Source organism: Rhagoletis zephyria, unplaced genomic scaffold (assembly GCF_001687245.7).
Source record: "Rhagoletis zephyria isolate East Lansing unplaced genomic scaffold, Rhagoletis_zephyria_1.1 Rzeph_scaffold_01484, whole genome shotgun sequence".
Lineage (NCBI taxonomy): Eukaryota > Metazoa > Arthropoda > Insecta > Diptera > Tephritidae > Rhagoletis > Rhagoletis zephyria.
In genome coordinates this window covers 1-72,089 of record NW_016158568.1, presented here as the reverse complement: position 1 = coordinate 72,089, position 72,089 = coordinate 1, and the positions used below count along the sequence as shown (strand labels likewise).

At 34.9% G+C, this 72,089-nt stretch overlaps 2 protein-coding genes across 2 annotated transcripts; both read right to left on the bottom strand.

Moving 5' to 3' along the window:
• Positions 1 to 23,202: 23,202 nt before the first annotated feature.
• Positions 23,203 to 29,326, bottom strand: LOC108364175 (uncharacterized). The gene is made up of 3 exons (XM_017617766.1): positions 29,127 to 29,326; positions 24,161 to 24,302; positions 23,203 to 24,067 (listed from the first exon to the last, which is right to left on the bottom strand). The coding sequence occupies exons 1-3, from the start codon at positions 29,178 to 29,180 to the stop codon at positions 23,214 to 23,216; spliced, it is 1,050 nt and encodes a 349-aa protein (XP_017473255.1). The 5' UTR covers positions 29,181 to 29,326; the 3' UTR covers positions 23,203 to 23,213.
• A 7,408-nt stretch (positions 29,327 to 36,734) lies between these two features.
• LOC108364174 (cuticle protein 8) lies at positions 36,735 to 51,541 on the bottom strand. Its single transcript, XM_017617765.1, has 3 exons — positions 51,340 to 51,541; positions 39,267 to 39,392; positions 36,735 to 39,195 (listed from the first exon to the last, which is right to left on the bottom strand). The coding sequence occupies exons 1-3, from the start codon at positions 51,343 to 51,345 to the stop codon at positions 38,917 to 38,919; spliced, it is 411 nt and encodes a 136-aa protein (XP_017473254.1). The 5' UTR covers positions 51,346 to 51,541; the 3' UTR covers positions 36,735 to 38,916.
• Positions 51,542 to 72,089: the final 20,548 nt, after the last annotated feature.

The window sequence follows — 72,089 nt, the reverse complement described above, 5'->3', positions numbered from 1 at the left end:
TTTATGTATGTATATTGTAACTGTTAATACCTTGTAAGTGTAAATTTTTTTTTATCTAAAACTAATAAAGTAAGGACGAAATTCTGGGATGTGGTAGTTTACATATTAGTCCTTGACATATATTTTTTTTTTAAATAAATATTGCAAATTTCCAAGGATATTCAAGGATAGAGTTTCAAAAGGACATTTTCACCATTTATCCGTCTGGGTTCAACAGAAAATTAATTTTTTTTTTATTCTACAGAATTTTTCCTTTTAACCGATACCCATATTGTTACTCTACAATGCACCAAATCTTTTAGATAATTTTTTTATTCAATCATATCCTGGAAATTTCAAAGTCCTTTAAAAAAATCCTGACGTCACAGATAAAAATTAAAAACGCAGTTATACTATATTTGGCTCCTAGTTTTGTGAATATATTGATTTTTTCGTGTGTTTTAAAAATTTATGGTTTTTGTCGCACGGTGAAATACATGCCGGGAGCATGGTTGCAACTCGCCAACATTTTTTTCTACCAAAATCATTTAAGAAAGTTACCAAATCTTCACTACCAAAATCTTCAATGAGAAAAAAATATACTGAATAACACTGCTTACATAACATAACACTTCATAACAAATATGTACATATATACTTACGCCCGGTTCTGTGCACTTAATAAATTCAATATTTTTATAATTTGTCAATTTTTGATTATTTATCAAAAACTCCCAGTTCTAGCTCAGTAGTTTAAATCTATTTTCTTGATAAATTATTAAGATTGAAAATGCTATTGACAATTATAATAATTTTTTTTATTAGAAAATACTTTTCTATCAATTAATTACTGCATGTGCCGTTATTCTCATTTTCGTTGTTGGTGTTTCCGACAGGGTAGGAGTATGATGTAATGTGGAACGATTTTCCATCATCCCTTGACAAATTTGGTTCGGAGACAAACCGGTTTCGGCGTTGAGCCATTTTCAGTGTAATTTTTCGATCGGAATGTGCCGATACTTGGACCTGCGACTCACGGAATAATAGCACCGGCACACAAAAAAATGGCGGGTGCCTTTAATCGTCCCTTTGACTCGTACCAAATTTCGAGTAAATTGCGAAAATTGCTAATTTTTTTGCTAGTTTTTGGGTTTTTCATAATTTACTGTACGTCGAAATATATGTTGGTAGGTGGGTCTGGTTAAAAGCACGCGACATTTTTTTTTGCCGGAATAATCAAAACGATTTATGGACCTTACCAAAAATTGTCAGATGGCCAGTATTAAAATGTGAAAGGGTAGAATTCAAAATTTATCGCAAAAATTCGAAAGTTGTTTTAGTGCAGCCTTGGTGCTGCCACTGTAATTCAAATATTTCCAGTATTCGAATATGAGATGACTCTAATCTAATCGAAGTAATTTTGTAGAAGTGTCAGTAGTGCTGCCACTAAAACTCGAAGGGATTTTATAATTACGCACATCCAACATCAACAACAACAATTCATTTCTTTCTAGTAATGCAAGTAGATTTTTAGTTGCAAAAGTTACCGAAATGAAATAAAAGTTACCAAGTTACCAAACCGTTTAAAATTTACCAATTTTGGTAGAAACTTACCAATTGTGGCAACCATGGCCGGGAGCGTAATCCGTAGTTATGATGGCCCAAGCCATCGCTATCGGTGCCGTCGAATGTTCGAATTTTCAGCTAATTTCTGCGCTTTTAGCGCTTCTCCGAGAATGGACCAAAACACCGCAGAGCCACTTATGGGCAGCATGCGATGCCTTCATTGGCATTTTCAAGGCCAAACCGCTGATTACTCTTTTTATGTAAAATTCAAAAATTTTATTGAGCTTGAGGGTGGAAAAACAACAATAATTTCCATATATGTAGGTAGGAGCTATAGCTGACATTTCGGAGTTCACCACATCCCCTCATCAGACTTCTTCACTGTGATTCGACACAGCCATCCCAGCTTACAAAGCCAGTAGTCTACCCACTGAGCTAAGTTCCCCACGTAAACTGTTGTTGGGTTGGCATATGAAAAAAGTGCAAAATGGTATGTTTTCTTATACTATAATATAATATAAGATTATTGAATAAAAAATATGAAAAAAATTAATAAAACTTCATTGATTTAGTATATTTAAGAGCATATTTTGGTAATTTACGAGCTTTTTATAGCACTTATTTATATTCGATTTTTTCTGGCATATTTTTTCCAGCCGAGGTAATTATTATTTGAAGGAATAACGCGACCTATCTAATTATGTATGATTTATTGTCTTGTTTCGACTTTAAATCAGAAGTTACTCGGAGATTCCTATAGAGGATGTTATAAATATACACTCGTACATTGCGTATGAACAACATTCTTTCTGCTCATATTTCACACATAAAAAGCATTGCGCATTTTCATTTCACCATTCAAAACTTTTTGATTATCCATAGATTTTCTTTGTTAGTAGTTTAATTATTTTGTAAAAGGACAGGCTTTATCTAACACAAACTTTGCAAAAATTTTCAATTTTTTAAATGTTTTCTTGTCAAAGTTTAAATTTTTTAAATTTTTTAATAAACAAAATTAAAATATCTTGAGAAATATATTTGACCTAGGAAAACGGTATTTAAATCCGTAATGTACGACCCAAAATTAAGTTTATTTTGATGTGGTGCGGCTTGTCTGAAAAGGGTTACGTAATCAAGAGTCTAAAAGAAGGTGTCAGAATTTTAAAATTAGAATTCAGTGTTAATATTAGTAGAATAATACCACTTTAAAAAACAAAAACAGTTTTGCGATTATATTGTTTACCTAAGTTTCTTTTGATTACCTTATCAAGAAATCAGTCTTCATTTAATGTATAATTACTGGTATAAAAAAGGAGTGCTAATATTTGTTCGAATAATTTTTAGTTCGTTTCATAATGCAGAAATTTTGTATGAATAGTATTGGTAATGTTAATAATAATGGTAATGGTATCTGTCTTCGTATTCGCACTCCACTTTATCTTCGTTTATTCGTGTTCGTCTCGTCTTCAGATTCGCATTCGTTTTCGTAGATGGCTCAGTATTTGTGTTCGTCATGGTATTCATCTTCGTTCGGCTTGGTATTCGTCTCTGAAGCCATCTTCATTTGGTTCTTCGTACTCGGTTAGCGGCAATCAATAGCCCTGAGCTTTTGTGAGGTTATCATGAAATTAATGGCAAATCAATCGTTTCCATATATTTTAATCAACTAAGCATACGAGCCCGGCGTCGTAAAAAACCCACGCCCCGGACTAAAAAATCACAGGCCCCTATATATAAATTGTATTAACTTAAAAGCACGTGCTCATTTTCTTTAATGTACAGAGGTCAGAAGCAATCAGCACGAATCGGAATATATTAATATTAAAATAATAAAAAATAGTAAAAAAATAATAACAACTTATGATTCTGATATTTCAGGCCCTTTAATAAGTCTGGACCCGGGGGTGTTCACCCCTTTCCCCACCCTCTAGACGGGCCTGCATAGGAGTACATACTTAGAACATATCACCCAATAGTCCATATACCAAATGAAAGGAAATAACTAGAGTTTAGGAATGAAACAAATGATGATAATAATGAAAACAAAACCAAATTATTCGAGCGACTTTCGAGTACTTCCGTAAGTAATAAAAATACCAATTTTTTTCTCAAAATTGTCTGCCTCAAAACATTCCCTTTTTTTTGCCACTTTATATTAAACTTGTGCACAAACATCGTTTCTTTTACTCTAAAGATTTTACGTTCAGAAAATGTAAGTTATATCTAAAAAGAAAAAAAGTTATCAGAACACTTTAAAGTTGGAAAATTGGCCTTAAACTGAGCCAATATTGGTATTCATCTAATCGCTTAAGTGCCTTATAAACGAGCACGGGAACGTACCCGTACTACGTGACCCGCTTTATCAATTTTTTTTTTTTTAATTTTTAATATTTTTGAGAATAATGACGTGTCAAATGAAAGCTTTTGGCTCTTTCTGATTGGCTGTTCATTTAACTGGTTCAAGCCCATTTAACATGTTTAACTCGTCAATTTGAACGCAGTATTAGATGATATAGACTATGTGATAAAAACCTAAGCAACCCGCCCTCACTGTGATCAAGCGTGGTATTTTAAAGATTCTCCCTTCTCCCCGCCCCCCGCTCCCCTCCCCTGAACAGGTCACGTAGTATGGGTACGTACCCTAAACACCGTAAATTACCCGGGTTTCCATACAAAATTTAGTAAGTTTATATGGTTATGAGGCATTTATACGTTTAGATGATGATGAATATTTAATGCCATTTCTGTGACAAAAAAAAATCTAAATATTACTTAAGGAAATTAATTTATCGGCAACTTAAAATTTTTTTTCTTTAATAGTCCGTATTTAGAAAAAAATTGCTTTATTAATTCACTTTTACTCGTATTCCACGTCAAAAAATTAAACGTATCTAAATAATGCAAACTTCACAAGCAGGCTAAGTGCAGGATGACTATGTGCATTTGCATTGCACAATGCCAACTAAGGAGCTAATTGCATCTAAATGCCTTTTGGCCCATTCTCAACTACATATGTACATAAAAATAAAAATTGATGTGTCTTACGCGTAACAGCTGTTAAATTTTTAATTTATGCGTGAACGTAAGTGGCAGGCAATTGTGTACTATGAATTCTTTTTGGCAAAAGTTCCATTGGCTATACGAAGTTTAATTGCTTAATGTTTTGCCAAATAAGGTAATTTGGCATGGGGTGCATAGCGGATAAAACTTTATTCGACTCGACTCCGTTGGAGTAGTTTAACATATCGAAATTTCGTACGTCTCTGTTAACTACTATAAGGGCTAAAAAAATTAAAAAGGAATTACTTGGCACAGACTAAGAAAGCGAATCCTTTTTTTTTTTGGGTGAGCGGTTTATTTAAACGCTTCCGAGAAAGACATGATTCAAAGCATGGTTGCCCTCGCCTCTTCACTGGCTTTCGAAGCTCGTGTATTATACTTCAATAAATTATTTATACGATAATTTTTGCACAAGCCAAGTCACCTTCTTGGAGGCATCAATAACTTTTAACTTCTAATAAACGAATGCCACATACCGCTATCAACTCATAGGTAACTGCATCCACTTTAGTACAGATAAGATACAGTTGGCTTGCATGATTATTATTTAATAAACATAAGGCGAAAGGTGTAAAATAAATTTTTATTTTTATATGTTTGATACATGACTAGTTATAAAAACGATTCCAATACTTGAATAATGCTCAAAATTTAAATACAACCATCCGAATAATTTCTTTTTTATTTCTATTTATTTTTTATTTTTTTCTTGCAATTTGTTGCAATAACATTTATTTCACTATTTCATTTGCACGCGATCCCCTATTGCAAAACACAAAAAAATGCGCATAAAAATTTCAAAAGAAAATCATTCATTCAATAGCCCGCCACCGACGATGTACAAACGTATGTACGAGCGAACAACAACGTACATATGTATTTACGATAAACAGACATTATTATATGGGGTAAAAGAAACTATAACAAGAGCAATTGTATGACTACAATGGCCAATTGCAGCTGGAACGAGGCACCAATGGCTGCAGCAGCAACTCGTGCAACAATTGTGTGAAGCAGGTGAAATATTTGGAATATCTTCCGGGTGATTGCACCGTGGCATGCCGCGCATGCGCGCAATCAAATGATGCGGCAGCGCACAGTGGGCCAAATTATATTTATTGTTGTTTAAAATCTATTTTTTTAATAAGGTTCGATTAATGTTAAAGAAAGGAAAATATGTGCAAATGTCAGCATTCGTTGTCGTAGGGGTTTGAAATAAGAGGTGTTTAAAAAATTTATCATATTTTCCTTTTCTTTTTGCTGAATCTTATAAGCAAATCATGATATCAAATACTATGTATAAACAAATTTATACAATTTGCAATTGATGGACTCTATGTTGTTAGATTAATAGGATTGATCAAATATCCCAATGCGAATGTCAAATGGCTTATTTAAAAAATATATTTTTTGAAAAGGCTTGCCACTTATTTGAAAAATAGAATTCCATTAACTTGATTAAGTAAAAGAAATATTAGATAAAATATGGGTATCAATCGAAATGGCTTCATTTCTATACTACATGTAGGAGGGTTGCACAAATGTTTTATTTTTTTTTAATAGCGTTGCCAACGGTTGATAAAATTACTATATAGTCATAATAAGCGTAGGCGTCAGTTCTGCACCGGTGCAATCAAAACTAAAGACTTGGTTTCTAGATGAGCAAATAATGGATTATTTTTCTGAGTAGGGTTGCCACCTAATAAAAAGTAAAAAGATTTTCATCGTTCCTTGGATTGAAAAATTGGATATCGAATGAAAGGGCATGGCTTTCGTATGTACAAAAACTTTAATTTTTTATTTTTATTTTATTTTATTCAAAAATTACTATCTCCTATACATAGCTAATCTCAAAAACTACTGAACGGATTTTGACGAGAGTTTCTCCATATGCTTTTTATCGAAAGGAGAGTGGCCTTTTTCATCTAGAATTTTAATAAGGTTGCCACCTGTCTAAAAAACTATAAGATCCGCACCGTTCGCTGAATTACAAAACTTTAGGTGTCAAATGAAAGAGATGGGTCTCTAGAAGTCTAGGTCTAGTGGACTTTATTTTGACTATGACTACGGGCCAATCACTTTAATCCTATTTCTAGCTAATTTAAAAAAAATAAATTAAATCTAGATAGGGAACTCCCTATTCTTCTTAAATGGAATCGCTATATCTATAAATTATTTTATACTTTTTAGTTCTTGTTGTAATTAAAGCGGTGTTTTAGCTTTTTAACTATAATTTTATTCTCTTTTTTTTAGTCTTTTGAATGCTTGCAATTAATATTATACTGTTATTTTCTCATTCTGTCCATTTCTTTCCATGCGACCAAAATTTTCCGCACCGTGCTTTTTAGCTACACATTTTACCTAACGTGCTAGATTTGACCTTAACAACCAAAATTTTCAATATGTTTCAATTTAAATAGGTAATACACACATTCCGAATATAAACCACATCGGAGCACAGATGCCGATTTTTTAATTATATAGACTCCCGCGCCACATAACTGACAAATTCTTTTGTGTAGTTATTTCTTTTCATGTAAGCAATATGCATTCTAAATATGAACCAAATCAGACTATAAATTCGGGTTTTACAAATTTCTCGACTCCTGCCCAAAAATATATATGGCGGCACCACTGTGCGGCAGTGGCGACGGCAACATCGAAATTATTGTCAGTGCATATTCAAACACTCACTTCGCTATGTAAACACACACATGCATACATATGTGTGTGTGTGTACATACCCTGCAGAAAATGTGATGAATTGATAAAAAAAAACCCCACTTGTAGTAAGATTTTTTGCGGGATTACGATAAAATATATAATTTATAGTTAAAAAGTAATGCAGGAGTCATGAAGATATTTCTTTTCTTTAAAACAGTTTCTATTTAGATATCCTCATACAAATTTCACTTTAAATACACTTCTGCACTTGACGAATACTTTTACGAGTTCAGAACCAGGGTTTGAAAATGCTGTAATATTTTTATTTTATTTGCTTTTGCTGTGCTTTGACTTCGGCATGTATGATATCGAAAGCAAAGCAAAAGCAATTCAGAAAAAAACAAATGCTTTGGCTGCCGTTTTGCTATGAAATTTCGAAAGCAATTTGTGGAAGCACAAAGACAGCGCAGCAGCAGCAAATCAACATCAATTTGACTATAAATTTGCTGCGAAACATCGAGTTGGCAGAAACAGAGGATATTATATGTATGCGTGCGCAAATCCACTAGTCGCTTACCCTGATAAGCTTTGCATTGATCGCGGAGTTAATAGTTGCGGTCCCTAACTCGCAAGAAGTTGCAAGAAATTACAGGAATTTACCAGAAAGCGTTCCCGTACTCGGTTCTCTGGCTTATTTTGCCTTTTGATAGTTTTACAGGTTTTAACGCAGAAAAGTTGGGGAACGGAACTAATATGTATATACCATGCTGCAAAAGCGTCATGTGCACAACACAGCCAAGCAGATAACAGCACAGCAAAAGCACTATCACAGCAAATCAAAAGCAATAAAATTGTTTAAATAAACTGCCGATAAAAAAGAAACAGAATAAACTTTTCAAAGTCACAGCAAAAGCAAAGCAGTTCGAATCAAAATCGAAAATTTCAAGGCTAAGCAAAAGCAAAAATAGTAATGCTGTTGCTGCTATGCTGACAGTTTTTCAAACCCTGTTCAGAACAAATAAAATGAATATCGAAATTTTATATTAGTGGCGTTTGTTTACTCATTTCCAGTAAAATCCAGTAAAAGTTTTTACGAATTTTCATGTTTTGGCGTTTTCGTACGCAAAAACTTGCAAAGTAGCGCAAATTGGGAGAGCAAAAAATGACAGTTGAAGTTGCAAGTTTTTACTGGATTTTACGGGATAAATTTTTACTTTTAAGAATTTTCCAGTACGAAAACAGCTGATCGCGTGTGGCTGGATGAAATTTAAACTAATAAGGAAACTGTTTGTGGCTTTTTATTATGGAAATTCACAAAATAAACAAAATATATTGTTTTATTATGAATATGCTGCCAATAAACAACCAATTTATCAGCTGTTCATGAAACTTGCAAATTATTACTGGAAAAGCGTTCGCGTACTTTTTTGTGAATTTTTTCTATAAGAGCGAATTCTTAGAAATAAAGTTACTGGAGAGTTGCTGGCAAGTTACTGGATAATTTGTAAACAAACACAACTATTATCATTTTGAAGCTAGGTATGTCTGACGGAATTCGAATATGGGACAACCTACAGCTGAATATGTAATGTTAAATAAGGGTAATAAATAAACAAGTAAACAAATTTAAAAAAAAAATGTTTTTTTATACCCGAGCGCACTTGTGCACAAGGGTATATTAATTTTGTTCACATAACGGTTGTTTGTAACAGCCAAAACGAATCGAGATAGATATAGACAAATGTATACATAAATGATCAGGATGAAAAAAGAAATCGATTAAGCCATGTCTGTCTGTCCGTCCGTCTGTCCGTCTGTCCGTCTGTCCGTCTGTCCGTCTGTCCGTGTACACGATAACTCGAGCAAAAATTGAGATATCTCAACGAAATTTGGTATGTAGGTTTCCCTTAATCCAAGGTAGGTTGGTATTGAAAATGGGCGAAATCGGACTGTAACCACGCCCACTTCCCATATAACGGTAATTTCCAGAAATACGAAAACTGCGATATTTTAGTAACTACTGAAGATAATTCACTCAAAATTGATATTTATAATAAGTTTTAGACGAAAAATAAGAATATTATAAATTTTTGGAAAATGGGCGTAGCCACGCCCACTTATGGTTACATGTGTATATCTTGGTAACCGCTGCACCAATTTCTTCCAAACTTGGCACAGTTGTTGGCCTTGGTACAGCATAAAAAACCGCCGAAACTTTTTAAAATCGGACAATAACCACGCCCACATCCCATATAACGGTAATTTAGAGAAATACAAAATCTTCGATAAATCAGTAAATATTAAAGCTAATTTATTCAAAATTGATGCTTGCAACAATTCTTTACCAAGAAATACGTTTATGGTAAAATTTTGGAAAATGGGCGTGGCACCGCCCACTTATGATCACATATAAGTATATCGGTAACCGTTCTACCAATTTGTACCAAACTCGGTGTGGTTATTGTGCTTGCCACATATAAGCAAAACGTTGAAAATTATTGAAATCGGACTAAAATAACGGCCGCTTCTCATATAACGGTAAATTTCAGAAATGCTTGAAACTTCAATATTTCGAAATTGAAGGACGCTAATTTACTCAAAATTGATACACCCCGGCTTACCATCTAGCGGAAGGTTTCGGAAAGGTGAAAAAACATATATTTATTACTTGCGCCGGGTATTTAATGTTCGGCTCCGCCCGAACTTAGACTTTCTTACTTGTTTTTGATATTTTTTTATCCAAAAGTAGTTAGTTACAAGTTACTGGACTACATATTTCGCGGTCACGCCATACAAATATTTTTATAGGAAATATACATATAATAATGACCTTTAGTTCCTTCCTAATCAACTCCAGGTTAACTTATAGTTAGGTGCATTTCCTGCAGGGTACATACATACGTACGTGTTCACTTTTGCGTATGGTCTACAGACGTTAAACGATAATAGCATTTAATAGGCCGTCATTAGTAGGCGCTCAAGAGTGAGCTTCTAATGGTTTTGCACCATTTATTTATGTAGTTTTGATGCTTCCCGCAGATGCCATAAAAAGTTTGTGTTCCAAATACCGTAATCAGATGGCTCTACTCTGCTGGTTGCTCTACATTTCATAGCGAATAAAGAGGCAGGTCTTCTCAAAGTGAATACGAAAACTTTTCCTTTTATGCCGCGTGTGGCGCATACATACATATGTATGCTGATATGCGCCATACAATTCGTTGTCCAATTAAAGACATTTTTGGAGCTTAAGTCAGATTCACATTCAAATGAATAAACGAGCAATCGGAAGATGTTGGATTTGGTATTAATGAGGGAACACTTGACAAGTCTTTTGAATGGCAACACAGGAGGAAGGTTTGATGAAGAAGAAGCTAGACCATTGCATTGGGACGATGCTCACGTCCAAGACGATTAGAAAACAGGGACGGAAAATAATCATTATTTTGTATATTTTTATTAAGAAAAATCAACAAGTTGTAAACAACGTAAAACAGTTTTAACTATACTCACGTGTTTTTGCTCGTACGTCCTACTGTTATTTACAACGATTTTTATTTTTCGAGTTTAATCAATAAAGATTAAAAATAATAATTAATATTTGACTATTATTTTTTCGCTCAAAGGAAATTTTTATTTCTCGATTTTTATTTTTTCAATCAAAAATAATGATTATTTTATGATTTTTATTTTTTCAACATACTTAAAATATGCGAAAATCAGGAGACTTTAATTTTATTTTTTTTTTCAAAATATTTTCAAACTAAAACTTTCTTAAACCTCTCTCTTGTGATACTTTTTTTATATTTATGTACATATAGTTTAGTTTAGAAATGAAGCCCATTAAAAATCATTTCGCTTAATACCCATAGTGTAATAATTCATTGAAATGATATAAAACTTTGAATTTTACTTTTTAAACCGTTGGTTCCTATAATTCAAGTTGAATTTGAATATTCAAATATGTGGAGTCCTTGCTATATATATGTTGCTTAAAAATAACGCATTTTCAAGATACTTCCGATTAGAACCTAGATTGTAATAACTCATTATATAATAACCTATAATATAATTGTATTTGAATTTAGGTTTTGAACAGGTGGCAACCCTCTTCAAAAACCTCAAAAAACTCTACATGTTCAAGCTGAACATTTATAATAACCCTATTAAATGCCTCTTGTCTGATGTCCACATTAAGATACATATTCCAATTATCAAATTCCTTTAATTCAAGAAGAATTTTATTTTTTAAACAGGAGGAAACCCACATGTAGTTTACAGCTAAAACCTTTATCAAAAATATTTCGATAGATAGCCATACTTTAGTAATTCATTCAAATTAAATGAATTTAATTTTTAAACGGTTGTCAACGCTTGTAAAACACCTCAGTAATATTTTAAATGTTCAGTCTGAAGGTTTCTCAGCAATATTTCATTTGGCAACCATATATTAATTCTTCATATCGTTTGCTAATAGTTAATTTAAATTTGGCCTTTCGAACAGGTGGCAACCCTTTCCAAAATACTTTCAAACTACAACTTTTTTAAGCCTCTTGTCATCCATTCTTTAATATAATTTTCAAATAAATAATTCCCTTAACTCAAGTCGAATTTGATTTTTTAAACAGGTGACGGCCTCCTCCATGAGTATGGAATTGATTTTATATAAAACATATATGTATCTATACCAAGTTCCTGTACTCTATCTGTACTCTATCAAAAATATTTTCTGAGATATGATATTCGGTATGAAAATTCCGTTTTATGGGAGGTGCCACGCCCCTCGTATAATCGAGATTAAGTCTATCCTATATTTTAAGTTGGGCTAATTGGCGCCAGTGAACAAAATTTAATGGGAATCGATTGAGTAGTTAAAGCGTGAAAGCGTAGCAAATAAACAAACTCACTTTCGGATTTATAATATAAGTAAGGAAGTAAGGAAGTAAGGATTAAGTTTTATTTTTTCACTTAAGAAAAATTATCATTCCAAAAACTCAAAAGCTGTACCAGCGTGATTTCCGACGTACCGACGTTTCCTTTTAGACGTAGCGACACTATAATAAAAAGGATTAGGTCAGGCCAAAATTTCAGTAGATTGCGTCTGTATGGCCTTTTCTATTTAATAATAATCATTATTTTCAAGTGGAAAAATAAAAACCACAAAATAATCATTATTTGTGATGAAAAAATTAAAATATTATAGTAATCATTATTTGTGATCGAAAAAATAAAAATCAAATAATAATTGTTTCCATTGAGCGAAAAAATAAAGCTCAATAATAGTTATTATTTTTAAGCGAAAAAAATATAAATCACCAAATAATGATTAAATGCTGATTTACATTAGTTTAATCACAATGATTACCGTCCCCGATAGAAAATAATAAGTTCCGACGGCGTACCGGCTGGGCTGTTTAAAGACGGCGGGTAAGTATAAGCTCCAGCCGACGCTATCGTATGAAAGACTGAACTCCATCATAAACCAACTGAACGAGACCTCTCAATGTGATGTCAGTACTAGAGTTTCACTATTGACTAGATCTTCAGAGATTCGCCTTTTCCAACTTAGATAACCAACGAAAAGAGGTTTTTCTAACGCTGAACGTGGACAAGGAAAGGACCCCCTGGCAAAAAATAAATAAATAAACACAAAAAGAGTCTTCGCGATTTGAGACGCATCACCCGGTTGGAATTTGTAAGGAAGTTTGAACTCGGGAAGAAACTAGTATTCGGCAATAAGGCCACCAAACACATCAGCAGACTAGAGATAAAGCGGAGAATAATTATTGCTTACAGGTACGGCAGGCTATTGAAATGCAGAAATATGGACGATAAAGATTGGAGGGCTTTTACGAACAGTAGTATATTTATAATAACACGGATATAAGAGCAAATCGCACGAGTAGGGTTTTTTTAGTGTCACTTCCTTCCCTCGCAAGAAAGCAAAGCGCTAAAGCATTCTTCTTTTATTTATTTCCATCAATGGAGTTCCAGACCTACGTACAATAAATAATAATAAATAAATCAAGTATTTTAACAATTTTAGCATTAAAATTTTGTATTTATTGTCACTCGAAAAATAATAATTGTTTTTTTTTGTTTTAATAACTTTGGGAAGTTTTCAAATAGATTATTTATATTCAATGCAATGGACGCTGGCATCAAATACAACATATCTGTGAAGTATCAGGAGTGTGTCTCCAAATTTAAAAAATGATAGCATGCGGAATATCTGTCGCAGCTATTTTCCAATTTTTCAAATTTTATCATTTCTTTTTTAATTTTCACAATTTAAGATACTTCAAAGTGTTAAAATTAAACGAATGGATCTAGTGTAATAGAGCTAGTGTGCTACCAAATGAAAAAATTACATTGAGTAAGAGACGACTAAGATTTGAGAAACTAAAATTCAATTCTTGCAATTTTTATTGGCAAATTCGAAAGTAATATATATCGCCTAACGGATACTGTGTAAAAATCTTCCACGCCAGTATTTAATTACTTTTAAGTAATATGACTTTGTGTAGTAACTTTTCCTACAGGGGAGAAAATCCAAGACCGTCTGAAAATTTTATTCCATCTCCAGACGGGCTCGCCTGATATTGATAAAAATAATTATTTGCCTTAACCAGTACCAAAAAATACAATTATCAGTATGAAAAAGTGCAAAATTAATAAAAGGATATAGAATTCAGAGTCAACGAACTTGCGATAATGGCTGGTCTGATCCAAACGAGCTTTATTTGGGGAGGTATGTAGGATTTAAGTGGCTTACGTTTTGCAGGTAACGGCAACAGTCGTTTTAGACCCCGTTTTTCAGGAGCTGTGTATTTACATAATACCTTTTTCAGATGGTTGATTTAAATAAGATGTCAATGGTAGCAGTTTAGATGAATCTGTCGAGGGTTGGTTCAAAAGGTTGCATAGACCGAGATATTAATGGTTCTGGTTATACAATCGGGTCTTCTCCAAAGGTGTCACTTTAACTAAGTCCGGATTCTTTAACAATAATAATATGCAATTGCTTTTGAAGCTGTGACATGAATTTGTATGTCTTGTTCTTCTTCTTTGAAGTATCGTTTAATTCCTCTCCACTAAGTGCTAAAACTAAATCGAGCTGTGGTGGTATATAGTGTGGATCTGCATCGAAGTCATCAAGCATATCATCGTTTTCATCATATGCACCAGACCCCACATTTGAGCCAGACACCTGTCGGGAATTCTGTACTCGACAACTAAAATAGCATAAATTTTGGCAAGCAGTAAGCGCTTTCACTCCGCAGGGCCTAGGTTCAAGCCCTGGTCAAAGCCACATCAAAAAATAAAAAATAAAGAAGAAACGATTTTTTTAATAAGTCGTCGCCGCTCGGCAGGCAATGACAAAAAAAAGTGAAAAGTTCATTTATCCGAACTAAATAGTAAATATATGGGTATAGTTAATCTAAAATAAGTCTACAAGGGTAAAATAAAAGTAGTAAGTTAAAATTAACGCAAAGTAGTCGAAGCGTAGCTAGTCTGGTTTCAATAATAGTGCATTTATAGTTTTATTGAGTTCCCTACAGGGTAATTTCTTCCTTTGACATATTTTCAGCTTTCTATTACAAAATGTTGGCATACGAACCGGCAATCCCGTTTGCATACGGTCAAAAATGAAAAACGGGTTTTTATATATCAGCAAGCCGGTCTGTAGGCGGCCTTTGTTTGACAGCAATTTTCTCCATTTCGGATACTGTGCTTTTAACTACGAAACCCACCGAATTTTTTTGTGTCAAACAATTTTTCAGAAAAAAAATTTCTTTAACTACGAAATTACTAAATTGCAAGAAATAATAAAATTTAACCGTGTCTTTCACAATCTGTAATTTAACTGCCGATTAAAATAAAACAGATTGACATAACGGATTAAAATTTACATCGCCGTAAAGGTCCGAATTCTTTCTAAAGATCGTGCCTTACGAATATAACAAAAAAATATTATTATAGGTATTTGAATACAATTTCACGATGGAATCTTGTTATTTGCTTAAAACTGAATATAATGCAATATCTAAGATAAGTGTGCCACAATTTTCAACCCAAAACAGGTTTTTTGTCGAAAAATTTAACAACTCGTGAGAACTCCGCATTAATACAAATATTGCTTTGTTTTGCCACACAGTGTTTTGACTATATAGAGGCAAGTCGAAATAATAATTAGCGCAAAATGATTTCGCTAAAACTTGGCATCTGATATAAGGTTTCTTAAAAAAAGGCAATTATGAAATATTTAGTTAACTTGTTTAGTCTTAAGCACGCACATTTCCACTTTTTTTTTTTTGATACAAAAGAGAAAAATGCCAAATAGAGCATAAATACCTTCACGCGAATACTCCGTGACATGAAGAATTGATTATAGCTGAAAAAAAACACTTGCTTTTGTAGATTCGATATCGCGCCGATTCTAGTATTTCTTTGGAAATGTACCGTTCGTAGATGGGGGGTGAGTAAATTATGTGAAATTTTGTATATATAACTTTTACTATTCCCTCTCTAAGCCCAATAAGTTTGTTTATCAACTGTCAACATGACTTTTTTCCACCTGCCTCTCCATACATTCGAAACACTGTGCGACACCCAAAGATGGACAAGCAGAGAAAGGCAGTTCGCAATTGGAAGCAATAGTGGCGAAAGATCTGCCTGCACTTGGAATGAATAATTTAGCGGAAATTCGCTAAGGAGGCAAGCTTTTTGGTCTCAACCCAAACCTACAAATAGCCTATGCGATTTCAGCTTTTCGACGTCAATTGGCGCAAACACAATTTAGCATCGTGAAGGGGCAATGATCATATCCGTATTCCAGATACTCGTAGAACTGTTCTTTGATCCCTTCGTGCTCCTCTAACCTCGGGGCGCATGCCCAAATTAGTTAATGAGGATAGTTTCATTGGGGATCACGGCAACTCGTTCACTGCGAAGGAAGAACTTGAAACCAAATTTATGCTGCGTTTCATCGCAGCTGTAGTACATATCGTGCTAACGTGACTCCGATGATATAAATTTTCTACTTTTCTGAGTGTATTTACGTAGCGAGTCCAAAGCCCAATGCACAACCCATATTTAGCGGGGTCTATCTTCAAGACAAACGTCCGCTTGCAACTGCATTTACGCTACTGAGCCCTTTTTGAAGTGAAACTTCTTTAGCGGCGGTTGGTTGGTTAGGACGGAAATGATGCAACGGAAATGGTGCAATGGAAATTATTGGGGCTGAAACAAGTACTTCTTGTGTATATGCAACGGAAAAGATACAACAGAAATGGTGCAACGGAAATGGTTGGGACTTTAATTTAACAAAAATTTGCTAACAAAAGGTTAAAGAATAACACTTAGAAAAAGACCAATACAAGAACGAAAGTAAAGGTGACTACGTACATAAATGAAGAATAGGATAAAGGCAAAGGTAAAAATAACAACAAAAACAAAGCTGCGTAAAGATAAAGGCAAAAATGAAGACCAAGGTAAATCTAAACACTTTACTTATATATATAAGAACAAATGTGAAGGGGAATATGTAGCTGAAAAAAAAATGATGAACATAGAAGTAAAGACAAAGAGGAGGATGAGGATACCGTTAAAAGCAAAGATAAAGATAGGGGAAGAAAGATTAAAATAGAGGTAATTAAAGAGGAAAGGATATAGAGAGAGACACAGAGACTCAATCTGGGAACTATTTTTGGATTTTAGAGAATTTCGGGATTCTCGAGACCTATCGATAAAATAATAGATATTTTTATCGGTTTTGTTATCGATTTTGCTATCGATTTGTTATCGATATTAACCCATTTTGTTTATCGATATTGATCGATTTATTTATCGATAATTATCGATTTTGTTATCGATATTTATCGAATTTGTTATCGATTTTTAATTGGTTTTGTTATCGATATTTATCGAATTTGTTATCGATATTTATCGATTTTGTTATCTATATAAATCGATTTTGTTATCGATATTTATCGATTTTGTTATCGATATTTTTATCGATTTTCTAATCGATTTAGCTACCAATGGCATTATCGATGTTGCTATTGAAATTTTTATCGAATTTATCATCGATTTTGGTATCGGTATTTTGATGGACGTTATAGTCGATTTTGTTATCGATAGAGTATAATGATAAAATTGAAGATAATGGAAAAACAGGATAACATGAACGAACAGTGGTAGAGGTAGGGATCTACATTGATAGAAAAAAAGCGAAAAAATATAACCTTAAGCAAACGCAGAAGTGTGTATGTATAGATAGATAAGTAACGTAAGTTTCACTTCTAGAGGGTGGCCCAGGCGCAGTTACTTTTTTTTTCTGACGAACTTAAGAGCCGGGATACTGCATAGGCGCACAACCCTAACTAGCTGCCTAACCAAGAGAACTTCACCCATGTATATATGTACAAAAGTTTAACTCCAGTTACTATTTAGGTTGGATTTTAGATCAGTTGCAGTTTCTTTCTTGGTCTTGGTTTTAACTGAAAAACAAAAACAAATACTGCCTTTATGGTTTAAACCAACCAAATCGACCAGTTACTACTACTTTCTAAAACCACATTTTTCTAATGATGAATTTTTCCTTCAGCTAATTGTAATGTATTGTATGATCTTTGTTTGAATTTCTACTCTTCTTCGCATATCTTACTTTTGCATTCATATTTCCTATTTTAGTATACATAAGTAAGTATGCAAGCCGTAGCTTTATATGCGCTTGAGCCTGAAACAGGAAAACCAATCACGCACACTCATTTCTCTTAATAAGTCTATTGCTCTCTTTTATTGAATTTATGCCCCATCTTCACGTATCTACTTAATCCATTTTTTTCGACGCATTTATAGGCGGAAGGAAATAAATGGTGCCAGTCGTAAAGCATAACGACTGCGCATTGTTTTAGCATTTAAATCGAAAAATTATTGAATTTATAAATTTTTTCATGTGCTTTGTTTCTTGCTTTACCTGATAATAAAGCAATTTACAGTACTTAGCTTTCAATTTTCTGGCCAATTTGATATGTTCATACCGCATTTTACATGCATACACACATGTATTCAATGTAATTGACGTAACTGGGTGGTAGCTCTCAGGAGAATCACACATGGCATAATACGCTAACAATATAAACATTTGTAAGTACACATTTATGATTTCATATACAATAAAGTCTTCAATATGAGAAACTTAATTGATATGATTATTTGAGGAGATGCACATTTTTATCACCGAACCTTTTGAAAAAAAAAATTCTTAAAGGGAAACTTCTTTACCGGAGGTTGTTTGGTTGGGAGTAAAGTGGCAAATTAAACGGAAATCGCACACGGCAATGATGCAACGGAAATGGTGCAACGGAAATGGTTGGGGCTGAAACAAGTGCTTCTTGTGTGTATGCATATGGTATTAATTTAACAAAAATTTGCTAGTGAAAGGTTAAAGAATAACACTTAGAAAAAGACCAATACAAGAATGAAAGTAAAGGTGAGTAGGCACATAGATAAAGAAAAGGATAAAGGCAAACGTAAAAATAAAAACAAAAACAAAGATGCGTAAAGTTAAAGGCAAAAATGAAGACCAAGGTAAATTTAAACACTTTACCTATATATATAAGGGTGAAGGGGAATATGTAGATGAAGAAAATGATAAACACAAAAGTAAAGACAAAGAGGGGGATGAGGCTACGAGTAAAAGTAAAGATGAAGATAGGGGAAGAAAAATTAAAATAAAGGTAATTAAAGAGGAAAGGATTTTATTATTATTATTATATATGTTCATCGATTTTGTTATAGATATTTTTATCGATATTTATCGATTTAGTTAGCGATATTTATCGGTTTTGTTATCGATTTTGTTATGGATATTTTTATCGATTTTGTTATCGGTATTGCTATCGATTTTGTTATGGATATTTTTATCGATATTTATCGACTTTGTTACGGACACTTTTATCGATTTTGTTGTTGATATTTTTATCGATATTTATCGACTTTGTTACGGATACTTTTATCGATTTTGTTGTTGATATTTTTATCGAGTTTCTAATAGATTTTGCTACCAATATTATTATCGATTTCGCTATCGAAAATTTTAACGAATTTTTCATAGATTTTGTTATCGATATTTTTATCGGTTTTGTTAGCGATATTTAATTGGATGTCACTATCGATTTTTCATCGATAGAGTATAAAGATAAAAATGAAGATAAGGGAAAACAGAATAGCGTAAATGCAATTAGAACGAACAGGGGTAGAGGTGGGGTAGATATAAAAAATACAAAAAATATAACCTTAGCAAAAGCAGATTTATGTATGTATGTATATACATAAGTATGTATGTATATTGATTATGAAACAAAACAGATATATAGATAACGTAAGTTGCATTTCTCCAGTGTGGCCCAGGCGCACTTCCTTTTTTATGATCACTTTTTGATTTGAAATACCTTTGCAATAAAGGATTCAGGATTTCCTTCCTCAGCATATACTTGATCACTATGCCCTAGTTCATTGGCATTTCCTCATAAAGCCGGACATGACTCAAATAAACTATGTGTATCAAAATTTTCATGCAGCCTTTGCCCCACTCTTTCTGTTTATATTGGTACATTGTGTAATGCCGGCTCTTCTAAATATACATAGTATAAAGGAAAGTCGAGATTCTTTCTACACGGTAATCTCGAAAACTACTGAATGGATTTTGCCGAGATTTTCTCTAATATTCTCTGTATCGACTGGAGAGGGATCTTTGTTTACTTAGAATTTTAATACGGTTGCCAACTGTCTAAAAACCTATAAGATCCGCACCGTTCGTTGGATATGAGGTACCTCTAGAAAAGCACTAATATTTTTCTTTTTAATAGGGTTGCCAGCTGTTAATAAAATTACTATATTCAATCGAAATAAGCGTAAGCATCAGTTCTTTAGCGTCACTTTCAAATGAAAAGACATAGCCTCTGGATGTGTGATAATGTATTATTTTTCTAAAAAGGGTTGTTACCTGTTTAAAAACTATAAGATCTTCACCGTACGTTGCATGTACAAAAACTTTAAGGTTCTTGAGTAGGGTTGTCACCTATTTAAAATTACTATCTTCTATACATAGTATAAAGGAAAGGCGAGATATTTTAACCGCGCTACTGAACGGATTTAGACAAGATTAAAGTAAATGTACATACATACATATGCATACATTCAGCGCGTGGTGAAGCCTAGCGCATCCGTGACCGGCTAGTTATCAGAATAATGAAACTTATTTTCATGAAACACAACATCACGACTCGTAAAAACATCCTTATTCTTGAAGCTATATACATACTCTAATTTCGAAGTTGTTGATTATTCAATATACCCTTCTCACATTTTGAATCTAACTTACGCTAAAAATTCAAAACTTACTCACATCAGATTTGTGTCCTGACCACAATTCCTCCATTATTTTGGATAACATTTTATGCGGTTATCGATTATTTATATAAGCAGCACAATTCACAGCCTCAGCCGAAAAATTTTTTGGCTAATGCGCGTCACTCATGGAAAAAGCAAGATCGACGTGCTTTTTCCATTAAATTGCGATTCATACTCTCTGCTAAGCCGTTTTGCTCGGGACTATAGCGGACCGTTGTTTGTTTTACGATTCCACATCGTTTCAACTCCATTTCCATAGAACGACTCACAAATTCTGTATCATTATCCCTTCGCAGAATTCTTGATATGCGTACTCTTCTGATTTTCCGCTTCCGCCTTAAATTGCTTGAAGCAATCTAGCACGCAATCTTTAGACTTTATAAAATACAGGTAGGAATTTCGCGTGTAAGCACGTACAAACGTTAAGAAATAACGATTTCCCTTCACAGATTTTACCTTTGTTGCTCTTGACCCTTCCGAATGAAAGCTTATTCGATTTTTCTTGCCCAATGAACATGTCTCAGAAAATATTTTCTCTTCCGTTTTAAACTGTATACCATCCATATACCCCTTGATTAACAACATCATTTTGCCTGCTCCTAAAAGTGCAAAACGTCTGTGCCAAGTCTCATATGGTATTTGAAAGACACAATTAAAACAACGTTTGGATTTCTTAGTTTTCGGTTTCTTCTCCCGAAAGTTTTTGTTTGATACCGTCTGCAGTGATCACCTTACCGCTACTTCCAATGGTCATAATCATTGGTTTATATCAGGCCTGGGCAGCTTTGGCAGAACTCCATAAGCAAGTGCACTGCGCTGTCCATCGCTGGTTTATATTCGTCGGGCAATCCTTTCAACAAAAGACTTCAAGCCTAGATAATCTTACGTAACGCGTTCCGATCCTTTGCAGCATCTAGTCCTTAAGCGTCCTCAGGTTCCAGTTCTAGCGGCGTACGCATTGCGAATCTCCATGTTGACCAATTCTCGGAGCTAACCAGCGATATATTCTGCTCACAGTCAACACTCTAAAAAATTAGTTTAAAAATTCGACCCTAAATCCAGTATATTTTATGAAATCAAACAGCAGTTGAATAATCGAGCATGTAATTTCGCGAATAACAAGGCAGGAAATCAGTAACCCACCTTTTAGTTAGGAAATCTACACAATTTTTTTAGAGTGAAGTGATCCTTAATTCATTTTTTTAATGCAAGCGGCCGGCCCATAACCTATTAGCAGAGTGTTCTTTATTGAAAGAATTTTATGAAGTGTATTTTTCTTCTCTCATAAGGCATTATTTATACAAAACGAATATTTAAAGCTATATAAATTTGTTCGCATAACGCGTCATGCTCTTACTTATGTAATTATTAGCACCTGAAAAGTTTTTCTGGCAAAAGGCGAACTTCGTGTTTATATGGTTTTGAAGAACGTGTGCGGTATATTAGAGGTTTTCTCGAAAGTATCTTTTTCGACTTAGGCGACCATTGCTTAGAAGCACAGATATCTTTCTAAAGCTAAACATCATAATGGTAGATCATAATTTTGTCCTAATATTTATGGTAACGACCCCAACTAAAAGATGTTGTAGACAGGAAGGAGACTAAAGAATTCCGGCTAGTCTTTTAGGTGCAGATGTCCTGAGCATACATATTATTATCTAAATACTTACTTCAGCGGATTTTAAGCTGTAAAAAGTTGTATACATATGTATATTGAGTTAAATATTACCGCTAGTCTACCTTTTGTATTATGAAAGATTCATATTTACATATATCTGTCCACTGGGTCCCCTATGAAAGAATTTTATTTTTCATACAACTTTGCTGAGTACGAGAAAGCATTCACTGTTTGATTAAATCAAAGAGCCAAAGTAAAGAACGGTAATAGTTTTATTTTTGAATACAATTTTAAATCTCTTTACCTAACTAAATAAAGAGCTTGAAGCCATTTTAATTTTTAACTTATGTATGATGTTCCAGCAAACAATCGGTATGTAGATATGCATCTAAGGATATGAAATTTTGAACGAATTTCCCAATATTATTCAAGTTTTATTTTCCAACATATTATCTTACCTAGTACTTAACTACATATCATACACTAGGGTAGGATTTTTCTATATCGAAAAAAAATATACAGAATCTTCAAGAGACTTCAAAAAATTATATCCAATTATTTATTTAACCATTTTTGAATATTAACTTTATTTTATGGGTTATCCAAAAAACCCAATAAAATTTATTGGGGGGACCCGTAAAATATCGTTAATAAAAAAAATTGTTGAATAAACAATTGAACACTACTACGAAAAACTTATAAATATTTTTTGATTTAAAAAATGATTATATTTTTTCCAATATAGAACTATCCTATAGGATGAGAGCACACAAAATCCGACTTTACTTTTCTCGCATGCATTTTTGTCCTAACATCCACATATGTATGTATATCTTGCAGATATATGTATATATAACTATATAAACCACAGTTTTAAATCTAGATTAAATGTGACTCAGTCCTAATTAATTCAATCGAAATTATTCAAAAACTGATTTCTTGTCTCGTCGATCAGTTGCTGATACCACGCATCATTGCCATTTGCTGCATCTTTTGTAACTTCCGTTAACGGTAATGGCTTCACGTTTTCCGATTTAATTTTCACAACAGCAGCATTGGATTTCGACGCCTGGGTACCATTTGCCACTTTAACGCTACTTTTGAGCATTTCTGTATTCATAGCTTTTTCCGCATTATTTGCTTTTGCCTTATTATACTTGTCCTGCGAAGCTTTGACCTCCGATTTTTCAGTTGTATGGTCCAACATTGGCGGCAATTGGAAAGGAACAATAGGGAAGTCGGTGGGCAGAAAATCATTAACCGTCTCAAAACCGACATGAGATTCTGTTTTGCCTGGTACTGTATGCAGTGGTACCTTGCCGTCGATAATATCTTGTACGGCGGTATGCATAATATCTCCGGTCGCACTTCCAGTCGCATTCACATCTATGCCATGCTGATCTTTGATTGCGTTTGCTGTCTTTTCGGGCGTTTTACTATTCGTCACATTCAAATGCAGATCTTTATCGTAAACTACATCTCCCGTTGGCATATCCGGAGGATGTTGCGTATGTATACTTGGTCGTTTGGTTGGCCAATGAGTTTGCCATTTCCGGTGATCAGCTGCCTCAAAGGTGCGTGTGTCATGCAGAAAGCCTCGCTCACTGTCCGACAGAAAGTGGGTGACAATAACGCGGCCATCTGGTCGCACATGTCCGAAGGAGCCTTCCACGGTGCCATTTACGTAGCGTCTTTCATCGCGGAATTGTACATTTCCCGTGCGGTTGTCATTCACTTCAAAGCCAAAAGCATAGGTGTTTGGGCCTTAAAAGAGGAAAAGAAGCAAAAGTTTTAATCCGCACCAGCTGAATCAAACCTATTCGATTTCAATCAACAGCATAGACACAATGTACTTACCAAATGGATCGCGTTGAAAGTAAGAGCTTGTAGCTGGGCTGCCACCCGTTTTCTTTATTGCTTGTGCTTTGGCGTAAGCCAAGCTTCGATTCGATAAGTCAGCTGCATTGCTGTAGTGTGCTTTTAGGCATAGCACATGGAGCTGGAAGTAAGTACGTTATATAAACATACAGTATGTAAGTTCCTATGTATGTAAGTTAAAATAAAATTACAGTAAAAACTGAAACAAAAGTGAAAGTTTGTAGAAATTGCACATAAATAAATTTCCTATAAAAGAATGGCCATTACTACTTGTATTTTCCAATTTGCTGGAACAAATACGATCCGAGGTTAAAATTGTGTATGTTGCTGAAACAAAACGATCCGAGCCTTTTACCTGAACATAAAAAAAAATCATTAAAGTACTTTCATTTGCCCGCAGCTTTGCCCGCGTGATGTTTGGTTTAACGCAACTATTTTAAATGTAACAACGAAGAAAACAAATAATTTCACCAAATACATATTAAAAAAAAAATCAAGCAATTCAAAGTAATGACATCAATTTCAATACATTTCTGTAAACAACGTTTCGGGACTTATTGTCTTGGATGTATATATAAAGATTTCTGGTTCTCGATACACGCGAGAACCCAACGTAAAGTTTTCCGTCCGACAAACATGAGTATCCAGATATATTACTGTTTGCCCCTGGCTGTTATTAATCGTTATCGCGAAGACTATTTTGAACGGAAACGGCAAACTTTTAAGCTGAAATTACGTGTTTGTTGGAATTATGGGAACTCGTGTTATCAACACTGATTGTCCTTTGCAAATTTGAGGTGCATCCAGGTATGACTGGGACCCCAATTTTTAATTCCAGTTTGCGGGACGGCACCCCTGACAATTCTTAAGAATTTAGAAACCCTATAGGATATATTGTTGCATCCTCATTTACCATCACTGTATCAACAGGCATGTATGTGGTCGTCTTACCAGGCATTTCAATAATTTTCTTATTGATGTTTCCCACTGATTCATTTTTAGGTGCTAAGATTGGTCAAGTTTTGTTGTAAATTAGGAAAAACTGTACTTATCTATTAGATAATATTTCGAACTAATAGCATTGCAAAAGCGACTTGCGAGTATGATAAGGCCATCACTGCCATGCAGACCTCCCCGGTCTTAAGGAGGTCTTGAGCAAAGAGACAGGACTCTCGATCATTGTACAACTGGATCCACATGTTAGTTATAAAGTTCAATATTTCCACCCTTGCCCACAAAGGCGAAGCCTTGATGCACGCACTTATTTCGCCTGCCGCAGGCCCTTGCTCGATCACTGGTAGCGTCTGCGAACATCTCCAGCTATCAATACGACTACTCGTCCAATCAGCAAACAGCTTCCGCGGACATCTTGCAAGCTTCGATCGAATGCCTCGACTGCATGCTTGTGTGACATCGTACATTCGCCCCAATTCTTAATTAATTGCATTGTTGCAACATAGCCCCGCCACCACTGTTTTCTCTAAAATTGCAGGTTGGTGTATCCTGACTTGCAAAGTTATACATATGTTAGTGTTTGGCCGAGCTTCTCCTCCGACTTGTGGCGTGCGCCTTGGTGTTGTCACACAAATTGGAGTGACCTACAGTTTTACGCCGACTCCGAACGGCGAATGGATTTTTATGAGAAGCTGTTTTTCATGGCAGAAGTACCTCGGCGATTTGCCATTGCCTGCCGAGGGGCGACCGCTGTTAAGAAAAACCCTGTTTTTCTAAATTTTGTTTGCGATGTTGCTTTGACCAGGTCTTGAACCCAGGCGCTGTTGAGTGGAAGCGCGCACTATTTACCACTGCACCACAGCAGCGACTCGCAAGGTTCAAAGGGAGCTTAAACACCGCTGAGCAAGGTAGTTGCTATCCCTGATGGAAATGTCCTGCCAGTTCCCCCGGTGCGTCCAAGAAATGCAGGCCCCTTCTCCACCCCCCACAATTTTATGGAAATTTTGCCTTTGCGCGGGTTATAGTTAAGGTTCTGTTTCGGTGGCTTAAGCTGCCCAGTTCGTGGTGCTATAATACAACTCCCTGAATAACTCATTGAACAGTTCTCCCGTTGGTTGCAGAGTGGACATACCGAAACCGCTAATCCGTTTTGCAACCATTGAGAAAACTTTATCCTCAATTAATCTCAGAGCTTCGTTGAAATATTCGACGTCATGTGCCGTCCCTTGCGGTTTTTTCGTTTTCCCATAGTTGCAAAGGGTTTGAAAATCCGCAAGGCTTACTAAAACCGCTCCCATTTGATACCTATATTTAAATATTTCATTTAACTTGTTAATTAAAATAATTTTAAACTTTTAAACGGGTGGCAACTCTCTTCAAAGATATTTTCGAAAGAAAGCTTTCTTAACCCTCTCTCGTTTGATACTCATAATTAAACATTTCGTTTAACCTTTTAAATAAATTCATTTCGATTTTCTTAACAGGTGGCATCCTCTTCAAAAATATTTAAAAACAAATTTGTTTTAAACCTCTCTCACTTGGTACCCTTACCAAAATATTTGATTTGTATGGTTATTGACATTGATTTTAAGTTTGTGAAAAGGTGGCAACTATCTTCAAAAATATTTTTGAAATAAATCGCTTTGCTTGAGACCCACATTATTATAATACTTTATCTAACTTAAAAAAAAGGTGAGATTAACTTTTGATAAAAGTGGAGCTAATATAGGTAAACCATTGGCCTGTATCCTTGCAAGCACCAAACTACAAATATTATTTCTTCCAACAAGCTGGTGGGGCTTTGGTATTGCGAGGGGATTCGAATGTTGAAAGTTATCTTTAAATCTAGTTTAGTCATAAGCAGTTATGATACCAAGCCTATCTTCGTAACAAAGGGCAGAACGGAAGTCCTAGGCGCCATCCTCCTCCCAGAGGATGCGGATCTGGAGAGTGTTTGATGAGCGTTATTTTCCTAACCACCGCTATCTCCAATTCGGCTGAGATGGATAGGAAACGCTGATTGGCATAGGTATTTACATAGAGGAGCCTAATAAGATATCCTCAAGAACCGCATTCCAGGGTGCGAGATAAGTCCTCAGATAGTCATAAACTTCAGAAGGTATAAAAAACTGATAATAAAAAGGAAAATATCCTCATGGAGAAATTTTGTAGTGGTGTGAAATCTGTGTGAAAAAGTTATAGGTTAAGGAAAGTGCACTTCATTTCACCTCGCATCGTCGGTTATGCTTTCTAAGATCCGAGGGGCTTTACATGGAAACCATTGAGAAATTCCGGAATCTTCTTCCGAGTACGCACTTTCCATGTACCACAGGTCGCCGCTGAACAGGCCCATGGGAAAAGGTCGACCAGTTGTGCTGGATTTTCGCACTAAAGACAAGTTAGTTCGGCAATAGGATCCTTTAAACCTTCCCCGATTCAGCAATCAATGGAGCTAAGCACTCAATGATTGTAGGTCAGCGATGTTCACGCCAAAACACTTCTGTATTGTGCACCGTGCCTTTAATTTCCCAAAGAATGCCTTACAAAGTAAACATTTTTTCTTGGAATAAGTATTTAAAGTTGAAAAAATTTATTTATGACTAGTTAGGAAATATCTGCACGAAAAAATAAACACGTTATTTGTTTAATACCTGAATTGGTATGCTAAATTTCCACGTTCACTGAAACGATCCAATGATTATGTTCATTTTAGAGGCAATCAAGTCCGACAGGGCATGCAAATGGTATAGAGTTCTATAAAATCAATATTCGATCGGAAAACTCCGTTTCTCTTCAGGAGACTTTCAATAATAATACCCAATTGTTTATTTTACCATTTTTTAATACTTACGATCTTTTATTGGTTCGCCCCGTTGCATTTTTTGGTGTTATTAGGGGACCTGTAAAAATAGCCTTATATAAAAAAATGGTTAAACAAATATTTGGGTATTATTATTAAGAGTCCCCTAAAGAGAAACAGAGTTTGCGGATTAAAAACATAGGTACATAGATTTTCAAGAAGCTTTAAAACTTGTATTGGCTTCAGTTTATCAGGTTTATTCAGTTGAATCGCCGGAGAAATTTATCAGAAATGTGTAAATGGGTTTCCTTACAGATTTTGACAGTGAATTTATAAAGTTTGCACGATTATAAATTGATACGGTTTATTTTTCTGCAGGGATTCCCAATAATAATAATACCCAGTTGTTTATTTAATAATTTTTCTTAGTAACTCTAATATATAGGTCCGCCAGAAACCCATAAAAACCCAGAAAAATGCAATGGGGGGGACCAATAAAAAATCGTTAGTGGTAAAAAATGGTTAAATAAACGATTGGGTATTATTATTGAAAGTCGAGTAAAGAGAACCAGAGTTTTCCGATCGAAAAATATTTATTTTCAAGAATTATATAGCATTTCTACGAAAGTTTTTTATCCTATATAAAATACATGGAAAGCTTTGAGCGCTTTGAGCGATCCCTAAATAATTTTTGAATCGAAAATAAAAAATAGGAGTATACGTTTTTTCGATATATGTATAACAATACTAGGGGGCAAGAGCGTTAATATTTCGACGTTACTCTTTTTGGACCACCCCAATGTACATACGATGGCGTTGGAGGAACTTTTGCTCGTTGCTTGGCTTGCGTCTACAATAATGGACTCTCAGTTTTGATCCCATCGCGAGAAATGATTTAAATTTTTTTATGAGGTTTTTATGAAACAGACTTACTTATAACCGAGATTCCCCATTGTCTGCCGAGGGGTCACAGAAATTGGAAAAAAAATGATTGGCCCCCAAATCACTGTTTCAGCTAAATTATCTTCATAATTATTTTAAAAATTTCCGGTTCAATAATCCATCGACAAAACTCTTTGTTAAACAGAATTTGCCACAAATTTCATGTCGGGGCAATAGCTTGGCCACTGACTCTCACGCAACATAAGCATGTAATTCTTGTTCTTTTTTTTCTTTGGCAAAAGCACTTACAACAGCAACAGCGAATATAACTCGTAGACGTCTTTTTAAAGTACACACGCACATTCTACGAATATTAATTGGATTCCAATCATAGGCCAGTTGAAAAATCGAGCACTCACTATTAAATATTTGAATATCAAAGAAATTTTATTTGCGCATTTTACTTAAATAAGTTTTGTCCATGGAGGGCCACGCTACTTTCGCACTCGTCGGTGAGGTAACTCGAACTGAGCTCTTGGCCGCGGTTAGCAAGTGTTCTAATGCCAAGAAATAAAGAAGAAGATCAGTAAACGATTGATTAAAAGAATAAAATAATACTCGCACTTGTTGGATTGCAAAAATCAACAGCCAATCGCACATTGATTGCTGTTTCCTTGCCTCCCCTTTGCTTTCTTCATTTGCATTAGCTCCAGTATGGGTGGAACAATACAGCGAAGTAGTGAATTGCTAATTAGTAGGTACGAGGCGTGAATTAATTTGCTCATTGAAATAAATTGGTTCTATGGGGTCAGTAATTTCAATTCTTAAATGTTTTCTAACGCCCAACTGTTAATTTTCGTTTCAACTTACGAAATATTAGTTCTATTAACTTTGTTATTGTGTAAATGTACAAGTACGTGTAAATGTGGCAAATGCAAATTGAATTGCACAAAAACTTTCAATTTTTTTTTTTAATAGTTTAAAGCGGCAGAAGCACATCTTCTCATAAGTCTTCTACTTGAGCAGCTTTGTGCGCATAATGCATTGGCGTCAACTTCATTGTTCAGTCAAACTAGAGCTCAACCCCCAAGATCCATGAACACTAGGGTGCATCGCCAAAAATGAAAAAATTCAGTTTTTCAACCGGAATTATGAAATTTATTACATTTAAGGACTTCCGCCAAAATAGTTCGGAAAAATCTAAGAAATCCTGGAAATCCAAAAATCTTATATTTGGATTCCGTCTATAAAATTTTTAAATATTTTTTATACACCTTTTAATCTTAAACCTTTCTACTATTTGAAGCGGATTTTTAGAAACAGTAGTTAAAAAAGAGCTGGTTTTATTTATAAAAATCTCGATTTTTTCACTCACTTTTCCGAAATAACTTGGCGGAAATCTTAAAGTATAATATCGAGCCCTAACCGCCAAAATAACGTAAGCGACATTTTTTTCAAAAGTTTCTTTTAGATGCAGAAATATTCCTAGAGCATCTAGTTACATTTCTGCATCAAAAAGAAAATTTTGAAAAAAATGTCGCTTACGTTATTTTGGCGGCTAGGGCTCGATATAGTTTATAGTTCCGATAGACAAGCTATAACGTTTTTTTTAGTATGTCGAGTGATGCACCCTAATGTACATGCATAAGTACATACATATCAGTAAACAAAAATTTAACACGAAACGAAAGCTATTGAACTCTTTTATCGACAATTTATTTAGGCTGTATTGTATTGCCATCAAAACACTGGGCGCAGGAAGTACTTGCAAGGCATACGGTTTTATATGCATTTTTTGAACGCATTCCTAAACAACTTGTTTTATTGCGATGAAATTTTGGTGAGCTATGTATACCAAATATAAACCCAGAAATTTGGTGACGATATATTTTAATTAATACGCAGCATAACGTGCTCCAAGGCGCAGATAAATCGTAACCGTTGACAGGATATCGAATTTATTTTTCTGGTTCACAACTAGAACCACCTCTTGTAGATGAAAAAGTCATTCTGAAATTACTTCAACAACAGATTGTAGAAGTCGTACTATATTAAATGTCATTCAGGCCAACCAATTTGGGCCACATCGTGCAATTTTTGGCCCCATTTAATTTCAAATAGCATCTAATTTTTCAAATTGGACCAAGGTGCCAAAATGGTACTTTTAGAAAATAGTATTATTCCGGCAGGTTCAGCAATTCACTTCGGAGTGAATTTGAGTCAAGCTCGCTTCGAATTCAAATTGGCAGGGGTTGAGATTCCCTCGAAAGTGAATTGCAGAACCTACCCGATTTCAACGCATTTTTTTAAATCCATCTATCTACAGTAAAACCCGCTTAAGTACCTCACGAAAAATGTCAGCTTTTTGAGGTACTTAGGCGGGTTGGGTACTTAAGCGGGTACTTAAGCGAACATAATTTGTGATGTAGTTACATCTTCTTGTTAACTTACATAAATAAGTCCTTGAATAAAACATGAACATTTAATGAAGTATACGTAATTTAAAACCAAGATCGTAGCATTATTTAAACACGTAAAAGCATAAAGGAAAACTTTATTAAAAAAAAAAACAGATAAAGCATTTTTCTGTTATTTTCCCAAGAATTAAATTAAAAAGTCATTGATTATACATATTTATACATACATACAAACAGGGCTTATCTCTTTGGTCCAAATTCAAAATGATATTGTTTGCCACCTATGTATGCTTATATTTTAATTTTTAAAATCTTTCTACCATTTTTTCAAATTGTTGTTGCTTTTCCACAATAAATTTTTCATTTAAAAATGGCCTCGAGCTCATTATAAAATTGTTGAATATAATTGTTAAATGGCCAAAAAATAACAAAAAACAAATAACTTAAGGACGAGCACACCTAAAAGTTAAGCATTCTAAAAATAGAATTATTAGCACAAACCAACAAAACCAACAACCACATGATCAAGTGAATTGCAGCGGAATAGCTGCGCTTGATTGTGTTGGCATAACAAAAATGAAAATAGTGGAAAAAAGCAAACGATAATTTACAAGGCGTACTTAGCACGGTGCATAGGCAACTGGCTGAGTCAGTGGGATCGTCGGTTCGAATCCTACTGAAAGAAGTCTGATGAGGAAATGTGGTGATTTCCGAAATAGCTATCACTTCTACCATTTTTTCAAATTGTTGTTGCTTTTCCACAATAAATTTTTCATTTAAAAATGGCCTCGAGCTCATTATAAAATTGTTGAATTTAAAATCTTTCAATTAAAAAAAATTAAATTAAATTAAAAAATTAAAAAAAAAAGTTCATTCCCTAACAAATACCATAGAAACTTAAGATGTAAGCTTAAAATTGTGTAGAACACTGAAAAGATTTATCAAAATTTCAAACTTGTTTATCAGAAGTGTTAAAATTTTGTATGCGTATACAGTTTTATAGCCCATTAATAATGCGGCTAAAAATTACCGTTGATTTTTTAGAATCTTTTTGCCGAAGGTGTGTAGCGCTGCCACTGAATTTCAAAATAGGTAAGTGTTTGAAGAAATTAAAAAAAAAGGACTTAAGAGGGGAAAATTATAAGTAAAATGGTAAATGGGGTACGAAAAGTGTAGGTATGCATGGTACAAGAATTACAGGTATTGTTTATCTTCCCAGAGAGCTCATATTCCAATCTACCTTATTTAGAAAATATCATTGTTGCCCACACTAAAACGTTTACTGCTAGGAAAAGGGATATTTCCATACCCCATATATCATATATGTACACGTACATATTTTTTTAAACAAACCATCTTGCAGAGAGCTTATATAATTTGCAAACGCTGAAAAAAAACATTTGCTTAGTAAATAGATTCAAAGTTTGTACGGCTCACTTCATTTCAAACGTGTTTTATTTTGTTAAGAAAAATTATAAAAATGAAATTGAGCGAAAACAAAAAGCAAAGCCAAATAAAGGTAAAATAATCAACATTGAACTGCGTCAAAATGAAAATAATAAGTATAATTGCACCCCTGCTTCACATGCGCTGCTAGTCTATGCCCTGCACTGAAATGTAAGTAACGGGTGATTTTTTTGAGGTTAGGATTTTCATGCATTAGTATTTGACAGATCACGTGGGATTTCAGACATGGTGTCAAAGAGAAAGATGCTCAGTATGCTTTGACATTTCATCATGAATAGACTTACTAACGAGCAACGCTTGCAAATCATTGAATTTTATTACCAAAATCAGTGTTCGGTTCGCTTTACGTCCGATTTATGGTCTACATAATCGACCAAGTGAGCAAACAATTAATGCGATTGTGACCAAGTTTCGCACTCAGTTTACTTTATTGGACATTAAACCAACCACACGAATGCGTACAGTGCGTACAGAAGAGAATATTGCGTCTGTTTCTGAGAGTGTTGCTGAAGACCGTGAAATGTCGATTCGTCGCCGTTCGCAGCAATTGGGTTTGCGAAACACATTTCGAACCGAACACTGATTTTGGTAATAAAATTCAATGATTTGCAAGCGTTGCTCGTTAGTAAGTCTATTCATGATGAAATGTCAAAGCATACTGAGCATCTTTCTCTTTGACACCATGTCTGAAATCCCACGTGATCTGTCAAATACTAATGCATGAAAATCCTAACCTCAAAAAAATCACCCGTTATAACCAGTGCTTTATTCATTGCGCTGAAAAACTAGCTGAAAATACTAAGGGTAGTGGGAGACTAGTTATGTTATTGCAGAAGATAAACAAAGAAGAAAAGGATTAGGGTTGGGTTAGGTAACCGTGTAACCGGAGCTCATTTAGATAGCACAATTTTGAATGGCACCCCAAACTGTATCTATAAAACGTTCCGAGCAGATTATGTTTTTACGAATTCGGCTGATCTCAATGCCCCAGAGCTCTTTGGGGCTATTTAGAAAGTGAGAGCCAAGGTACTTCCCTTAGCTTCGCTAACGCTGGCCACCTAAGAAGGTAGTGTTGAGGTGATTCCACCTCGTCCTCTTCCAGGCAACTGATCCACGCTCACGCCAGAAGGACCCTGCGATCGCGCAATTCGTGGTTTTAGCCCAGCTCTCGCTGAGCTGACATGAGGTCCATCTAACCAAGAGTGTACCACAAGCGATCAATGGCACCCCCAGCCGCTCTTTATCTGGTGATAATGTTTCACGAGTACCTTCCCTGGCCAGTTCGTCAGCCGCACAGTTCCCCTCAATATCGCTGTGACCCGGAATCCAGAAAACATTCCTTAACCAAGTTAGAGCGCTCCTCCAACAAACTTAAAGCCTTGACAGCCGCTGGGCTGTCGGAATATACCCTCACTTCCCTGACAGTTATAACGCTCCTTAGCAGGGAAACCACCGCCTTCCGGATAGCAGCTACTTTCGCCTGGAATACACTGCCGAAGTCCGGGAGCCTGAACTTAGTGCTGATGGTAAGCTCTCGACAGAAGACCATCCGTAAAGAAGTCACACCTCCTCCAGAAGTGCCGCCCGGCCCACTCCAACCTTGAGGGAAAGTAGACAGAGAAGAAGCTCCTAGGAGCCATTTCGGTGGCGCAGTAATCCGTACGATCAGAGATGAGATCGAAGCCCCCTAGAACTCTAGAGTGTCCAGTCCCTAAATTGGTCAACCAATCAGTTTCCCAGCGCCGCGACAATTCTGCCTGCAACGTCGACAGGCACTACGTTCAGCATTACGTTCAGTGCTAATGTTCATCCGTCTCATTTTGTTTATATACTCTCCACACTTGTTTGTGAAATTCTATCAGGTGAAGTAATACGGAGACATTTTTGAAACTATCGTATTTAAATCTATGGCTCATAATTTTTATTTTTGCAAAAACGTATATTCCCGAGAAGTACAGCAAAAGAAGACTTTCTCAGAAATATTTTACGAGAAAATTTTTTTCCTAAAAGAGATTAACTTTCTCGTAATTTTTTCCAATGCCTTGTCTGTATTAAATGCCATTCATCATTAAACACATTAGGGCTGTACAGGATATCGTGGAAATGGTCTTTGATTTGCAGTTGGGATTGCATTTGCAAATTGTATGCTTGCTACCATGGCAACCGTGTGCATTCTATTGTTGTGAATTTACAAATGTACCGAATATGCAAATGCAAGAGCATATGCCTAAGGCCTATGGTTTTGAGTTTAGGATTCCCATATAAAAGTTAACTTATGACATAAAAAAACAAAATTTAACTTATTTAGTTCATGCGGAATACCTTCATAGCAAAAAGTGTCGATATGAGTAGGTGTCGATACTTTAGATCCAATATTTTTGAGGTTTGCTCGAAGTCGTTCATGGTGAAGTGAAGCCCATACGCTTTGCGTGTGTTAACATTAGACAGTGTCCTTTGAGAATACCAACAACCACTGAGCTAATGAAGAGACGATCAAGAAAAAATAGGGACTCAGATCTGTTTCCATCCATAATTGGTTAGATTTTCCCCGTTGCGTCCCTAGCCCAGCTGTGGTTGTGGTTAGCTTGAAAATAATGTCTGAGGTTAGTTCCTTTCTTCTATCTCCGTGCACGGGAACCCAGATTACATTAGTTGTGCAACGCGCAGATACCTTCGAAGAGGTATTGTAATACTATATAACAGGGGTGGGCAAGGCCGAGGCCGAAAAGAGCCACATGTAAATTCTAATTGCCACAAAGAGCCAAAAAAAAAAAAACAAAAGCAAATATTTAAATTTTAAATAAAATTACTATTAGAAATTAAAAACATTAATTTTATTATTATTCTAATGAACATAAGGTAGATATTAAAGAAAATTCAAAAGATCCCTTTGGCCAAATTTTCAAGATATGGTTTTACATCAGTTAAAGCCGTTCGTAACGACTCGGTTAAATATTCGTTTAAAATGTCCAACAGCAAAATTTCGGCGTAATGTCATCTGTTCTATTACAAGAAAAAAATATCCAAAATAATACGCGCACAGAAAATTTGCAGAAACTTGCAAATTAGATGAACAGCTGATCAAAGGACACTGATATTCCAATCTTCAGGCATGTATTTATCAGACCAACTTCTGCTTAATAGCTGGTACATACGCCCGACCAGCTCTTCGCCACCGGCTTTGAACAGCACAGCCGGTATACCGTCGGCTCCGGGGGCCTTGTTGTTTTAAGCCGCCTTATTCCTGTTCCCACCTCGTCTCAACATCTCATGTGTACTCTGGACAATTCTACAGGAACCAGAGCCGGTCTTGAAACGATTTGATTGCTGCCTTATTTTCTGTCAGCATCTCAAGCTCTTCGCATTCACGTCTTTCTTCGCCTTGTTTCTTTCTTTTGAGTAGACGTCGCTCGCGTAGTTATTGGCTGCAGGATGGCTTTGTATGCTGCGTATTTCTCTGCAGCAGCCGCACGGCACTCTTCGTCTTACCAGCTGTTCCTGCGTGGAGGTAGTATCCAGCCCTCTCTTCCGCACCTTGACTGGCAATGTTGGCTCCTCGTGGATAGAAAGTACATCATGGATGCTCGAAGCGTATCCTTCGTCTATCGCAACATGATCTATTTGGTTCTTCGTTCTTTGATCAGGGTATACCAAAAACGTTTTGGGATCGATCTGCTTCTCTCCGTTCTCGGAGGTATTGTCCTGGAGGCTGAATTTTCCGACTGCAAGACCAAAAATGCCTTCCCTGCCCACCCTGGCGTTGAAGTCGACCAGCGCGATTTTAACATAGTGGCGGGGGCAGCGCTCATATGCTTCCTTTAAGCGCATTAATTTCATCGTCATCATAGAGGGTCCGGACATTCCAAGTGCATATCCGTAATACTAACACCAGAGCGTTTCTTACAGGAAAAAAGGCCTCTTGAGTTTTTAAAAAAGTTTTTTATTTTGTTTTTATACATTTCATGAGTGTGTATTTTTATTTTTGTTACGTATTTACATTTGTATGTATTTACATTAACACTTTTTCCTTTTTTCTTTGCCGTTCATTGAAAATATTTTACATTAATTTGTAGACATTTTATTAAAAAAAAAATACATGAAACTATCGTAGGTACAGCACAATTAGTTGGAGAACATTGTAGGCCCTTGGCTAACCACAAGGCGTTCACAAACACTTATGCAAACATAAACAAATTAATAATGTATGTAAAATGTATGGTGTTGGTTTCCATTGCTTCATAAATGATTATAATTAAATTTACCATTAAAAAAAAAAACAAAGTTAAAATACAAGTACATTAAAAACATTATAATATAATACAAAAGAGCGCTCATGAGTGATACAAGTGAGACGAGATGAGAGAACTTGAGCGCCTTTTTGAGGAGAATAAGTGAGAATATAAGAAGCAAGCTATTCATAAATGTCACGGAAAAGGCTTCACAAATAAAGAAATTTTAGATAAGAAATATGAGTAAACTGAAATGAAGGAATTAAGTATCAGCTTAAGATAGGTTGATTATTATGTAGTCATAAGTATCAGAAGACAGACTGTTAAAGTAAATTAAATGCAAATGACAAGATTCTAGACAAGTTATGTGACGACTATCGAGAGCGAGCTGGATACAATAAAAAAATAAAGAATATTGAATGTTTGATGATAAATGAGAGCATCCAATTTTTTTTTGTTTTACTTTTAATGCACAGTGACCGGCTCATTTATACGCAACGGATTGTAACGCATGGAGTTCTAATTCATGTGAGTGGAGTGGAGCGATGTTAAGCACAAAGAAACTAGAGAGCGAAATTATTCACATGTAAAATTCTTCTCGGAACTTTGAAAGATGGCACAAATAAATTTCACTTTTTCTTCCCTTAATGTTGCATACTTATTAACCCGATGCCAAATCATCTGAGAAATTACCCAAATTTCTTTGAATACATGGGATTTTGTACAGGCATCTTTAAACTTTTTAAAACCCTATCAGTAGCTCGTTTCTGTAACTCATCTCTACCGATTATTTCTCTACTGGTAGAGAATATACGTTATCCTCTACTACTCATAAGCAGTAGAGAAAAGGGCGGCGAATTCATAACTCAATTCGCCTTGGTAGAGAATTGTTACAGATACGAGCTGCAGAGATGTAGAAGCTAATTAGTAAACATTTCCTAATTTAAGAAAGTATAATAGCCGATTTCACCAGCAGTTTAAATGGAAAGTGATTTCTTTTTTCTCTTCTGTCAATTTTTCACTTAAGTTGCTTTCCTGAAAGTAAGTCTTGAAAGTAAATATCTAGAAAGTCTTAGAGAATGTAGTAACATAAATATTTTACAAAAGTGTAGAAAAAGATATAAAAAGCATTTCTGAGTATTTATGAACGTTTAGCTTTAGGATATGGGATGTGTTACTAGACCCTAAATTCATTCAAGATAGTGACAGTTATGTGAACAATTTCACTCTCTAGTTTGAAAGCCGAAACCAAGCTTAAAAATAAACCTCACTGTTTGAAAATATGAAAAAAAAGTTTGAATTAGAAGAAGATATAACTCATTAGATAGGCATTGAAAGTTTGTAAAAGAGAGTTGAAAATGAAAAAGTCTGTGTGCGAACAAAAGTATAGTTAAGAGAAAGAAAGTAAGTCCCTACATTACATAATATGAACGATGATCTCCATTTTCGTCTACTATTACTATAACTACTACTCCTTCTTCTTCTTCTTCTACAATATTTGTTTAATAAAATAAAACATATATACGATAAACTTGTTAAACTACGAAGAGTGAGTGAGTGAGTGAGAGAGAGAATGTAATATCATTTCATTTCATTTGTTTGTTCTATTCCTGCCTTTTCAACATTTTAATCGCTTTCATCGCCTTTTGAATAAACCCTTGTTTAAACATTAATTATCGATTAGTTGCATTTAAAATCGCTTAACATATTATTCGATAAATGCAAGTACCCGTTTGCATTGCGAGTACAATGATTGATTGAGTTAATGAGTATGTGAGTGGGTGTGCAAATATTGTAAGTGGCTGGGTGGCGAGTGGTGAAGAGGTGGCTGTCCTGTTTGTAAGATCGTTTGGTCAACCCCTCGACGTTATAAATCACGTACAGCTTTCCAATCGATTCCAAAATCCATTCAATTCTAAAACGATCTTATTTTCAAGTTCCAAATCCAATTCTTCCAAACGTCATTCGGCCAAACGGTTAGCCCATTTAATAGTGATGCAGAAGCGGAGCAGGCGCATGTGCCAGTAGAGGAGCGTGTGCCAACACCGGGGCATGAGCGATTACTTTGGGTGCCGTTTTGTGTACGACAGCGTTGAATCCGTTGTGATCATCAGCAGTGTAATCAACAGTGCGCACTGAACCATCGGGTTCGACGAGCGAGTATTGGCCCTTTACTACATCGCCGTCACGTTCTTCGGCTTGCGATTTAATGTCACCAGTGTGCGGATCTTTAATGCCATAGTTGAAAGAGTATTTCGGGTATGCCTAAATGAAGGAAAAGAATTTAAGTATGCAAAATAGACTTATTTTTTGTATTTAATAAACATTAAACAAACCACAGGCTCGGCATGCACAGCGTGGGCTAAAACTGGGGCATGGGCTAACAGCGGCCCTGGATAATGTCCATACTCTATGGGTACAGCTTGGGCGGCAGCAATAAGGAGGACAATAGCAATCAAGTACTGTGTACAAAAAAAGAAACAAATTTTACATCTTTACTATTTATTGAGTACATTTGTACTAAAGGAATGAGTGGTAACTATTTTCCTTTGAGAATTTACACAAATTGCTTGGTAAGCTGTTGACAGCTAAGATTATTATATTTACACTCGTATATGTACATACTACTCAACTAGCTAGAAATTCGCTAGAAGCTCACTATTTTCCAACTATGTAGTGTTGTAGAGTGACTAAATCTCGACTACTTAACATTGCTAACATGATTTTACAAATCGTTCACCTTTTTTGCCTTCATAACTTAGATTCGGCTAAAACTATTTTTATTCTGCGTACAGGAGTCCAGGCCTGTGGGGAAAGTTGTTGATCTTTGCTTCTAGTTAAAGCAGCTCACGATTTGCGATGTTTACACGAAATATCCTCTGGGTAGCAACCGTACTTACCATCCACTTGGAAAAATCTACCAAAACTGTGAAATATCTACCAATAACTTTTTAATTGGTTATTGTAATAAAAACTATAGTTTTGTTATTTTTTCCGTTATTTCAAAAAGAATTCGAACTGTGTTTAAGGAAATTTTTATTTTACTAATTATACGATGTTTGCACTATTTCCTGTAAAAACATCAATCGGTTTTTTTTACATGTCATTGGTACAACACTGATTTGGCTGGAATATCACTAAATAATTGATAAAATCTATACATATTCAAATATTTCGTTGTTTACTTCGATTTTTTTTCAAATATAAGGTTCTTTGCTTTCACCGCTTTCTGTTTTTGTTTTCACCTGCAAATCAGCTGATCGTTTGACACTTTTCATGAACGTACAGGAAAAAAAACTCCGGACTAAATCCTGTAACTTCTGACTAGGAATAGTTGCTCAGTTACTCTCTCAAAGGTGTTCCCACTTACAGGTTTTATGTCAATAGGAACGACTTCCTGTAAGTTCTGACTAAATCCTGTAAACTGGACTGCTATTGGAACAGACTAATAGATAAATACAGTGACTCAAAAAACCGCTTGGTAATTATTTTATATTCACCTTTTTCCAAGCAAACATTTTTTGGTATTTCTTTATAAGAATATTATATATATATATATATATTATAAGAATAGTGCTTGGCACTTAAAAATCAAGGATTCAAGCTAAATACAACATTTGGAAAAATTCAAAAAATTTTATTCTAAATTTCGAACATTTCACTCTGATTTTTTTTAACAATTTAAGGTATGGAATTTTATAGCCTATAATATTTGAGCATAACCAACAATGTGCGCCTAAAAATTCCCGTTGGTATTTTTGAATTTTTTTATCGCCAATATTTTGTGTTTTTTTTTTTTGTTTAACTATTGCCGTAACTGTTTAGCTCATTATACATATACCACCATGCGACAGTAAATTTTACAGACAAAAATCAATATGTTTACTCCGACGTCAGTAATTCAAAAATGATTTTAAAAATTCAGTGAAATGTGCTAAGAGAAGAAGTATAGGTATCTAATTAAAGAGGAAATTCTGTAGAATTTAAGCAGATTCAATGCTTTAGTGCGTAAGGACTGGTAAGTATTGAAAAGGTCTTTCTAAAATTGTATCCTTGAAATTTCGCAATATTTGTTTTTGAAAAAATTATTTGTTAAGGACTTATATAAAATCGCTAACAACCCCAAATTTCGTCCTTCTAACTTTATCAGCTTAAAAAGTTACCCATTCGTCCTTGTGAATCCAAAAAAAAAATTTTATTTTTATTAATTAATTTTTTTTTAAATTCCAAAGAAATTTCCTCTTTCATTTGGTACCCATATTTTTATTCTACAATGCATTGAATTTTTTAAATAATTTTTGGAATTAATCATATCTTCCAAATTACGAAGTCCTTTAAAATAAATCCTGACGTCAGAGAGAAAAATTAAAACGCTACTTTAAAAAAGTAGGTTTAAAACTCATTTATTTATTATTTAGAAGAAATTTTTTCGATTTAAATTGTGGAAAAGTAATGAATATCTAAATCCCGAGACTAATCCCGGGATTCCGGAATTGTGATGACATCCCCAAAATTCCGGGATCACAAAGAGCGAAAAAAGTAACATCCCTAGTAGTTACGTAGCTGTCCATTTTTTCTTGTTATTTAAGAAATCATTTAAAATAGTTAGGCAATCAAAAGCTCCTCGGAAATCCAGTTAAATGAGTTTTGAGTGGAGCCAGATATGTTCGCCTTTTATCGATACATATTTATACGTATGTATATAAAAAGTGTGCATTATAGCATTCGAAAACGAATGCAATAAAGTAGATAGCACTTTTGGAAAGAAATTTGTAATGAAAAGATAACTATGAAAAATGAAACGATAACGAAAGTTTTTTTTTTAATTTTTCAAACAAAAATCCACCAAAATGAAAAAAATATCTTTATTTACATATCTTTTTATATCTCAATTTATCGTTTTTCTTTATTTTTTTCAGTTTTGGTAACAATATACCAAAGTGGCAACCTTGGACTGTTCATCCGTTCGGAAAATTGCTAATTATGAGAAGACGAGCCCCGCCTCCCTACTGCAGCAATAGGTTGTGCGCTGAGCTTGGAACCCGCCTCGTGAAAAGAAACTCAACGGAAGAACCAATCAAGCATCGGATGATACCAACGATTGAGGGCGTGCACGTATGAATTTCCGGACTCATAATGGGGAGGATCTTCTCATAAAGACAAAGACTGACATCCATCTCCATCCAGGACATGCGATGGACAGGGCAAGGTATACAAAATTTTGGATCTTGTGATGTCTACTACAGCTGCCATGCACAACTTCCATGGGCCGGTGGAAGTTATTTTAGACTTAATTTCCACCCTAATCTGGAAAATCTTCCATTGAAGTTAATTCAATATAAAATTTCCATCAACTATCACATGGAAGCTATGACGTGAATTAACTTCTACAAAAATTTTATCGCCAAAGAGGGGCAGGTCATCTAGTAAGCTGGCTCCGTCTCATTATTATCTGGGATGGAATATCATTTAAGATCTCAGTGCAGCAGTTTAACTTAATAATTGCTTTCATCATGATTTAACCTACATATATATGTATGTATTACCACATCCGATGAGGCGGCTCTTGGAGCATTCGAGAGAAAGATTTTTCGAAATATTTACGGGCATTTACGCGTTGGCGACGGCGAGTACCGCAGACGATAGAGCGATGACCTGTCTAAGCTTTACAGAATTCACATGATACAATTTCGCAAGGATTTATTTTATGTACAATTGATACGGATTTTGAACCTTCCAGAATTGGGAGCTTCAAAAGTGTTTGCATTCGAATTTTTCAAAGAAAACTCTATCAAGTCATTATGCCAAACAATTTTAATACCTACTGGTCCTTATACACCAAAAAAATTCATATGCTTTAATCCTGCAAATTTTCTCTTTAATTTGATACCCACAATGTTTTTGCACATTGCCCTGAATTTTTTAAACAACATTTGAAATAATCATATTTTTGAAATTTAAAAGTGCTTTAAAAAAAACCTGGCATCAGAGGGAAAAACTAAAAGCACAGTTTCACTATATTTGCCCCGTGGTTTCGCAAATATATTTTTGTGTGTAAAATTTACTGTCACACTGTGTACCCAAAAATCAGCGCAATTTTCTTATAACTATAAATTTCCACATTGTTATACTAAAATTTAATCATTTATTTTAATATTGTAAATCCGAAAGTAAGTTTGTTTGTTTATTACGCTTTCACGCCTTAACTACTCAACCGATCATCATGAAATCGTATGCATTGGTGTCATTTAGCCCAGCTTAAAATATACGATAGATTTAATCCTGAATAGAAGAGGGGGCGTGACACCTCCCATACACACGGAATTTTTCATACTGCGTATCTCAGGAGATATTTGTGATAGAGTACTGGAACTCGTAATAGTAGTTTGAAAATAATAAGAAAGGGGTTGCCACCTGTTTGAAAAATCAATTTTTAATTAATTATTCGCAAGCCATCTGAAAAATTAAAATATGGATTTCAAACGAAAGATTGTTAGGAAACCTTCAGGTTAAACATCTAGAATATTATCGAGGTGTTTTACAAAGGTTGCCACCCGTTTAAAAATTAAATTATATTAATTGTAATGAATTACTACCATGTGGGCATCAAACGAAATGTTTTTGAAAACCATATGTAGGAGGGTTGCCACCTGTTTGAAAATCACATGCCACTTGAATTAAGGGAATTGAGTAATTGAAATATGGATGCCAGACGTAAGGGATTTAGTAAGGTTTTAGTTGGAAATGAGTTATTACCATATAGGTATTAATGGATAAAGTCTTATGTATAGCAGGGTTTCCACGTATTTGAAAATTCAAATGCAACTTGAATTATAGGAATTAGGTTATTTGAATACATATGTATGTATGTATTACAATATGAGTGTCAGACGTGAGAGGTTTAAAAATGTTGCCAAATGTATCAATCGAAGTAGTTTCGAAAAGGTTTCATTTCTAAACTACATGTAATGCTCGACTTCTTCCACTAGGCATTAAATGGCAAAAATGGTAAATGACAAAATTGGGCATTAAAAAATAATCGTGTCTTTATGATAAAAAAATACATTTTTTGTCATTTCAATGCCTAATGGAAATTCGGCATAAGTAAGAAAAAATATCACAAGAGAGAGGTTCAAGAAAGTTTTAGTTTGGAAAAGGTGACTTAAAAATCTTAATTCTCTTGTTTTTGGCACAATTTAAGTATGTTGAGTTTTATTGAAATAAATTACACCTAATTAGGCTTGGGTAGTTCTTGAACTAAATGAACTAAAGAACTAGTTCATCACAATGAACTACTGCACTAGTTCGGTATTTTCGGTCTGTACTAAATTTGTCAGTGCTACTATTTCTCATTTTGGATCCAAATATCCATGGCACGAACGTATGATATGAATTACAGATACTTTTTAAAACGCTTTTGCAGTGCTACTACTTCAGAACTACAACAGAACGGTTCCCTCAATATAACAGAAGTGCCCAACTCTACGCCCAATGTAGCCCGAAGAAGCGAAACGAGTGAGGGCGATCTATTTGGCTATAAAACCGCAAATTTTTTCTTGAAATTCTTAATAAAACAAACGTTTTCACTTTAGAAGAAACTTTAAAAAATTTAATTTTTCTTAGTTGAACTGTACTTTTATAAAGAAATAAAAAGCATTAAGAAAAACTAAAGGAAAATTTCCAAAATTTGTTATAATATTACGTCCCTTTTTCCAACACTATTTACAAATGTTTGTAAATTCAAATATTATACATTATTACATATTTCTATGTTATTATGAAAATAAAAATTTATGACTATACGAAGTGCTTTTAAACTTGGATTTAAGAATCTTTAAAACTCGATAATATAATAACGCCTTATTTTAACCAGTTTAATCTATATTTGTTTTGTTTATTTAAAATTTAAAATTTTTTATAAAAGTCTACCTCATTTTACATATAATTAACTGCATTTAAATGCGCATTTCAAAATTTGTACAAAAATTATAAAAATACAAAAGAATTGCAAAACATTTTGTTCGGCATTTTTAGAAAAATTTTTTGTATGCAGTTTTATAGCCCATTAAATTAAAGTAGGATAAAATGCAAGTTTCATGCAGTTACAAAATACCGTTGATTTTCGGGAATTCTTTAAACGAAGCTGGCCTTTTTCTTCCATATAAACAAATTGTCGAACATACTTTGTATGGAAGAAAATGCGTGACACCGCCAGCAAAAAAATTCTAAAAATAAATAAAGTTACTTTTAATCACTTGAAACTTGCACTTTACCCTCCAGTAATTAAATGAGCTATACTTATAAAACTGCTCACCTAGAATTTTTCTAAAATTTCAGAGTAAACAGATTGAAACAGGTTTAAACAAAAACAAATTTCAAAACACACCAAACAATCAACATACTCACGACACTATGGGCCAAATATAGTAAAACTGCGTTTTTAGTTTTAAAATTTTTTATTAGCACTTTATGATTTCAAAGATATGATAAATTTTAAAAATTATTTCAAAAAATTCAGTACAATGTAGAATAAAAATGGGTACCAAATGAAAGAGAAAATTCTGTAGCATTTAAAAAAATTAAAATTTTTTGGGCTCACAAGGACGAATGGGCATTAAAAATGTCCTTTTAATCAATTTAATTTTTTAAGCTAATAAAGTTAGAAGGACTATATTCGAGGACTTTGTCGAGTTTATATTAATCCTTAACATATATTTTTTTCAAAATAAATATTGCAAAATTTGAAGAGTGTTCAAGGATAAAATTTTTAAGGACATTTTCAATACCTTATGCACCAAAATTTTAATATATTCTTTCTCTACAGAATTTTCTCTTTAATTTTATACCCATACTGTTTTCCTAAGTACATCGCACTAAATTTTTTAAATCATTTTCTGAATTACTCATATTTTTCAATTTTCAAAGTCATTTTAAAAATCCTGACGTCAGAGAGAAAAACTAAAAACGCAATTTTACTGTATATATTTGGCCCATGGCTTTGCGAATATATTGATTTTTTTTTTGTGTTTAAAATTGCCTGTCGCGCAGTGTTATGTGTATGTATAATTAGCTAGACATTTATAAAGAAATATTAAATATGAAATAAACAAAAGAAATATAGCAAAAACTGGTCAATATAAGGCGTTTCTATTATTGCCACCATTGCAAATTATAAATCCCGAAAATCCCGAAATTCTTGGCAAATTATCCCGGAATTAACATCCCTAGTACAAACGCTTATTTTCACAGTAGAATATTTTACATTTACACACACACTCCTTTCTGATATTAATTTTAATACTTTCAATATGCTCTTACATATCGTCACCGGAAATTCAAAAAGACGAAACAAACATCGTCGCTGAAATACAAAAAGTTGTAACTAATAAAAAATTCAAAATTAAGGTTTTGATTGATATGATGGATTTCATCGAATTACAGCTTCCACATCATTTTATAAAAAGAAAAAATAAAAAATATTAGTCACGGCTATTTGCATTCCAGTTAAGATGTTGTTACGTCATTTTGCATTTCAGGTGGACGATATGTATCTATGTATGTCTCAATAGCTACTCGAAATTACTCGTGAGAATGGGGGTACCCGATATTGTGTCGAGAGCCCGATTGCTCGATTTCCCGGGTATCGAAATCCCCGGGAATGTGTGTTAGTGCAGTTAGTGTTAACCAGTCATGGATAGAATGGCCCAAATTAAGCATATCTATTAATACGTTCTTACACACCTACTAACGTTCTTTTAATACCCGCGCGTTCACTACATGAAGAGAGGGTATTATAACTTTAGTCATCTAAAAGCATAGACAGATAACAGCGTTGATCCGGATCAATTGGTTAATTTGGAATTATCTCGAGAATTAACAGCAGTTGATCCGAACTTAATTCAGATCATCCGAATTTTTCGATGACAACACTACAGTTGGGTCTACGTAACTGGAACGACCGAGATTTATATTTGGCCAAGGACTGTCACTCCAACAACAGGACCGAAACTCAGGGAGCGTAGAATACAGAAAATATGCACAGCTAGCATGGACATCTACATCTACCTTACCATCGGTAATGCACCCACCACCAACTGCGTGTTTAACTTCCTTATCGACGATCATCGACTTCATAACAGGGAATCGATAACGTCGATAACGATTTTTAATCTGTAGTTAGTGTTAACCAAACATTGAGTAACTAGCCCTTTTTCAGATAGGAATCCGATTTAAATTGAATAAGGAGTTATTTGAATTAGTATGGTGACTGTATTATCGATGACAGACCAGTTTTTCATATTCTTTGCATTCTACGATCCACGAACAAACAAATGCGTAACAAAGCAGCCGATTTCTTCATCCACGGTAGGCGAGAGTGAAAGTTGCGTACTACATTTCCTTAGGATCTGGGTTCGCAGCACGGTTATTATTTTATTTTTTATTTTATTTGATTTATATATTTTACTTTTCTTTCTTTTGTTTTATTTTATTTCAGATTATTAATTTTATTATTAGTTAATAAAAAATTTTAGAGTTTAATTTAATTAAAAAAAGTCAAAAATAACTATGTAAAAACTACATCAAAAAATATAGAAGTTACAATTGAATGAATAAAAAAAATTAAATGAATATTTTACTGGCAGTTGGACTTGAACCCCCGTCTGTAAAGGCAAAATTTTATCAAATCAGCGCCGCCGTTAATCCGGATCAACTTTGCCATCTGTCTATGCTATTAACTCGTTTATGAAAAGTACCTAAAATCTAACAATTTTCTATCAAAATCACAAGTAATAGGTATTAATTTTTATTGAAAAAAGTATTCATTTAGTTAACTTCACACAGACATATACAAAGAAGTACAATGTAAAAGTAGATATAGGCATATTCACTTCAGCTCTTATACATTGCCATCTTTCATTCGATTATGACACGGAAAGACGTAAAGCTTCGTTATAAAACAGATATGCGTTGCAAAAATAGGGAGTTATTTGTTGTTTGGTTGAAAAAAATCCAAAACAAAGGTAAACAAAGGTAGGAGTGTTTACTAGTGTTACCAGATTTTTTTCCAGCCATACGGGACAAACGCATAATTCGTCCCAAAAATACGGGATTTAAAAAAATTTAACGGGACAATTGAGAAATAAAGGATTTGCTTTAAAAGCCCATATATTAACAAAGGTGATCAATTTTAGCGAAGTAATGTTCAGACAATACTTTTTAAATTATACAAAAATATGTATGTGCATAAACATGTATATAAAATTAAAGATTAAAATTAAGCTTACGATCCATGGTCCACAAAATTGTATAATTGTCAAGTGCAAGTTTCAAGTCGCTAAAACTTACCGTTCATTTTTTAGATTTTTTTTTGTGGAGGGTGTTACTCATTTTCTTCCATATAAAAGTCCGTTTTGTTCATGCATTATATGGAGGAAAATTCTAAACACCCTCCACAAAAAATTCTAAAGAATCAACGGTAATTTTTAGCTATATTTCTCTTACAGAGTTGCTTGCAATAATACTCGCTAAGGACCTACTCACAATAGCCGCATTAAACCATGACCATGTTGAGTAGAAGTTTAAATGTTGAAATGAAATTTTCGAACATACGGGAAAAATCATGTTCCGGCGGAACATTTAAAATTTAATGCAAAATACGGGAGGTTCAGGATAATACGGAACATTTGGCAACACTGGTGTTTACCCGATTTCGAACGTTTTCGATGCAGAGTTAGGCTTAATGATATACATAATTGAACCAAGTTAGGTAAAAATCGCTAAAGTGGAGACCGAGATATAACTTTGTAGTCATAAAGTGGGCGGTGCCACAACCAATTCCTAGACGCCTATAGCAGTCTTATATATTGTTAGGAGATTGTTGTAACTATTAACTCCCTCAAAGTAAAGCGTCCTCAGTTATTGAAATATCAGAGTTTTCGTATTTCTGAAATTTACCGTTATACGTGAGTCGGGTGTAATTTTAGTCCGGTTTGAATATTTTTCAACAAATTGCTATTATTAAGTGCGCCGAGTTTGGTAGAAATTGATAAATCGGTTACCCAGATACACATTTGTGGTCATAAGTGGGCGGCGCCACGCCCATTATCAAAAAATTTATAATCTAATTCTCTGATAAGTGGTTATTGCAATCTACGATTTTAAGTGAATTAGCTCCGGTTGTAACTGATTTATCGCAGTTTTCGTGTTTCTGTAAATTACCATTATATGGCAAGTGGGCGTGATTATTGCCCGATTTCAAAGATTTTCAACAGATTTCTTTGCTAGATCTTACCCAGAGCTCGTACCGAGATTGGTAAGGACTGGTGAAGCGGCTACTGAGATACAGCATTTCATCATAACTGGGAGGGGTCACGGCCATTTTACAAAAAATGCATAATAATTTACCACAATTCTACTTCACGTACTAATTTTCAACAATTTGCATCCAATATTTACTGAAATATCGTAGTTTTTACATTTTTCAAAAATACCGCTTTTTGGGAAGTGGGCGTGGTTACAGTCCGATTTGGGCAACCTACATACCAAATTTCGTTGTGATATCTAAATTTTTGCTGAAGTTATCATATACACGGTCAGACGGACGGATGGCGCGACGGACGGACAGACAGACATGGCTTAATCGGTTTATCTTTTCATTCTGATCATTTATGTATACATTTGTCTATATCTATCTCGATTCATTTTGGCTGTTACAAACAACAATTATGCGAACAAAGTTAATATACTCTTGTGCACAAAGTGTGTCGGGTAAAAAAAAATTAAGTTACATTTTAATTAATTTTGTATTACAGAGATCGGTTCACTAAGGGCGAAGATATTGAAAATCTAATAAATCAATCTTTCTTAAATCTCAATATGCCGGAAACTTGTTATATCTCGAAAACCGTTCTACTTTCACAGTATGCGCCTATCATATTTGGATTCAGCGGAAAGTTTTACATGGGGATACATCACCCCACATACCACAATTATGAGAATTTTCATTTCTGAAAATTTCTTGTGTCGTATAATTTATTTAGGATCAACAGCATTAAATGCAAACTTTAAAGTCCACTTAAAAACAATCTTCTTTTGATACAGTTATATTCTCAGGTTCTTTTGGATTTTCTGATTAGTTAGATTTTGTCGGACGGTTTATTATACTTTACTAAGATGTTCTTTTTTTAAACTGTATGTCCTTATTCATAACCAGAGAACGGATTTTACGGAAACTGCCTTTTTTCTGCTGAAGGGATAGAGTATATTCCACGTGGACATTCCCTGATTCCGTATATACACAATCGATGTTGCCTTTTTTTGCCTTTTTTAAGATATTTTCCTATTATACCTTTAAAAATATAAATATAATATAAAAGTTTCAAAAGTTCCATATTTAAATTGGACACCATTTGTATCAACTCACGTCGAACGCACGTGGCTGTATTAACGCCCGTTCTGTTTGTGAGCGAAAAACTAAAAATCATAGAATAATTATTTCCGCCGAGCGAAAGAATAAAACTCAAATATAAATTATTAATTTTAATTTATATATTAGAGTAAACTCGAAAAATAAAAATCATTGTAAATTACAATAAGACATGTGAACACGAATACGTGAGTATATTTAAAATTGTTTTACGACGATCACAACTTGTTGATTTTTTTGGTTAAAATTAAAAAAATTATGATTATTTTCCATTCCTGGTTTTTAGTTTTTTGTCGCTGAGGTCTGGATTTCTTTAAGAACATTGAAATTTCAGAGTTATAATAAATTAAAAAAAAAAAAAAACAAAAAATCATTTAAAAACTTTACTGTAATTTATGTAGAATAACAATATTGATAACAAATGGAGGAGAGAAGAGAAAGTGTTTGGTTCACAAGGACAAAGAGGTATCGGAAATTTCTATCAAATCATCTAAAGTGTCAGAAGGCAATATTTATGCTTAAAATGAATTTACACACCGAATTGAATGTAATATATTCCGGACCAATATATGTAAACTTTAATTCACAAGGCAAAACATACAAATGCTAATTGTAAAATACTTCTTGGCTTCGAGACGATGTATTTATCTTCGACTGTGTCCTAATACCCGTGGTAAAGTTCGGATACTCTTATTCTTGGTTAAAAATTGAAATCATCGAGTAGGTATTCACTAAAGTCCTGTGAAGCTGTTTCAAAAACCATTGGGCAATCTTTAACTGTACTCATATTTTTTGGCATCACAACAAAAATAATCTTAAAGAAATAACTTTTTAACATCACATATGGAAATGCACAAAAAGATTTAAAGTTTAAAGGTAGTGCTTTTGGCCATTTTTCTAGTTCGATCAATTCACTAAGAAACACTTTCGAGTCCACTTCTTTTAAGTCCATAACTTTTAGATTAAATATTTCTTTTTAATACCTTCATTTTCACTCGGAATAAATAGAATTTGAAAACAAAAACGCGTACCGAACCCGTTCAAGGTAAACGAATCAACAAGACGGCAACGGGAAGTTCTTGTTTGAAAATAGCGTCACACACACTCTCGATACTTAGCGTTCTGTGAAGTTCCCTCAGCCAGGTGCAGTTAATGTAATTTTGGTGTTGAAACGTTTCGAATCGTTCGCAAGAAACCGTTGAACTGATGTCTGCCTCCAATGACCAAAACCATTTATATACGCAGCTAGGCCCAAAAAGCCCACCAACCGCCGATTTGCAGCCACACAGAGATATGCAGATGCTGAGATGCAATAGTCGATGGTAGCTGGCAGCGCAGCATCCACACTGAGAAGCCGCAACTGAACATAACATAACGGGACAGCGGCGGCAAGTGCAGTGTGGAACTGTATCTCCAACTGCAACAACAACTAGAAGGCGTAAGTACTCGCAACATAAAGCGAATGAATGAAGTAAATGCCAAAGACGCAGAAACATCGAAGAAGAAGCCGGTTGCCGAGAGCAATTTAGCATCGAGCTGCCAACAACAACAGCGAAATTTATGGCAGCAGCAATGGCAGCATAGCTAGCGCGACCACTTTGGTAGCAGCGGCTGTAGCCTGACAACCTTTGCATAAACCTGCCGCATGCCTGCAAAACGTTTGCAGTAAATGTGTAAACTCAAATTCGCTCAGTGCGGAGTTAAAATGAATCGCGTCAACTGCAGAGGTGCAAAGGTGCGGTCAGGTGATGGCAGTCAATTGACAAGAGCCCGACTTAGTTAGCGTACGGGGCAGGTTTGGTAGAAGAGAAGTTTTTGGCGTTTTGTGTTGGCTCAGATGAGATCAGTGCTACAATTGCAATTGGCTGTATAGTGCATGCATGCATTCATATGATAGTGTTTGTGTTGCTGTGGCTATTTTCTGTGTATTTTTATTTTTTTTTTGTTGCACGGTAAGCAAGAATTGATTACATTTCTAGCTAAATGCCGCCAAAATTTGGTTATGCATCTACTATAGCCCTCCGACATAGTCATTGAAAGACATTGAGTGTTTGTGGTACACAAATAATTAAATTTATAATTTTTTTTTTCAAACACGAATATACCTACACATATATATGCGGTATTTTATGACTGTCACAGCATTATCGTTAATTTTGGTACACCTGCTGCTAAACATTTTTACACTTTTTCTATGGTCGGCGTTTCATTGTCTCACTGTCGTTAGATTGTTGTTACTTATTTAACAATAACTATCGATTATTCAATTATTTTTCATCGTTAAATAAATAGCCGTAAAAATGAAAGTGACACTGGCAAGGTTACTTACAATCCATTCAATAGAAATTTGTATAATGAAACTAGGGCAATACGCACACCATAAAAGTAGATAAGGGAACAGCACTTTATGTGCGGTATTTGTGAATGTGTTTTTATGTGTTTGTACAATAGACTGACCCACGCTTCATACGATAGTTTAAGAGGGCGTGTATGTTTCATGTTTCATATCGACGGCTGAATGGAAGATCGACCTACCTCAGCATCCGGTTCAAAAGCGCCCCCTCTGAAGTAGGGCATTCTAGAGCATTTTCTGAGATAGCGCGTTTTCGATCCGGCTACCGAGATAGGTCGATCTTCCACTCAGCTGTCGATATGTACTTTCACTCGGAGACATACATAGTTGTCTTTGAGTGAGTGTCAGTAGGAGACACACACCCTCAATTAGGGTTCCTTTTCAGTGAGAAATCAGGGTATTTCTGATGGCATTAACCTACTGAACCAATTACTGCCCCGAGCTAAAGTGGGGAGATCCAAGAGTTTCACCCCCGCTATCTCCACCAGGTGTGATCCCAAGGGATTGAGATGCTTCGACTGTAAGCTCGGACAGCGATGCAGAAGGTGGTCAATTGAATTCCTCCTCCTCATCCTCATAGTTGCAGCTGCTGCAGCGCGCAAATGTTAGTATTCGCCATCATCGCTGCATTCGTTCAATAGCAAAGTAATCCGTGATGTCGCCGATAAGGACTCGTACTGCAGATTTAAGTTTGAGAGGGTAATGTGTCCATTTCTTACTAAGCTGCGGCCGTAATAATCTTGAGATCTAACAGTCTTCTCGCTTGTTCCCAAGTGATGGCTATAAAGTATTCTTCAAATTGTCTAAACTCATCAGTAAACGGTAGTAGTCCACCTCGTTGACATATCGCATCAGCCGAATCTTTCCCTTCAATATCGCTAAGTCCGAAGACCCAGCAGATAGCGACATTGATATGGCTCATACAAAACCCGAATTTACTATTTGTGATTTTATTGAATCCAAGTTAGCTTGACTATCGACAAGGATAGTATTTTCCCCTCTGGCACCGCGCTATTCAGTGAAAGGCTCTTCGCCTTCTCTACAGCGTAGATCTCTGTTTGGATAATAATATTGAAATCCCAAGCCGGTATAATGTAGTCGGTGTTGGCTTCTATATCAGGTTTGATTCCATTAAGCCGGTCCTTTATCGGGTGGTTTCCCAAGTATTGGCTTCCCGGAGTCTGAGGTCGGTTTTTGCGGCCGTACCATGAACAAAAATATGAAGCGGTTGCAGGTGAAATATCACGTTAACCTCCTCCTAAAGTGTGCTATTCACTGCTTCCGATATGCCGAGACATGCGAGTATTTGCACTTTCTCGCTCTTGCCCAGAGCAATCAATCAAACTAAGGCCCTATTGATCTGATGACTGCCCTGCAAAAATTTGAGGTTCAGGTGGTCCACTTGGTCGTAGTTTTAAAGTATGTGCAAAAGGACCAGGTTGCATACTAGTAATTTGTTATGCTGACCTGAACCACTTCAAACGTAAAAACCTGATATATGTGCTGAACACCACCTCTTCGTGACCCATCGGCAATATGATTCGGTTGCCGAATGTGGACCAGAAGTGGTCCTATGTTATGCAGCGTTGGACCAGAGGTGGTCAGGTCCAATGACATCGCAATGATAATGTTACCATATTTTCTCCATATATTTGGACCATTTTGGTTACTAGTGTTGGTTACAAGGTAGTGTGGTCCTGTACTAGTATTTAACCTAGTCCCACTTTTTGCAGAGTGTGGAGTAAATACCATAGCAGATGTACGGTTAAAGTTCTTTTTCACATGTTGTAGTTAGGCTGCTATTCCCTTCTTATTTCTCCCCACATTTCCGTTCTAGTTAATTTTGGAATCAGAAATGATACTGAGATATTTTGCCTCGGAGGAGAGATTCAAAGTAGCTTCGCCCAATCCCGGCAGAGAAAAATTGGGAACTTTTGTTTTTCTGATAAAAAAATACCAATATTCCAGTTAACTTATACATTGGTAGGTCAAGATTAGTTACTTTCAGGGATGGGCGAGCTTAGGAAAATGAATAATTTAATTAAAAAACAAAATAAAAATAAGAATACATTTTCATTCATCATTCAAGTAATTTTATCAAAAATAATAATATTGAAAAATGTGAGTGCGCGTGATTTACAAAATCATCATCGTGAGCGTGTGTGAACGTGAGCCAAAATCATTTACGCTCCCACCAACTCCGTATGTTTGTGGCACATTGCGATGTATCGAAATGCGAATTAAAAAAATTCCAATTTCTTGTGGTATTGTGATTGAATAGACCTCTTCTAAACCTTACATTCACGCACGACGTACTTGTTGACCTTGCTTACACAACAACAACGCTTGCGGACGATAAAACTTTGCTAGCTAATGGAAAATATGAATATAAATCCACTGCAGAATTTCAGTTGACTGCAGAGTACGTCTAACATTGGGCAAAGAAATGGCGGAGGCATAAGAGCGAGAGGTACGAGTACATATAAATAGATGTCTATGCTGTTATATAAATTATAACTCCATTTCACTTTTCACAAACTATTATTATTGTTGAAGATAGGGAACTGCAATTTTGAGATAGTATCGTAGAGAAATTTTAGTATTAATTTCACTGCGGTCTCGATTATAAGAAGGCCAACAAGTGTTTTCTGTGTTTACGCATCAAGGCAGAGCACTATTTGAAAATGTGTCGCACAGTTTTGATATCCATCCTACAAAATCTGCATAGATATCATGGCATTAAATCGCCAGTTTAATTAGGTGTTCCTTCAGCCTGCAGTGTCCTGTCAGAATTTCTGTTATAATTCTTTAGTTGTTCTTGGATAAGCTGTTGATTTCTCAAAGCGTTTTATTTTTTGCTCAAAACAAAATCGTTTTTTTTTTTATTTTTTTAGTTTTATTTTTTCCTCAGAACATAATCGTTATTTTTGTATCGAACGCACTTGTGCACAAGGGTATTATAACTTTGTTCTCAAAACGGTTATTTGTAACCGCCAAAACGAATTGAGTTAGATATAGAAAAATGTATACATAAATGCTCAGAATTAAAAGAGGAATAGATTAAGCCATGTCTGTCCGTGCGCCCGTCTGTCGATCAGTGTACACGATAACTCGAGAAAAAATTTAGATATGTCCACGGAATTTGGTAGGCAAGTTTCCGTTTATCCAAGGTAGGTTGGGATTGAAAAGGGGCGACATCGGACAATAACCACGCCTACCTTCCATATAACGGTATTTTCGCAATATGCAAAAACTACCATATTTCCTTAAATACTGGATCCAAATTGTTGAAAGTTGGTACGCGTAGAATTTTGGCATAAAATGAGACAGTTATGAAGTTTTTTGAAAATGCGCCCACTTACGATGAAATACTGTATCTCTGTAGTCCCTTCACTAATCATCACCAAACTCGGTACGAACATTGCTTAGCGTCTCACTAAGAAACGCTTTGAAAATTTTTTAAATCACAACTTTTTGTGGTTTATTAATGTATGCCATACTCCAACACTGTCAAATAATTATGTTAGTACGGTGTCTTGCCAATTCATTAGATGTACTTCTACAACTTCGAACTCTTTGCTAAAGCAGGAATCGCACGATTTATAGATTTGTACATTTTGACAGTAACAGAATGGGGTTGTTTGGAATTTTTTCATTGAGCTGATGTCATTTGCAATAAAAATTTCTAGACAACACTAATCTATAACTGATAAAGTGTACAAATCTGTACAAATCGTGTGATCCCTACTTAAGAAACGCCCTTTTTGTAGGCCTGTGTAATTTATGTAGTACCTTTAATGCAAAATCAATTTTATCTTTGAATTGATTTTAAGAATTTTCAAAGTAGTAATCTGAGTGCATAAATAAGTTATATGCATTATTTAATATCTAAAATTAGTTTCACTATTTCCGCCAACGCAAACATGCCTGTAGTTATGTAAAAAGAATACAAGATAATGGTGTAAGTGAAGCTGAGTCATTGTGCATGGTACAAGGGTTGACAAATATTTTTCACATTTTACTCAAACATATTTAGTTTCTGATAATAATAATAAATGAATAAGTGTTTTATTGCAGTATCGCGATGGTCCATTTGCCTTTCGACGAAAACCTGAACTCTTTGACACCAAACATTTGCTTGAATTTATTCGCAGAACTTGTAGATTTAAAATATGACACACATACTTAGGTATGTAGTCTGAGAGCTATTTCCTGCACGCGTTGTTTGTATTAGGGCCGATAAAAAAACTAACAAAGCTGGTTTACAGCAAAAATGTTCAATGGATGCCATGATGTAGAATTGCTCGGTGATTCCGAAGATCGAGTTAATTTTTTTTTCTATGTATACGTTTTCGAGATATTTCCAATTTACTGTTAGTCAGCTTAAAGCTTTTAAAAGTTTGATTTTTTTTTCATTAAAAAATAAAAAGAGCTGGAATGATTAAATAATGTCAGAAAATATAAGCCTTATCGGATGTACATACGGTTTATGGAGAATTTCATTGGCTTTCATTTGCCGTATTTTATATTAAGATTTTTAAATTGGTTCGTAAGATATACGTGGTTAAAAAGAACCAATTTTTGCTTTAAGCTGAATAACGGTAAATTGCAAATATCTCGAAAACGTATCCATAGAAAAAATATCCGAATTAGGAATTAAAATGTGTCATCCAGTGTTATCACCGAATCTCAAAAGAATTTTGTGTGCCACTTATGTTTATTTAATTATTTTTAATAATTTTAGTTTCAAATATAGTTCAATCTATAATAGAAACCACAAAAGCTTAAAAAATTATCATTAAAATTTCCAAATTTGCAGTTTTGTAGCCCATTCAATTTTAGTCTAATAAAGTGCAAGTTTGAAGTCGTTTAAAATTACGGTTGATTTTTTAGAACTTTTTTTTTGTGGAGGATATTGCTGATTTTTTCATATAAAAATAGATTTTCATCATGCGGCTGAAACTCTTATTTATATTCATATATTGACTTTTACGGTATCTTGCGAATCTCCTAAATATATATTTAGCCGTATAAAGTTTCCGACATACAACAACCACCAAATCTTATTGGCGAACTCTATTTAAGCTCGAATTTTTTTTAAAACTATGGCTAGCTTATTAGAAATTTAAAGCCATATTCTGGTTATTGGAACGAAATCTCGCAGGAATCAGCTCTCAATATCTCTACCGCAAGTTATAAATATATAATCATATTGAGCTGCCCTCGCAACGCATTTCAACAGCCGTCGAGCCAAAGATTTGCAACATCATGTTTTGATTGCAAAAAATGCCTATGCATAGTACATATATTTTTCATATGCCACACATGCCATTCAGAACAACGAATGTAACTATAAATTCTTGGTGCAACACATTCAACAAATGTGAGTGGGTTTTCATGCCGCCATACGAATCATTTCTGAATAATAAAAATGCAACGAATGTGCGCATATAAAATTGCATATTTCCCATTTAAAATTCATAGCAGAAAAACTGCATTGCCTTGGTTGGCTTGTTGATTAGCTTTTGACAAAGCGCGAAGTATTAATGGATTGGCATTAAACCTTTCTGCCATATGCAGAGGTATGTGCTACAGCCCTGACTTCTGATCCATGTGCAATGCCTCAGTGTTAGAAGTATGGCTTAGAACCAGGTTGCATGTACCGCCTATCCGGCCTATTCCCGCTTGTAAAAATGTACATTGTGTCGAGGTGTTTTTCCAAAAACCAATATGCATATGCACTTAAAAGGGACATAAGTATTTATGTACATACATATGTACAAACACACATATGTATATATGTATGTTTACACATTTACGATGGCTCTATGAAGACCGGTTAGTCTTTTGTTTTTTTTTTTTGCTTTACGCCGCATTCGAGCCTAATTATGCATTTCTTGCCGCTGTTTTATGTTTTATTAGTATGCCTTCCTAAGGTATTAAAATATCAAATAAGCCAGATAATAGCTCAGTTATTGCTAATGTTGGCGCCTGCTAAGCGCATAATGGCACCATGCAAATCAAAGTGTGGTGCGTATTGCTGGTACTCGTACTTATATTTGCCAAAGCAGTAAAACTTTTATAACTCAGAAATCCAGCGGAATTAGTCTATATTGATATGGTATACGTTCGCATTTAATCTGCAACAAATAACTCAGCTATCCACCCAACGTGACATGCCTTTATCTGAGTAAATCATCTCACCTTACCTCCATAGATGTGCGACTCGCGGTCATATCGTCATTTTGCTTTAATAGCGCGAAATTATAAATATAGACGTATGTATGTATGCAGATCTTTTTTTAAGATTGCCCCAATTTTTGCCGTAAGGTAGGTTTAAATGTATGTTTATATGCCTCAGTGCGCGCCTATATGCATATGTGGCAACAACGTGTGGCAATCAAATTCACTTCGTATCGAAAAGTAATAAAAATCACAAAGGTAGGCATTAAATTACCACCTCGACTTGTGGACCGCCAAACGCCCTGTTGCAGCATTCGACGCTGCTGCAGACAAGTGCTCGGAATCAGTGTTGCCATTTAGAAATATTGTCTTATATATATTATATTATATTATATTATATTATATTATATTATATTATATTATATTATATAAGGCTGCTACTGTACAGTACCGCCGTCAAGCATTTCGTAGGAAGATAGTTTCAGTGCGGAGCTCTATGTTCGTTACATCCCTGATGTAAGCCGCTGAAAAGTAGCATCAACTTAGAACAGTCACCGATGTTGTTTTAAATAAGAAGTTTTGAAAACCCACCTTAGTCGATTCCATTTGTACCCACCCGCCATAGCAACGTTCGCTTACGCCTGTAACCTAGCTTCTTCTCGTCTTAGCTGTTGGTGTTCGCGTTTTCCACCTCATCACACCGTGGGTACAGAGGAGAGTAATCCAAGCCGAAGCGATGTAAGAAGGAAGCAGCCGTGGCCTGTGAGAAACTGTGTTATGTGTTAGTTTACTTCACCATGAGCTCGATTTAGACATTCCTTAATGTTTGGGATCAGCGCGAAGGTCCACTTTCCTTCAACGAAATTTTCCCAGCGTTGTTGCAATTTTTGCAAGGGTATGGTCTTTTCTTCCGGGATTATAGTCTCTGTATCAGTGTTGTTCTGCGCTTTACTTTGATGAACTCTCGCTCTATCTTCAGATAGATGTACATTATGCACGTCGGCAAGGCTAGAGACGAGCTAAATAGGTACATATCGTCGATCATACAAATAAGTTCCGACGAAGCTGTATGAGCAGAAAAGAGCATGAAATTCTCAGCGATCAGAAAGCTAATTCAACCATTGCAGAGAACATTAAATGTCAGTGCGATGAAGATAATACAGATTAACTTTCATACCAGTAAAGCAGCTTCTGCTGCGCTCTAAATGTTGGTCTAGTCCAAGAACCCCTTTTATCTGGCCGCATAATCTGTGGCTTGACCGAAATATTATTTATACTTATTACCACAATATGTTGACGCAGACCGTAAGATGATCAGCCTGAAGCTTGATCAAAGTTAAAACTGACTAGTCTGCTTTTATCTGGCTTATGGCCGTCAAAGCTCTAACTATTCTGGGCGAGTCCAACAAAGCACGCCAGTCGTTTTTCTTCTGTGCAAACCAAGTCGGTCGCTCCTCGGCAGGCAATAGCAAACCTCCGAGTATATTTTTCCATGAAAAAGTTTCGCATAAAATCCATTTTCCGATAGGAGGCGACGTTAAACTGTATCTCCCTCCATTTGTGTAACAACATCAACAGTTGGAGGAAATTGTCGGCGATGAGGCAATGAAAGCGATTTTGGATTGTGGCACGACGATCGAATTCCAGTCACCTAAGACAAATTAATACTTGGAGACTCTTGGAAGAAAGTGTGTATATCATTAGCTACGAGGAAACAATGGAGAGATCCAGACACTCTCTTGGAGAGCTCGGTAAAAGCTTTCTGTACCAACAACTCCAAGACTTAAAATCGAACTGGAGCTGGATGGCATTAGAAGGGTAACTTCAGATGATTTACTTATTTAGGTATTTCAATCGGAAGCCTTTTCGTTACTTAAAATATCAGACTGGACAATTGGCAAAAGGTGGCGTGGACATAAAATCAGGGTCTTCAGTTACAGCCCAGATGCCCTAAAGGCATTGGAAACTGCTTGCAACTCTTCAAATATAGATCTGGAATATAAGTTGAAGCTGAATTCCGTTCTAAAGTCGATTGATCTTGAGCTTGCGTGGATGCCGGCGCACAGTGTGAAAATTGAACTTTTTTCGCGACAAAATCTAATATCTCGAGAACCAGAACAGGTAACGAAATAACGGTAACGGTATTTCAAAGACTTTGAAATGGAGAGTTCAGGAAAAATAATCCCGTTGGATAAAAAAATTACTTCGTCCTTTGAAATGACCTTCAAAAGTAGGGTGTTGCACTTATTTTCCTTTTTTGAGCTGCAAACGTTATGTACATAATGAAATTTTTGAAAAAGTTGTAACTATTTATATATGTTAATTTTAAGTCAGTAAGCCTATTTTGTGAGTTATATAGCTTCCACCAGTGCAATGTTTGACAGATAAGGCAGTCCAAAATTTACTTGTGCATATAAAAAAAAATAAAGTTCCTCAATAACACCGGGCAAAACTGATTTTGGTGCTGCAAATATTAAAGCAGTTTTTGATAGACTTTTTCGAGCTTTCTAATTACATTTCTTTGAAATATTTTTGTGAGCAGTTTTATAGTCCATTCAATTAAAGTATTGATTTTTTACAACTCTTTTTGTTAACGCTGTCACTCATTTTCATGGGGACAATGAGGAACACCTTCAACCAAGGCGAATTCATAGAAGACCAGTATGCAGCTCTCAAGAAAACGGTCAAGCTAAAAAGCTGTTTCCTCCCTCTTTCCTCAATAAATATTGGAACGGGCATATATTTCTGTTGCAAGCATGAATTGCCATGTGCTTTTTTTTCATAAAAAACTTTAGAAAACCATAGTAGAAAGCGTAGCATATTTCTTAAGAGCTGCGTACTGCCTTGAGGAAATTTTACATAAGAAAATTTCTTAGCCATTTCTTGTATTCGCTTTTAGCCGGGCCATTGTCTAATTTCCCGCTATTCTTGCCCGAATGAAAAAGGGCAACAGAAAATGCAAACACACTTATGTTTTCACTCACTCACTAGCAAAATACAAAATTTTCACAATCAAACACTACTCGCAGCTGATGAAATAACACCACCTTATATAAATTCGCCTTGGCTTCAACGAGAAAAAATTGCTCAAAATAAACTGACCGTTTATAAAAATATTATTAAAATTAAAAAATAAATAGTCAAAACTTGCCGTATAATTGTGATAAACACTATAGTTGTTTAGTGTAAGTTCTCCGCTATTATACGCGATAGTTCTTGTCCCAAAAAGTGCATTTTAAGGGTAGTTTTTATTACTAAGTGGTATAAAGAGCTGCCGCCGTAACCCGCCAAAAATTGCATTGCAATCGAATGAGTCGTTAAAAGTGGATTAATGGGTCGATTATGGATAGTAACGCAACTATGGTTCGGTTGCCAGCTGGCAACGCAACTGAAAAGAAAATTTGTTTTACGAATGGCAACTATCGCCAGTTGCTGAAAAGTTATCGATAATTGAAGTTTGACAGTTCAGCAACCAGCGCAGTATTGTAAACAAACAAAATAATCGCAAAATAAAAGTGAAATAAAGTTATTAATAAAGAGTACGAATACACCTTTAATCAGTCGACAATTAAGGGATAATTCTAATCCTTTAAAGCTGCCGTAGGCACTGTAAGTAAAAGTGAGGGTACGGTATAGTTATTTGTACAGTGATTTTAATGATTACCCGAATCTAAAAACTTTAACATACGAGCACTAGTTTATTAATAAATTCGGTTTGAAGTATGCAACTTTTTGTAAATTTCTATGTGGGTTCTGTGGAAGAGTACTATGGATAGCTTAGCCGGAGTTATATGCACAAGAAATTTTGTATACCTTTGACAATAGAAGAGGGATTCTTAAAACTAAAATATTTTACTCACTTTTAAATACGCTCTTGTAACCTCCACAGAAACCATAAAAATGCAGTTGCCAGTATACACACTGTTTGGCTACTTCAGTTGACAATTGAGAGTTGCCAGTTGCCTTCTATAATATCGTTTTAGCAACTGGCAACGCAACTGAAGTTCGGTTGTTATCGCTAATCGACCCTTAAGAAATTCATATAGGCTGCGTTTCCTTGTACATTCCGGATAATCCCATTTCACAGCCGGAATAAACAGAATGCGTTTGAAATATAAGTTAACATATCAACAGGAACGTTCTAAAGAATAAGTAAACAAAAAAGTTTATTCCAAACGTTCAGAATGAAAAAAGATCTTTAGATATTTTGAAATGCAGCCATTGAATTTCATGCATTTGCAAGATATGTATGTCAACAGTCTACGTAATATGCCTGCAAGAAAATTTAAAACTTAACGGATCGTGTTTTAAAAATGCCTAAACGGCAACCCTGACAGCAATGTAAAGTCATTGCAATATTGCAAATACGAGTGCATTAAATAGCAGCAAATATTCACAAATTACAGCTTCGTTGGGCTGAACCACGATTTACAGCTTTGCATTTGCATGCACACTTGTAAATATTTACATATTTGTGTGTATGTGTGCATGCGTAGAGACTTTGGCAATAATAATTATTTCTATTTCATACCACTTGTATATCGTAATTGTTGTTTTTTGTTGTATTCTTTTTTGCTCTGCTGAAACCTAATCGGTCGGTAAAGTGAGTTCCTCTATTTGGAGCAAAGTTAAATGCATAAACCAAAAAAAAGCAAAATGTCCAACTTCACTCCTACTTATTGTCGCCAGTTAAATTCGATCTGGCCTATACACTTTGCTCTTTGGGCTTACGAGTGTTGATTTTCTGGTGATTTTTGTGATAGGGGTTTGTTTGGAAAACAATACGCCAGCTTTAAGTCTCACTGCTAGTGAATTAGAATAATTTATTTATTTGAAACCCGTGTACACAATACCAAAGTTCTTAAGCAAATCACAATAAATCAATGATTTCGTATACCCATTAAACGAAATCGATACCTATTAGCGATAATAGTGAACGGAAGAAGAATAATTAACAAATAAAACCATGTTTGTGTTCTTAAAATATATATACAATACAATGTTGATATACATATACACATATTACATATTACAGCTCTGAAGTTGTGCATGCACATAAATGTATCTGGTCTTAAATACTTAAAACAAAAAACATGGGTCCGATTGGTAAGCAGATGCTCTTCTAAAAAAATTAAGTGCGCCTGGTCCACACTGAAGAAGTGAAACTTACGTTATATATCCATTTTGTCTCATACCCAATATATATACATATGTACATTAGACTGCATTACTCCCCATAAAAAAAAAAAAAAATCGGTACTGTTTTTCCATTGGAATTTCAAAATCTATTATATTTGAAAATACCTCCAAAAATGGAGTCTTTTATGAATGAAAAGAGTTTCTTTAGACGTTTTTTTAAAAAATTCCCTAAAATGACAAAACGGTTTAAGCTTAAAAAATGTACATAAAAATATTTAAAAAAAAATAAAAATTTTGAACGGCGTCGTAATAATGAGATTTTTGATGCTGTTTTTTATCTTATTTCAAAGATTGGTATAAGAAAAACTTGAATAACTGAACCTAAACTCTTCCGATTTAGACTTGTGAATATTGATAACAAAATCGACAAATAATAGATAACAAAATCGATTACAAAAATCGCTTCGAAAATCGATAAAAATATTTATAAAAATATCGATAACAAAATCTATAACAATATCGATAAAACATATCGGCAAAATAATCATTAAAAATATCGATAACAAAATCGATTAAAATTTCGATTATTATATCGATAATTTCCGAAGATAGAAAAATCGATAACAATATCGACAACAATTTCGATAACAAAACTGCCAAAAATATCGATTGTGGTATCGGCAGGTCCAGAGAGTCCCGAAAATCCCAAAATAGTTCACAGATTGAGTCTTTGTGTCTCCAACTATATCCTTTTCTCTGTTTGTAATTAACTTCTTTCTCTATCTTCATCTTTACTTTTATCGGTATCCTCATCGCCATCTTTTTCTTTATATTTATCTTTGTTTTTACTTTACTAGAAGTCTCGAAAATCCCGGTGAAGACTCGAAAATCCCCCAGTGCTCTTGAAAGTAGCGAAATAGTCCCAAAACCTTCAAAGTAGTTCCAAAGAACCCAAAATAGTACCAGGAATATCCAAAATCTTGAAGTAGTCTCGAAAAATCCGAAATATTCCCAAAAGTTCCGAATTAGTCCCGAAGATCCCGCTATAGTGCCGAAAACCCCAAAAACTCTGATGTAGTCCTGGGAATTCAAAAGTAGTCCCAAAAATCCATAATTAGCCCCGAAAATCCCGAAACAGTCTAAAAATTCCGAAGTAGTTCCGAAGATCCCTATATAGTGCCGAGGATCCCCGAAATCTCGAGGTAGTTTCGTGAACCCCAAAATAGTCCCAAAAATGCCGATATAGCACCCATGAAAAAAACTTCTCATAAAAATAAAATCGCAGTTCGGAGCCGGCGTAAAAATGTAGATCCCTCTCCTTTGTGTAACAACATTAAGGCGCACGTCACTAAATCGGAGATGAAGCTCGGCCAAACACTAAACTAACATTTTTAAATTTCGTGGTAAACTCTTGAAACTTCACAGAAATGTTGTATTTGATGCCGACGCCCATTGCCTCTAATATGAACATTCTATTTGAAAACTTCCTAAAGTTATTAAAAAGGAAAGAAGAATGCTTTAGCGTTATTTTTTCTGCCGAGAGATGAACAGCATGCAACAACCGCGGCTATGTTAGTACGATTACTCCTTATTGTGTTACTATATCAGAGCCACGGTGTAGAAAATAATGGTGGCGTCATCCGCGGGCCGCTCACCCTTCTTCTATTTGCCGACACTCAAACTTGATGCAATAATAGAAGGTGATATACATAGACCGCTTCTCGCTCTAATTCCGCCATGTTGACTTAGAAAAACCGTGTGATCTAATCTAATTTTGAGGGGAATTTTATTGAATTGTTGTGAAAAGTTTACCAAATGCAGAGTTGGCAGCACTGCTCCATTATTTGAACTTTGCTTCGTTCTTATTCGCTGACATTTGTTTTCCTGACTTTGAAGTTTTGAGAGCAGAGTATAGCACAAATTGCGCCATTGATCAAAAAGCAGCCCCGTCTCAATGCACAGATTCTTTGTTCCTTATCCCTTTGTTTGATTTGTATTGGTCTAATAGACCTTGAGTACTTTTATCAAATAACAAGTAAATGTTGTGGTTACCACATTTAAATACATTCATATTAATGACCGCGCGTATCGTCGAAATTATCTGCTTGATTCAAGCATCATTACAAGTCTTCTCTGCAATTTTTTCCTCAAGAGCTGTGTACAATGCCAATTAATTAACAAATAAATAAGTCTCATCTACCATGTATGTACGTACACAATTGCAATCCACATCATCATCCGCTTTATCGGAGGCACGTACACCAAACGGCAACGTAACGTTCAGTAACAGCATGCAACATGACGTTATTTTTTCGTTTTGTTTTTGTTGATTTTTATCTAGTATTATGTTTGTTTTACGGTTACCAGTATTTTTATGCCGACACTTCCAGTTTTTGAGCACAATTCCAAGCAATTACCACGAATCGCAGTGGTAACATCATTTTTGTTAACAAAAGGCCAAAGATGGTAATGCAAATTACCGTAATTGTAAATTTAAAGAATTTTGCCAATTTGTTAAGGCAACCAATAAATCTGTGTACATACATACATATGTGCTTACTTCGCCCACTCACAAGCGATATAAATGATTTAATTAGGCACTGCATTCAAGATTGTGAAGTCCCAATTGAGGCGATGAGGAGGCAGGTAGCAGTTAGCAGCAGACCATCTTGAGCACAGCTGTGCAACTGTGTCGCCAGAGTTTCTAGGCAGACTGTACACAGCTAATATTTTGCCAAATAAGTGAATTATAATCCCCCTTTGGTCTGCACTCCCCCTTACCGACAACAGCTTGAGCGCTTGACAGGTTTTTGTGAAAAATCAAGGCATTCAAATGATGGGAAATTTTTGCTGGCAAGAAAAGATAAACAGAAGTTAAGACACCGGAATAAAAAAAAACGAAAATATTTACTCGCGCCAACTACATAAATGTCAAGAAAACTTGCTAAGAAACCACAAAAACTAACATAAGGCAACTAGCAAAAATAAACGAAGCCGAAAAGTTTAACCAGCCACAAGCTCATTTTCAGTTTAAATGCGAGTTTAATTTTTGTGTGAAACATTTGTACACCACCAAAAAAGCGCTTAAATGTTCAATTCAAAACGAAGGAACTTTGGAAGAGGGGGAAAATAAGGGGAAAGATGGATTTTTGCACGGACTTTGCTTCAAGTGCCGGTAGATATGTTACCCCCTTGTAAATGTCTCCTAGTCAGTAAAACTAACGATAAACCTTCCACGAAATAATATAATTTTGGAAAGCATAAAAAATTTTGAGCGTATAGGAAGGGAAAATGCTTTGCAAAAAATCTGGCTATCTTCAATATTATCAAGCATATGTCATTTCTATCAAAAATAAATCCTTAAATTCTGACCTTTTTAAGGCCATCCGCAGTAACCGCTTAAGCGATTTTGATCGAGTCCAATAAAGCACACCAGTCGTTTCTCTTCTCTGCCAACTGGTGCTAATCGGAAAGGCCAAGTAAAGCCAAATCCTTCTCCATCTGATCTTTCCATCACAAAGGAGGCCTCCCTGTTCGTGTGTTACCAGCATAGCGTTCCGCTTCGTATATTTTCAGAGCTAGAGCGTTTCTATATAAAGCTCATACAACTCATCGTTCCATCGTCTGCGGTATTCTCCAGCGCCAACGCACAAAAGTCCAAAAATCTTCGTTAGAATCTTTTTCTCGAATCCTCGACGGGGTGGCCTCTCGGCAAATGTCGTCGTTGGCGATGATTCTTCGCCATATACCAGCACGAGCAGGATGAGTGACTTATGTAGTGGGATTTTTGTGCAACTTATCAACTACATACTCAGTCTAAAGTAGCATTTGCTGGCCAGAGTGATTCTCTGTTAGATTTCAAGGCTGGTATTATTATTGGCGTTAATGCTGGTTCATAAATAAAAGAAGTCGTTTTATTTCTTTGAAATTATAGCATGCTGTAATTCCTAGCCGTTTTCCGGAACTTGTGAGCTATCTGCCCATTGTTATCCTGGTGTGTAAGTACCAACGGACATATCTGGCATCAAGGTAAGCTGCCCCATTTGCACAGACTTCCCGAGATTTTTACCAAGAATTGCCCGTCAAGCTGATTTCAATAACTTGTTTTCAAGTCCGTCACACATACTGCTTGTCGAAATTCATTTGAATTGACAGCTGTGACGTAGGCTGAAGGCAGTTTTCGTTTCCAGAGGTCGCCGTCAAGGAAGCAACTTAAAATTCTCGCTTCATTCTCGGACACAGACTCATAAACGTGAACTGCTGTTTGACTTGACTACCAAATCGGAACGCTATTTTGATTCTTGCATGGAATCCGTATTTTACTATCGTCGGGAGTTTATCATTCTGATGCTTGTTCTTATATCAATACATAGACCGTCAGATATTCGCGACCTGAAAGATCTTTTGTATCTCTTAAAGAGGGAGTCCCTAACCCAGTGTGGCCAAGATACCGTCAGCTTCTCTAATGAATCATAAAAGGACCTTGGTAGACGAATTCTTTATAACAAAGGGTTCGGCCCTTGAAGGTTTGAAATGGATTAGTCTTTGTCTGACCGAAGTCGGACAGTAATGCTCTAAAGTTTCATCATCAGGTATTCCGACTCTTTACTCATCACACCTATTCGGTGCAAGTGGAATCGCATTCGGTTGTGACTAGTCAGGTACGCGGAAAGAAGCCGTTTCAGGAGGGGTGTATATAAAACTGTATACAAATTTAAGGAACATTTTATGAATTTTCATCAAAGTTTTAAACTTTTTACTCAGTTTTTTTTTTTGTTGACGGCTCTAGGCATTTTTCTCCATACACGGTAAGGGAGATTTTTTTTTATATGGAAGAAAATACGTAGAGCTGCAATCAAAAATATTATNGTTGACGGCTCTAGGCATTTTTCTCCATACACGGTAAGGGAGATTTTTTTTTTATATGGAAGAAAATACGTAGAGCTGCAATCAAAAATATTATTAAAAATCAACGCGATTTCTTAGCCACTTCAAATTTTTACATTGTCAAAAGTTTAAAATTTTGTTGAAAATTCTTTAAATTTTCCTTAATTTTGCAAACAGTTTGAAACTTTGATTTATATGGTTTTGTTTGTAGCGCAAATACATGTACAAAAATAAAAATAAGATATAGCTTGCGAAACATTGTGAATATTTAAAAAAACAAGGGTGTACGCAGATATAATGCAGCGAGCGTATCTGTTTTCAAGCATTGCTTTTAATTTTTATATATCTACTGAAATTCATAAGACAGTTTCACTTGAAATTTTACATCAATTTTTCAATATGAATTTTTTCAAGTGCTTACTTTAAACGGGGATATTTAGAAAGGACCAAAGAAGCGAGGTAAATTATTCTAGGGGCAAGTAAACATTAAAAAGGTGTATCATATTTCAAATAGTTCCAGTTGCATGCAACTTCTTTTTATACACACACCTCCTGCTGTGTACAGAAAATAAATAATATGCAGTATAAAATGAAAATGGAAGAAGGAGATATTTACGAGTATGGCTCGCGAATCTATTAATCATATTCAGCAATCAGCCAAAAGCAAAACTCCTCCTTGCCTTAATTCAGCTTTTGTTGTATAAAATGTTGGTATAATTGAAGTTTTCAGTGCCAACATATGCCATTCACACAAATGGCGATTTAGATATGGCAAATGTTTTCGATTTGTCAGTTTTAAAAACAGGAAATAATAATAATAAAGTTTAAAAATAATAATTAATATTTGATTTCTATTTTTTCGATCAAAAATAGCGATTATTTATGATTTTTATTTTTTCGCTTAAAGATCAAAAAAAAAATATAAATCAAATAACAATTATTTCCGTTGAGCTAAAAAATAAAACACAATAATAATTATTAAAAAAAAAACAAAAATCATATAATAATGATTTAAATTATTTTACTCATAATTATTACCGCTCCTGATCGCAGGGATTTTCTAATGTGTTTTTAAGAAATTTTTAGGACTCGATGCTGCCTTATAACTTTGTTGCAGTTATCGAGCTTAACCGTTGCATGTGAACAATTGTTGCTTTGTGTTTTTTTTTTATTTTCTGTTCGTTTGTGGTCTTTGTGGTCTTTGTAGTATTCAGTTTCATGTTTTGCTATCAGCTTCCATTTCATTTGTTTTGGCTGCAGACACTTACTTATTATTTGCGCATTTATTTTTGCATCAACAGCAACAGATTGTTATTATTGTATTTATTAACATCGTTTTATAGGTAGCGCTTCGTTCCACACAAATATTGGTCACAAGTGTTGGCCACAAATGTCTGCACTTACTGGCCAACTAACCGATTAACTGGCCAGGTAACGGCATACACATCCATGTAATTGTCTGTGTGTCTACTTTCAGGCTAGACGAAGAAAATGAAAAAGTAAAAATTCACAAAGAGAAAAGAAAAATTACAGCGAAATTCGTTGCATGCACTGAAGTCACCATGGTTGGCTTACTTACCCATATTGAGCGGTATCAGCTGCAACTTCAGCAACAGACGTTGGATAGAAACCGAAAACAAAACCGTTATTATGCAATTATCGCTGAAGCCAGGAAAACACATCAAATAAAAACGACAAGTTTCGCTGTCAAGATAGAAGCGCATAAAATAGTTGGATATAAGTAGAAGAAAAAAGTTATTTAACTCGTAACGAAAAACCAAATAACCGACACTCTTAATAAAGAATAAACTAATTGGTTCCATTTTTGGAGAAAATTATGTTGGCTATGATGGGAACAAGAACGTGATTTCAGATGCAAAGCTGTAAATTTCAAGTTTGAACAAAAGAATTCAGACACAGCTGCTGATAAGCCAATCCAAACTCGAAATAAGTTTATTTCTTCGATTGGGCAGATAAATAACAGAACCATGAGTCGCTGAATAACATATTGCCCTTGTAACAGGAAAATTCTGAACACTTATAACGAATTTTTCAAACTTTCATTGAATTTAGAAATCGAAAGTTTCGTGGTCACTGATTTTAGTTTCTCAAAAACTAAAACGACTGAAGAAAACTAAAGGAATTTTTGGGGGAAAAATATGTTTGAGAGAAACTGCATATTTTAATTTTAATAGAAGTTTGATTTCCTAACAAAGTTTGAACTATGCCTTTTAAGGTGGAGGAAATGTCGCTGCATGTCCTCCTTTGAACCGTTTTCAGGACGTAATTTTTTTCGTTGACGTTTTCTTATCTTTTATACAGCTTCCCGATAAGAAACCTGAAAGGCATTAAACTACAGGGCCTCGGTGGCCGAGTCTCATCGCCGCGTCTAGAAACTACGCGTCCTTCAAATACCTCGCACATTAGAGCCATAACTAGCCTCGAGGTCTTCCATGTGACCCCTTCTTCTCAAACCCATATAAATATTGACAGATCAACATTTTTAGTTTAAGGCCAAAATAAGCAATCGATTGATTTTCGAAAAAGTGTCGGCTTACAATGCGCACCAAACAGCATGGGTACAAAGTCTCTCAGCGAACATAGGGGTATTTGAACGATTTAGGCGGCCAAAAACCAATTTGACAAAATTTTGAAGGAAACTTACAAAATTAGTCACATTCGATAGAGAATATTCCAAATAACATTTCCCAGTCCCCCTTACTTTTTTAACTTGCACAGCGAACGCTCACCGTTGACCGGAAACAGAATATTCTAACGCTGCTTATAAATAAATTTTCGCTTTCTAGAAAGATCGTGACGGTTTAATATTTTGATTTCTGCATTGTATTCTTAAAAAGTATTGATGGATCCGCATACAGAAGGTAATAATGCATTTAAGCGTAAATTATTTTTTATCATTTTATTAAGCAAGAGTTCAATTTAAATTTAACGAAAATAGCGGTTTTCAACGAGTATTTTTTTTTTTTTAATTTTGGTTGAATATTAAAGAATTTGTTGTATCCCCGGGAGAGATCGCATTATTATTCTTTGTTCAGTTGAAAGCCTGGAAATTTGGCTAATGTAGTGTGAAAAGACTGCCCGCAGAAAATGGCACAGATAAGTGGTATATAACGGGTGATTTTTTTGAGGTTAGGATTTTCATGCATTAGT

What these genes read in the sequence shown, in the direction of transcription:
- LOC108364175 (XM_017617766.1), bottom strand. Translation starts at nt 29,180, where the DNA reads ATGTGCGTGTGTACTTTAAAAAGACGTCTACGAGTTATATTCGCTGTT. An exon ending in TTATATTCGCTGTTGCTGTT is followed by an intron (nt 24,303 to 29,126) that starts GTAAGTGCTTTT and finishes ACTTACTTCCAG; the next exon opens with CTCCATGTGCTATGCCTAAA. An exon ending in CTTTCAACGCGATCCATTTG is followed by an intron (nt 24,068 to 24,160) that starts GTAAGTACATTG and finishes TCCTCTTTTAAG; the next exon opens with GCCCAAACACCTATGCTTTT.
- LOC108364174 (XM_017617765.1), bottom strand. An exon ending in CTGTGCATGCCGAGCCTGTG is followed by an intron (nt 39,196 to 39,266) that starts GTTTGTTTAATG and finishes TCCTTCATTTAG; the next exon opens with GCATACCCGAAATACTCTTT.